Source organism: Saimiri boliviensis, chromosome 1, assembly GCF_048565385.1.
Source record: "Saimiri boliviensis isolate mSaiBol1 chromosome 1, mSaiBol1.pri, whole genome shotgun sequence".
Classification (NCBI taxonomy): domain Eukaryota; kingdom Metazoa; phylum Chordata; class Mammalia; order Primates; family Cebidae; genus Saimiri; species Saimiri boliviensis.
Window position 1 is genome coordinate 216032590 of NC_133449.1, and position 72089 is coordinate 216104678.

Consider the following 72089-nt stretch of genomic DNA (forward strand, 5'->3'; position numbering starts at 1 on the left):
ATCCATGGAGGTTATTTTCCTGAGAGTCTTCATTTCCTATAAAATGTTCTGTATCCTTTTCAGAATGCCCAAATTTCATTAGATTTTTGGAGGACATAAAATATAAGTTCAACCCTTATAATAGCCCCATTTTAACCTACTTTGTCACCTCCAATAAGTTCTGTAGAAGAAATCTGTTTGTTCTTTTCCCTTGTTTTTCATAGTTATTTCATATCAAGAATGAGCCATATGGATTCAAGCATATCACAAAACCATTCTTTAGCAAGGGCAGTTTGCTGAAAGACAAAATTAAATCTCTTTAATGAAATATTTTGGAAAAGAGAAAAAGACTTTCACGTTAGCCCAGGATTTTGTTTTGGGCACAACTCAGGGAAGAGTTATTTTATAGAAGCTGGTTTTATTTTTCTTATTCTTTCCATAATGTGGTTGCATACTTTATGTTCACATTGAGTGTCTGTTATTAAGGCAAGTATAACTATTTAAAATTTGATAATCATATAAATTCTTTTCTTTCAGTGGATGCATATATGGTGTGAACATTGTACTGTCAGACAATTTGTATCAGTAGAGACAGCTCTCATAAGATGTCTTCTTATTTCAGTCACAAATCAGAATGGCTTCGCGCTGTACTGCAGCAAAAACATGTCCATGCATTATCAATTATTTCACTGGTCTCAACATTACAACTAGGAACTCAGGTAATGATTTCTAGTAGTAATTTTGAAAGCTCTTTTACATTGTCAAGTGCTGTAGATCAGAACTTTTCACCTTTTAATGTATGGAGAACATGGCTCAGTGCATCTTGTTAGAATGCAGATTCTGATTTGGTAGGTCAGAGATGGGGCCCGGCGTTCTACATTTCTGACCAGTCTCAGGTAATGCTAATGCTACTGGCCCTGGACCACATTTTGAGTACCAAGACTGTAGACTGCCTCCCTTCTTTGTGACATTCACCCATCTCAGAAACTCCACAGGGTTTTCTGTATCCAAAAAGTGAACAGGAGTAAATGTCAGTTAAAAGGAGTGATGAAATAAAAGACCTCATAGGTAACTGTGAGTATCAGAGCAAACAGTTGGGGAACTATGATTCCGGGTGTCTCCAGACAGTAAGTGGGTTTGAGTCAGCTGGTCTGCACTGTGGTTCCTCTCTCCCATGGCTCATTCATCATTATTATAATTACTGTTATTTTGTCCTTGCCATTTCTATATCTCTTTTCTTTTACAAAGGATGGTAAGATAATGCAGTCTGCGAAGGCTGGTGATCCAAAGAGGTTCTGTGCTCAGAGAAAGAAAAAGAGGTGGTCTGTAGAGGGAAAACAGATGTCATCCCTAAAATATGGTGGAATCATTACCATGTTTACAAGCAAAGATTATCTTTTACTCTTTTTATATGTACCAGGATGTCCATAGTAGTGTCAAACATCTAGGAGATGTTTACTATGGAATTTCATTGCTGAATTTCAAATTGATATAAGAATGATTGTTTGCAGTAGGGAATAATTCTGAATGAGTATCTTAGGTCTGTTCGTTAACATGGGTTGCATTTATGTCCATCAGAAAAGAAGTAGGTTGGCATGGCTCCCCAATTCTTTCTACTTAGCATGGTTTGGGATTTGTTGTTGTTTAAAAAGTAAGTTAAACTCTGGCCCACCCTGCCCTTGATGTTGAAGAGAGAAATCAAGCTGAGGGTTATTAAATGTCAGAATTAGTTACCGAAGGCAGTAACCTTGGGAAATGTGAGAAAACCACTGAACAATCCTCTTAAAAACAGCAACAGCTTTTGCTCAGTTCAATTTTGTTTACAGTTCAGAAGAAAGGCATAGCCCATTTAAAAAGTTTAAAAGAAGCTTCTAGAAAAGTTAATTACTAATCTTTGCTATTATGGAAAAATAGTGACTGTTACAGCTTCAAAGGGGACTTGAATGAATAATTAAAAACTTATCATTATTATTACTATTTATTTTTAATGAACAAGAGGTTCTTATGTTGCCCAGCCTAGCTTCAAATGTGTAGCCTTACCTCCTTAAGCTCCAGAACAACTGGCTTGAGCCACAGCAGCTCCCAAAAACTGATTGTTGAGGAAGCCTCTTGCTGTTTGACAGAGAGGCCGCTCTGGTATTTCACAGCACATTGAGCGCTCACAGAGGGTTGGTGGATGGAGATTGTCTTGCTGTGTTCTTGGGCCAATAGAAAGGCAGTTGCTGGTAGTCAAGTCATGTCAAAGAGATAAAGAAGTTTGTCTGTGTAAAAGGAAGCACAGAGAGACATCTATCCAGGAAGTGAAGACAGGAGTCGGGGGATCTTCAGAACCTGTCTTTTCTTCACATGAGTGAATATGAGTTAAAAAACTACTATGGCATCTCCACAGTTCAAGATGGCTGGGCAAGTTGCTGCAAACCACAGCTCTCTGAACAAGCGGTGTTTTCTTTTGTTGCCATTATTTTTTATTTGTTTGTTTTAATGTGGAGAGAGCTGCAAGTGGTTTTCTTAAGAAAGCATCATGTCAGATTTAAAAATATTTGGTAGCATTTAAAGACCAGAAAGTGACAAGCTTTACTTTTGAGCACTGATTTTAAATTAAACTGTTTCTCTCTAATTTCCATGCCTGGCTGACCTCTGAAGTGGATGATGAACGAACTTTTCTTGGTGGTGCTACTCCTAGTTGAGGCCTTGAACATAGAAAGGAGTAGTCACAAAAGGAGTATTCCATCAACTCAGACAGTAGTCTAGGCTGAAAGCAGGATGAGGTGGCTTGTGAGCTAAGGTTCTTTGGTTGTAGCTGAATGGACTCTTGCTGATTTGAGTAATGAGGAAATTTACAGGTAAAATGTGGGAGAGTGCACAGGCCTAACAAAAAGCCTGGAAATAAAGCTTGGGAAGATAAGGCCCAGGGGAGCTCCAGGGGTTAGGGCAGCAGTGCCATGGCATCACTGCCGGAACTAGCTGACTTATTTCCTTATACTACCCTGCTCAAGATTAAATTCCTACAAATGAAAGCATCTCAGTGTGCTTAGCTAAAGATAGGGGGAGGTGGTTTGTTCACTAAAGTCTTCATGACTTGGAGGAGCAGTAGTTCCCCAAGGCAAAATTGAGGTGTTCCCATCAAAAGATGGGGAGAGAGGTCAAGCTGCCAAGAAATACAGATGTACAAAGTTGGGAAGAATAAGAAAAGACTGAGAATACGATTTTTCCTAAATTCCTTCCATCAGAGAAAAGATTTGCATGTGTGATTCCGTTGCTGGGCTTGTGCTGACTCAGCACCTCCTTACCTGTGTCACTCCTGTGTGCATTTTAACAATGTTACTTTTCCCAGTGGGTGGTTTAGTCAGCTCCAGCTATAATAACTGAATACCGTAGACGGGGTAGTTTAACGAATAGACATTTATTTCTCACAGTGCTGGAGTTTGGGAGGTCTGAGATCAAGGTACCAGCAGACCAGGTTTCTGGTGAGGGCCCTCTTCTGGCTTGTAGATAGCTGTCTTCTTGCTGTATCCTCCATGCGCTAGCACAGAGGGAGGAAGCAAACTCTCCAGTCTCCTCTTATAAGTGTACTAATCCCATGCCTGAGGCCCCCATGCTCATGACCTAATCATCTCCTAAGGATACCATCTCCTAATTCCACCATGTTGAGGGTTAGGATTTCATCATATAAACACTGGGGAGACATGAACATGTAGTTCATAACAGTGAGTCCAATTGCCAAGGAGATGCTGATTGTTTATTTGACTTTGTTTTGTATCCAGAAGATTTGCTGCACTTGGAATGGAAACTAAGAAAAGCTGTCAACATCCTGTTGAATGCTTCTATAAGTAATATTCTATTCAGTCATTTCCAAAACCATTTCTTTCCATTTCTTTCTCCTAGTCTCCATCCTTTGTATGCACAGATAGATGTACACACACACACACACACACACACACACAACCTACACATGCTTCTAGGACCAATTCCAGATACACAATGGAAATGATGGAAGGTGATAACAGATAGGATGGCTTTCCAGGTGCTATGGGCATACTAATCATCAAAAGGTAAGAGGGAAAAATTAGACTTTTTGAGATTCTTGACCCCTCACTTTCAATCCATTAGTTCACATGGAGGTAATATGATTAGTCCTGCTGGCAGACTTCTAGATATTTTACTTTATTGTTAACACTTTCTAAAATCCATGTGCTTCATCCCCCCTATCCTAGACCACAGGACGCATGCAGTGTGAAATCACATAGAGTACTTTCTTAAAAAGGAGCAAATACTCTTTTTTTGTTTTGTTTTTGTTTTTGTTTTTTTTTTATTGCATTTTAGGTTTTGGGGTACATGTGATGAACATGCAAGATTGTTGCATAGGTACACACATGGCAGTGTGCTTTGCTGCCTTCCGTCCCCTCACCTGTATCTGTCATTTCTCCCCATGCTATCTCTTCCCACCTCACCACCCCCCCGCCCCTCCCCCATTTCCCCCCAACAGACCCCACTGTGTAGAGTGAATCGGCAACCAACAGAATGGGAAAAAATTTTTGCAGCAAATACTCTTTCTTTCATTTTGTGTAAAGAGAATTCTAAGCAAGGTTTTGGTTCTTTAGCTTAAAACAGAATAATACAGCAATTGTCTCTTGAAACCCTGTGGCAATCACAACTCTGGCTGAGAATAAATGGCATAATTCTAAGGTATTTTGGGGATATGTAATCTCAAAATTATGAGTTTCCATTATCCAATGGTGACTGTTTCTTTTAATAACTAAGATTAACATTTATTGAGCAGTTGCTATTTGCTAGGCTCTATGCTAAATTCTTTGCTTCATGAAAAAGTTTATTTAATCTCCACAAAAACCATAGGAGGTTTGAACCATTATTATCTCAGTTTTACAGATGATAAAACTGAGGCTCAAAGAGATTAAGTAGAATTTTCAAGGCCATGTAGCTATTTAGAGGTGGAGCCTGAATTAAAATTCAAGAAGCAGATAGATTCATAGTCACCAAACCACACTGTGTTTTTTTCGCTCTTTCTGGGGGATAAAATATAGAAAACACATTATCTTTGTGTTTCCTTTTACTTCTTTTTGGAACTTCTTCCATTCAACTTGGAATCTTGCAGCATCTGCTGTTTGGGAAAGGGTCATTGTAGTAGAACCTCTTTTGGTAGCGATGGGAAATGAGTCAAATTCTTGGCTCTTGAGTTTTAGAAAAATCCAGGTATAAGGTGATTTGGAAGAGTGCTAAGGATACTTCATTATCAGAACCAGTATCCCTACTATCATAATATTTGCTGGAAAGGAAAGGAAAATGTATAAGGAAGGAGTGAATCAGGCTGAAGCTGGAGGGTTGCTGGTGTGTACTGAGAAGGTGCGTCTCAGATTGCATCCTAGCATAGGGAGGGGCAAAGGACATTGATAGAATACTCAGATTTGTTTAGAAAGTCGAGAAGAAACTTATGCCCCTTTCCATGAAAAGTTCAGAAAGATTAGGTACAATGGCTCATGCCTGTAATCCCAAAACTTTGGGAGGTAAAGGTAGGAAGATTGCTTGAGTCCAGGAGTTTGAGACCAGCCTGGGCAACATAGCAAGATTCTTATCTTGAAATATATATAAATATATATATCTTGAAATATATAATATATAAAGGGGAATGCTGGGAAGATGGCCACCTAAGAACAGCTCAGGACTTCAGCTCCCAGTGAAAGTGCAGAGGGTGAGTGGACGCCGCATTTCCAGACAAACTCTTATTGCCCACAGACCAGGAGATACCCAGGCAGAGGGGTCGCCAGCGTCGCAGTCCCAGCCGGTGTGGCTGTTTTGGCCCCGAGGGGCTGATTCCGCCCGCGTGACTGCTGTGACCACGCCCTGTTGCTGCGGTTCTCCGTACAAAAGCCACTGGTCTGGGAGCCCTCTTAGCTGGCGATCAGAGCCCTGAGACGGCAGAGTTGCCCATTCAGCTGAAATAGCGAGCCAGGCCAGGAGATTCCTAGGCAAAAAATCTGCCAGGAGCCGGCGCCGCAGTTCGAGCCGACTCCATGAGTCGCAGCACGGGAGATCCCGGCACCTTTTCAACAAGCGACTGGAACGGAACGCGGGGTCGTTCAACTTAAAAGAAAAGACTCTGAGCCAGGGAGCCAGGTAATCAGGCTCGGTTGGTCCCACTCCTCCAACCCCAACAACAACGAAAACAAAAACAGTAATTGGAAACCCTCTGGGTTGAGCCCTTCAAACCAAGCACAGCTGAACCGGGACGGTCCGGCTCGGTGGGGCAGGGGCTTCTGCCATTACTGAGACTCTCCACCGCTACGGAGGCAGGCTGCTGTTGCCAAGGCAACCTGCCACAACAGAGAGAGTCCGCCATAACAGAGGCGGGGCCACCGTTGCCGAGAGAGTTCTAACTATGTCCATATAAACAGGACTGCAGGGAAGAGCTCAGGGCAGCTGGGCAGAGCCCACAGCAGCTCAGCAAAGCCCCTGCGGGCAGTAAGTGGCTAGGCATGCTGCTAGCTGGGTGGGTCAGACCTGAAAGAAAAATCAAAAAAGGCAGTAGTGCAATGGAAACTCATAAAGCTCCAACTCCCTGGGACAGAGACAGACAACAGGTGGATAAACCCACAAAAATGGGAAGAAACCAGCACAAAAAGGATGAAAACTCCCAAAACCAGAACACCTCTCCTCCTAAAAGGGATCACAACTCCTCACCAGCAAGGGAACCAGACCGGATGGAGAAGGAGGGTGATGAAATGACAGAATCAGACTTCAGAAGGTGGGTAGTAAGAAACTACAGTGAGCTAAAAGAACATGTTCTAACCAAACGCAAAGAAAATAGGAACCTTGAAAAAAGATTGGACGAACTGCTGACGAGAATGGACAGCATAGAGAGGAGTATAAGTGAATTGATGGAGCTGAAAAACGCAACACGAGAACTTCGTGAAGCATGCACAAGCTTCAACAGCCGAATTGACCAACCAGAAGAAAGGATATCAGAGGCCGAAGATCAACTCAATGAAATAAAAAGAGAAGGCAAGAACAGAGAAAAAAGCGCAAAAAGGAATGAACAAAATCTTCAAGAAATGTGGGACTATGTGAAAAGACCTAATCTACGTCTGATAGGTGTACCTGAATGTGATGAAGAGAATGAATCCAAGCTGGAAAATACTCTTCAGGATATTATCCAGGAAAACTTCCCCAACCTAGCAAGGCAGACCAATATTCAAATCCAGGAAATACAGAGAACACCACAAAGATATTCCTCAAGAAGAGCAACCACAAGGCACATAATTGTCAGATTCACCAGGGTTGAAATGAAAGAGAAAATGCTAAGGGCAGCCAGAGAGAAAGGTCGGGTTACCCACAAAGGGAAGCCCATTAGACTCACAGCAGATCTCTCAGCAGAAACCCTACAAGCCAGAAGAGATTGGGGGCCAATATTCAACATCCTTAAAGAAAAGAACTTTCAACCCAGAATCTCCTATCCAGCCAAACTAAGCTTCATAAGTGAAGGAAAAATAAAATCATTTGTGAACAAGCAAGCACTCAGAGATTTCATCACCACCAAACCTGCTCTACAAGAACTCCTGAAAGAGGCTCTACACATAGAAAGGAACAACCAGTACCAGCCACTCCAAAAACACACCAAATGGTAAAAGAGCATTAACACAATCAAGAATCTGCATCAACTAACCAACAAAACAGCCAGGTAGCATCAAAATGACAGTATCAAATTCACACATAACAATACTATCCCTAAATGTCAATGGACTAAATGCCCCAATCAAAAGACACAGACTGGCAAATTGGATAAAAACCCAAAACCCATCAGTGTGCTGTATCCAGGAAACCCATCTTACATGCAAGGATACACAAAGGCTCAAAATAAAGGGATGGAGGAAGATCTACCAAGCAAATGGAGAGCAAAAAAAAAAAAAGCAGGAGTTGCAATTCTCATCTCTGATAAAATAGACTTTAAAGCAACAAAGATCAAAAGAGACAAAGAAGGACATTACATAATGGTAAAAGGATCACTGCAACAAGAAGAGCTAACGATCCTAAATATATATGCACCCAATACAGGAGCACCCAGATACATAAGGCAAGTTCTTAATGACTTACAAAGAGACTTAGACTCCCACACAATAATAGTGGGAGACTTTAACACCCCATTGTCAATATTAGACAGATCAACCAGACAGAAAATCAACAAGGATATCCAGAACCTGAATACAGACCTGAAACAAGCAAACCTAATAGACATTTACAGAACTCTCCACCCCAAATCCACAGAATATACATTCTTCTCAGCACTACATCACACCTACTCTAAAATTGACCACATAATTGGCAATAAATCACTCCTCAGCAAATGCAAAAGAACAGAAATCATAACAAACAGTCTCTCAGACCACATTGCAATCAAGTTAGAACTCAGAATGCAGAAACTAACTCAGAACCGCACAGCTTCATGGAAACTGAACAACTTGCTCTTGAATGTTGACTGGATAAACAATGAAATGAAGGCAGAAATAAAGATGTTCTTCGAAACCAATGAGAACGTAGACACAACATACCAGAATCTCTGGGACACATTTAAAGCAGTCTCTAGAGGAAAATATATAGCAATGAGTGCCCACATGAGAAGAAAGGAGAGATCTAAAATTGACATCCTATCATCAAAATTGAAAGAGCTAGAGGAGCAAGATCAAAAAAACTCAAAACCTAGCAGAAGACAGGAAATAACTAAGATCAGAGCAGAACTGAAGGAAATAGAGACACAAAAAACTCTTCAAAAAATCAATAAATCCAGGAGCTGGTTTTTTGAAAAGATCAACAAAATAGACAGACCACTAGCCAAATTAATAAAAAAGAAAAGAGAGAATAACCAAATTGATGCAATAAAAAACGATAAAGGGGATATCACCACAGATTCCACAGAAATCCAAACTATCATCAGAGATTATTACAAACAACTCTATGCACATAAACTAGTAAACCTGGAAGAAATGGATAAATTCCTGGACACCTGCAACCTCCCAAGCCTAAACCTGGAAGAAGCCGAAACCCTGAATAGACCAATAACATGGTCTGAAGTCGAGGCAGCAATAAAGAGCCTACCACCCAAAAAAAGCCCAGGTCCAGATGGGTTCACAGCTGAATTCTACCAGACATACAAGGAGGAGCTGATACCATTCCTTCTGAAACTATTCCAGACAATCCAAAAAGAGGGAATCCTTCCCAAATCATTTTACGAGACAAACATCATCCTGATACCAAAACCCGGCAGAGACTCAACAAGAAAAGAAAATTTCAGGCCAATATCCATGATGAACATAGATGCAAAAATCTTCAATAAAATACTGGCAAACCGATTGCAACAGCATATCAAAAAGCTCATCCACCATGATCAAGTAGGATTCATCCCGGGGATGCAATGCTGGTTCAACATACGCAAGTCCGTAAACATAATTCACCACATAAACAGAACCAAAGACAAAAACCACATGATTATCTCAATTGATGCAGAGAAGGCTTTTGACAAAATTCAACAACCCTTTATGCTAAAAACCCTCAATAAACTAGGTATTGATGGAACATATCTCAAAACAATAAAAGCTATTTACGACAAACCAACAGCCAATATCATACGGAATGGGCAAAAACTGGAAGCATTCCCTTTGAAATCTGGCACTAGACAAGGATGCCCTCTCTCACCACTCCTATTCAATATAGTACTGGAAGTTCTAGCCAGAGCAATCAGGCAAGAAAAAGAAATAAAGGGTATCCAAATTGGAAAGGAGGAAATCAAATTGTCTCTATTTGCAGATGACATGATTGTATATCTGGAAGACCCCATCATCTCAGCCCAAAATCTCCTGACACTGACAAACAACTTCAGCAAAGTCTCAGGATACAAAATCAACATGCAAAAATCACAAGCATTCCTATACACCAATAATAGACTTCAAGAGAGCCAAATCAAGAACGAACTGCCATTCACAATTGCTACAAAGAGAATAAAATACCTAGGAATACAACTAACAAGGAACGTAAAGGACCTCTTCAAGGAGAACTACAAGCCATTGCTCAACGAAATAAGAGAGGATACAAACAGATGGAGAAACATTCCATGTTCATGGTTAGGAAGAATCAACATCATGAAAATGGCCATACTGCCCAAAGTAATTTACAGATTCAACGCTATTCCCATCAAGCTACCAATGACCTTCTTCACAGAACTGGAAAAAAACACCTTAAACTTCATATGGAACCAAAAGAGAGCCCGCATAGCCAAGTCAATTCTAAGCAAAAAGAACAAAGCAGGAGGCATCACACTACCGGACTTCAAACTATACTACAAGGCTACAGTAATCAAAACAGCATGGTACTGGTACCAAAACAGAGATATAGACCAATGGAACAGAACAGAGGCCTCAGAGGAAATACAACACACCCACAACCATCTGATCTTCGACAAACCTGACAAAAACAAGCAATGGGGAAAGGACTCCCTGTTTAATAAATGGTGTTGGGAAAACTGGCTAGCCATGTGCAGAAAGCAGAAACAGGACCCTTTCCTGACACCTTACACCAAAATTAACTCCAGATGGATTAAAGACTTAAACATCAGACCTAACACCATAAAAACCCTAGAAGAAAATCTAGGCAAAACCATTCAGGACATAGGTGTAGGCAAGGACTTCATGACCAAAACGCCAAAAGCAATGGCAACAAAAGCCAAAATAGACAAATGGGACCTAATCAAACTCCACAGCTTCTGCACGGCAAAAGAAACAGTCAGTAGAGTGAATCGGCAACCAACAGAATGGGAAAAAATTTTTGCAGTCTACCCATCTGACAAGGGGCTGATATCCAGAATTTACAAAGAACTAAAGCAGATCTACAAGAAAAAAACAAACAAGCCCATTCAAAAATGGGCGAAGGATATGAACAGATACTTTACAAAAGAAGACATACAGGAGGCCAACAAACATATGAAAAAATGCTCATCATCACTGGTCATCAGAGAAATGAAAATCAAAACCACATTGAGATACCATCTCACACCAGTTAGAATAGTGATTATTAAAAAATCAGGAAGCAACAAATGCTGGAGAGGATGTGGAGAAATAGGAACACTTTTACACTGTTGGTGGGAATGTAAATTAATTCAACCATTGTGGAAGACAGTGTGGCGATTCCTCAAGGACCTAAAAATAGAAATCCCATTTGACCCAGCAATCCCATTACTGGGTATATATCCAAAGGATTATAAATCATTCTACTACAAGGACACGTGCACACGAATGTTCATTGCAGCACTGTTTGCAATAGCAAAGACCTGGAACCAACCCAAATGCCCAATGATGATAGACTGGATAGGGAAAATGTGGTACATATACACCATGGAATATTACGCAGCCATCAAAAACGATGAGTTCACGTCCTTTGTAGGGACATGGATGAACCTGGAAACCATCATTTCAGCAAACTGACACAAGAGCAGAAAATCAAACACCGTATATTCTCACTCATAGGCGGGTGTTGAACAATGAGAACACATGGACACAGGGAGGGGAGCACTACACACTGGGGTCCGTTGGGGGGAAATGGGGGAGGGGCAGGGGGGTGGGGAGGTGGGAAGAGATAGCATGGGGAGAAATGACAGATACAGGTGAGGGGACGGAAGGCAGCAAGCCACACTGCCATTTGTGTACCTATGCAACAATCTTGCATGTTCATCACATGTACCCCCAAACCTAAAATGCAATAAAAAAATTAAAAAAAAGAAATATATAATATATAAATATTTATATATTTATATAAATATAAATAAATAAATAAATATATTAGCAGGGTACGGTGGTGTCTGCCTGTAGTCCCAGATACCCAGGAGCCTGAGGTGGGTGATTCCTTGAGCCTAGAAAGTTGAGGATGTGGTGAGCTATGCTTGTGCCACTGCACTCCAGCCTGGGCAACAGAGTGAGATCCTGTCTCAAAAAAAGAAAAGTTCAGAAAAGCCGCAAGATGTTGGTTGTTTCTTTCAGGACAGGGAGAGACTTTTTCCATGCTAGGAGAGATCAGAGAACTTCTTAAATGGGATACTCTGTAGAGACCTTGAGCCTTTCATCCTAACATGGAAATCCACAAAATGTTTTTCCAGGGTCACAGAAAGCTGCTAGACCTGTCCAAAGAATCAGGGAACCTGAAGAGCCATGCAGTTGAGATGAGGAGGAAAAGACATGATTTCCCTGACCAGAAAAGTCCAGGTAGGCAGACTATAGTTCATCTCATCTTATGCTGCTGCTGAAAGATGATGACTGAAGATCAGAAATTCCACTTATCCTGACCACGTTACACATGTCCTGAATTAGATAGCCTCTTGAATTCAGACACAAGCCTCAGGCAGGTGTACTTTAAGGGGAATAATGAACTTACTTATATTAAATTTGCCACTTGGTAGAACAGAGTTTGAAGTAAAAATTAATTTCTGTAAAAACTGGAACAGTTCTATTTCCCTTACACCTGAGTTTTGCATGAGATTTGTACTCTCTAGACTTCAAAAAGTCCGTCAATACTTTTGCTTAGAAATTGTATGAAATCCAATAAAGCAGAAAGAAAATCCCTAATTATTAAATTTAGGCCAAATCAAGTCAATGGGATAGCCAATTCTCTAAACACAGGCAGTCCTCCCTGTACATGGTTCCCATATGCAGGAATGTCAGTTACCATGATTTAATTAAATAACCCAGTCCCCCAGCAACAGAGTTCCCATTTCAGCTACCAGGGTGTATTAACCATGAATAATTGTCTAGAGTACACACTTCACTGCTCTTCATTATGTAAAGAACAGATGTACATCACAATCAGTGACCAGTCTTATCACTTTATTCAAACTCCATCAGTGATTGGTCACTCACATCTGTTCCTCAGTCCATGCCCAGACAGCAAAGTGCATCATTGTGTTGTTTCTTCATCTCCCAGTGATCAGCTTACATGACATTTTACAAAAATAGATAATTAAAGTGGGGATGGTGTATAAAGATGAAAGTAGAGAAAATAAACACAAAATGATGACTCTGGAAGTGAAATTCAGAAGTGGTTGTGGCAAAAAGGTGAAGCTGTCTCAGAGGAAGTGATAGTGGGAAAAAAAACCCAAAACCCCAAACGCAAGAAAATCTCTCCATATTAAAGAAACTCTTGGACATATTACATGACATTTAAATCATAAAAAATAAAATGTTGGAAGCTGACCTGAACTTAGAAAAGCATATAAGAAATCAGAAGACATGAAAAGACATTTGTTTTATATCCTCTTATACAATGATATAAAGGCAAACACTGCTTAAATTACACTTGATAATATTTTTATAAAACTTAAACACTTTCATTTTCAATGTTTCTAACGTTTCAAATCACAGAGGACAAGATAAATCTTAATTTTTCTATTGTTTTCTGTTTTTAAAAAATTTAACTTTTATTTTATATTCAGGGGTACATATGTAGATTAGTCACATGGGCATATTGCATGATGGTGAGATCTGGGGTATGAATGATCCCATCACCTGGGTAGTGAGCATAGTACCCAGTGGGTAGTTTTTCAGCCCTTGCCCCCTCCATCTCTCCCATCTAGTAGTCTCTAGTTTATTGTTCCCATCTTTTTCTTGTTTACTTTCATTTTCATTTTGAACTTTTGTAGGTACATAGTAGGTGTATATATTTACAGTGTACCTGAGATATTTTGATATAGGTATACAGTGTGTAATAACCACATCAGGATAAATGGAATATCCATCACTTCAAGTATTTATCTTTTTTTGTGTTACAGAGAATCCCAGTATACTCTTTTATTTTTAAATGTACAATAAAGTACTGTTGACTGTAGTTATCCTGTTGAACTATCAAATACTAGATCTTATTTATGCTATCAAACTATATTTTTGTGTATAGTAATCATCCCCAATTCCCCATCCACTACCCTTTCCAGCCTCCAGTAACTACCTTTTATTTCCATGAGTTCTATTGTTTTAATTTTTACCTCCCACAAATAAGAGAGAACATACGTTTATCTTTCTGTGCCTGGTTGATTTTGCTTAACATAATGACCTCCAGTTCCATCTATATTGTTGCAAATAACAGGATCTCATTCTTTTTAATGACTGAATGGTACTCCATTGTGTACACATGCCACATTTTCTTTATCCATTCATCTGTTGATGGACACTTCAGTTGCTTTCAAATCTTGGCTATTGTGAATAGTGCTACAACAAACATGGGAGTGCAGATATCTCTTTGATATACTGATTTCCTTTCTTTTGCGTATATACCTAGCAGTGAGATTGCTGTTCATATGGTAGTTCTATTTTTAATTATTGAGGAACCTCCAAACTGCTCTCCACAGTGGTGTCCTAATTTACATTTCCACCAACAGTGGAGGAGGGTTCCCTTTTCTCCACACCCTTGCCAGTATTTGTTATTGCTTATCTTTTGCATAAAAAAGATTTTAACTGGGATGAGATGATATCTCATTGTAGTTTTGATGTGCATTTCTCCAATCCAAGTACTAACCAGGACCGACCCTGCTTTGCTTCCGAGATCTGACAAGATCGGGTGCGTTCAGGGTGGTATGGCCATAGACTAATGTGCATTTCTCTAATGATAATGATGTTGAGAACCTTTTCATACCGATTTGCCATTTGTGTGCTTTCTTTTTTTTTAATATAAATTTTTTATTGTACTTTAGATTCTGAGGTACATGTGCAGATCATGCAGGATTGTTGCAAAGGTACATACATGGCAGTGTGGTTTGCTGCCTCCATACCCCCATCACCTATATGTGGCATTTCTCCCCATGTTATCTCTCCCCAACCTCCCTACCCTCCACTGTCCCTCCCCTAGTTCCCCTAACAGATCCCGGTGTGTGATGTTCCCCTCCCTGTGTCCATGTGTTTTTATTGTTCAACACCTGCCTATGAGTGAGAATATGCGGTGTTTGATTTTCTCTTCTTGTGTCAGTTTGCTGAGAATGATGGTTTCCAGATTCATCAATGTCCCTGCAAAGGGCATAAACTCATCTTTTATAATGGCTTCATAGTATTTCATGGTGTATATGTGCCACATTTTCCTTGTCCAGTCTATCATCAATAGGCATGGGCATTTGGGTTGGTTCCAGGTCTTTGCTATTATAAACAGTGCCACAATGAAAATACATGTGTATGTGTCTTTATAACAGAAAAATTTATAATCCTTTGGGTATATACTCAGTAATGGGATTGCTGGGTCAAGTGGAATTTCTATTTCTAGGTCCTTGAGGAATTGCCACACTGTCTTCCACAATGGTTGAACTAATTTACACTCCCACAGTGTAAAAGTATTCCTATTTCTCCACATCCTCTCCAGCATCTGTTGTCTCTAGATGATCGCCGTTCTAACTGGCGTGAGATGGTATCTCAATGTAGTTTTGATTTGCATTTCTCTGATGACCAGTGATGATGACCATTTTTTCATATGTTTGTTGGCCTCATATATGTCTTCTTTTGTAAAGCGTCTGTTCATATCCTTTATCCACTTTTGGATGGGTTGGTTTGTTTCTTGTAAATCTGTTTCAGTTCTTTGTAGATTCTGGATATTAGCCCTTTGTCGGATGGGTAGATTGCAGACATTTTTTCCCCATTCTGTTGGTTGCTGGTTTGCTCTAATGATTGTTTCTTTTGCTGTACAGAAGCTCTGGAGTTTTATTAGATCCTATTTGTCTATTTTGGCTTTTGTTGACAATGCTTTTGGTGTTTTAGTTATGAAGTTCTTGCCTATGCCTACGTCTTGAATGGTTTTGCCTAGGTTTTCTTCAGGGGTTTTATGCTGTTAGGTCTTATGTTTAGATCTTTAATCTATCTGGAGTTAATTTTAGTGTAAGGTGTCAGGAACGGATCCAGTTTCTGCTTTCTGCACATTGCTAGCCAATTTTCCCAACACCATTTATTAAACAGGGGTTCCTTTCCCCATTGCTTGTTTTTGTCAGGTTTGTCAAAGATCAGATGGTTGTAGATGTGTGGTGTTGCTCCAGAGGCCTCTGTTCTGTTCCATTGGTCCATGTCTCTGTTTTGATACCAGTACCATGCTGTTTTGATTACTGTTGCCTTGTAGTATAGTTTGAAGTTTGGCAGCATGATGCTGCCAGCTTTGTTCTTTTTGCTTCGAAGTGTCTTGGCTATGCAGGCTCTTTTTTGGTTCCATACGAAGTTTAAAGTGTTTTTCTCCAGTTTTGTGAAGACGGTCATTGGTAGTTTGATGGGGATAGTGTTGAATCTATAAATTACTTTGGGCAGTATGGCCATTTTCACAATATCAATTCTTCCTAACCATGAGCATGGAATGTTTTTTCCATCTGTTTGTGTCTTCTCTTATTTCCTTGAGCAGTGGTTTATATTTCACCTTGAAGAGGTCCTTTACCTCCTTTTTCAGTTGTATTCCTAGGTATTTTATTCTCTTTGTAGCAATTGTGAATGGGAGTTTGCTCTTGATTTGGCTCTCTATCTCATATTGGTGTATAGCAATGCTTGTGATTTCTGCACATTGATTTTGTATCCTGAGAATTGCCAAAGTTGCTTATCAGTTTAAGGAGATTTTGGGCTGAGATAATGGGATCTTCTAAATGTAAATCATGTCATCTTCTAATCGAAACAATTTGATTTCTTCCTTTCCTAATTGAATACTCTTTATTTCATTTTCTTGCCTGATTGCTCTGGCTAGAATTTCCAATACTATATTGAACAGGAGTGGTGAGAGAGGGCATCCTTGTCTAGTGCCTGATTTCAAAGGGAATGCTTCCAGTTTTTGCCCATTCAGTCTAATATTGGCTGTGCATTTGTCATAAATTGCTTTTATTATTTTGCGATACATTCCATCTATACCTGGTTTATTGAGACTTTTTAACATAAAGAGCTGCTGAATTTTGTCAAAGACCTTCTCAGCATCTATTGAGATAATCATGTGATTTTTGTCTTTGGTTCTGTTTATGTGGTGGATTACATTTATAGACTTGCATATGTTGAACCAGCCTTGCATCCCAATGATGAAGCCTAGTTAATCGTGATTGATAAGCTTTTTGATGTGCTGTTGCAATTGGTTTGCCAGTATTTTATTGAAAAATTTTGCATCTATGTTCATCATGGATATTGGGCTGCAGTTTTCTTTTTTTGTTGCATCTCTGCCTGGTTTTGGTATCAGGATAATGTTGGTCTCATAAAATGATTTGGGAAGGATTCCCTCTTTTTGGATTGTTTGGAATAGTTTCAGAAGGAGTGGTACCAGTTTCTCTTTGTAAGTATCATAGAATTCTGCTGTGAAATCATCTGTACCTGGACATTATTTTGGTTGTTAGTCCAACCAAAATTGTTGCCTCAACTTCAGCCCTTGTTATTGGTCTATTCAGGGTTTCAGCTTCTTCCTGGTTTAGCCTTGGGAGGGTGCAAGTGTCCAGGAATTTATCAATTTCTTCCAGGTTTACTTGTTTGTGTGCATGGAGTTTTTTTGTAGTAATCTCTGATGGTAGTTTGTACTTCTGTGGAATCTGTGGTGATATAGTCCCTTTATCATTTTTTGTTTTTGCATCGATTTGATTCTTCTCTCTTTTCTTTTTTATTAATCTGGCTAGCGGTCTATCTGTTTTGTTGATCTTTTCAAAAAACCAGCTCCTGGATTTATTGATTTTTTTTTGAAAGGTTTTTTGTGCCTCTATCTCCTTCAATTCTGCTCTGATCTTAGTTATTTCTTGTCTTTTGTGAGCTTTTTTCATATATAAGGTCATACCGCCTGCAAACAAGGATAATTTGAATTCTTCCTTTCCAAATTGGATGCCCTTTATTTCTTTTTCTTGTCTGATTGCTCTAGTTAGGACTTTCTATTGTTCCCATCTTTATGTCCATGCATACTCAATGTTTAGCTTCCACTTATAAGTGAGAACATGCAGTATTTGGTTACCTGTTCCTGTGTTAATTCACTTAGGATAATGCCCTCCAGCTACATTCATGTTGCTGCCAAGGACATGATTTCATTTGTTTTTATGACTGCATAGTATTCCATGATGTGTATATACTATATTTTCTTTATCCAATCCACTGTTGATGGCCATCTAGGTTGATTTCATGCCTTGCTATTGTGAATAATACTTGGATGAACATATGAGTGGATGTGTCTTTTTGATAAAACAATTTATTTTCTTTAGTGTATATTCCCATGTGTTAGTCAGTTTTTGTGTTGCTATAAATAAATACCTGAGGCTTGGTAATTTATAAATAAAAGAGGTTTCATTGGCTTAAAGTTCTACAGGCTACATAGAAAGCATGACACCAGCATCTGCTTAGCTTCTGGGGAGGTCCTAGGAAGCTTTTACTCATCGTGGAAGTCGAAGAGGGAGCAGACATGTCAACACTGCAAGAGCAGGAGTAAGAGAGAAAAGGAAGAGGTCCCAAACTCTTTGAAACAATCCTGTCTTATGTGAATGAACTGAATGAACAAGAACTCACTTGTTATTGCAAGGACAGTACCACGCCATTCATGACCCAAACATTTCCCATCAGGCACCACTTCCAACAATGGGGATTGCGTTTTAACATGAGATTTTGAGGGAATTAATATCCAAAGTAAATGAACCCAGTAATGAGATTGCTGGGTCGAATGGTAGTTCTGCTTTAAGTGCTTTGAGAAATCTTCAAAGTGCTTTCCACAGTGGCCAAACTAATTTACATTCCCACCAATAAACATCATTGTATAAACAGGTATAAACAGTGTATAAACATTCCCTATTCTATGCAGTCTCACAATATCTGTTACTGTTTTGGCTTTTTATTAATAGCCATTCTGACTGGTATGCAATGGTATCTCATGGTTTTGATTTCCATTTCTTTGATGAGTTTTTTCATATGCTTGCTGTCTTCTTTTGAGAAGTGTCTGTTCAGGTCCTTTGCCCACTTTTTAATAGGGTTATTTGTGTTTTGCTTGTTGAATTGTTTAAGCTGCTTATGAATTGTGGATATTAGACATTTGTCAAATGCATAGTTTGTGAATATTTTTTCCCATTATGTAGGTTGTTTGTTTATTCTGTTGATAGTTTCTTTTGCTGTGCAAAACTCTTTAGTTTAATTGGGTCCATTTGTCACTTTTGTTTTTGTTGCAATTGCTTTTGAGGACTCAGTCATAAATTCTTTGCCAAGGCTGATGTGCAGAATTGTATTTCCAGAGTTTTCTTCTAGGATTTTTAAAGCTTAAGGTCTTACATTTAAGTCTTTATTTCATCTTGAGTTAATTTTTGTATATGACAAAAAGTAAGGGTCTAGTTTCATTCTTCTGCATATGGCTAACCAGCTATCTCAGCGTCATTTGTTGAATAGGAAGTCATTTCCTCATTACTTATTTTTGTTGACTTTGTCAAAGATCAGATGGTTGAAAGTGTTATTTGATTTGAGGTGTGATATAGGATTGTGATGTAGGTGTGATTTAGGATTATAGGTGTGATGGTTGTAGTTGTAATTTGTAGGTGTGCATTTATTTCTGGGTTCTCCATTCTGTCCTAGTGCTCTGTATGTTGGTTTTTCTACCAGTATCATGCTGTTTTGGTTACTATAGCCTTATAACTTGAACTCAGGCAATGTGATGCCTCTGGCTTTGTTCTTTTTGAGTAGAATTGCTTTGGCTATTTGAGTTCTTTTTTTGTTCCATATGAATTTTACAGTTTTTTTTCTAATTTTGTGAAAAATGATGTTGGTAGGTTGATAAGGAATCGTGTTGAATCTATAGATTTCTTTGGGTAGTATGGCCTTTTCAATGATACTCAGTTTTCCAAGCTATGAGCATGGAAAGTTTTTCCATTTGTTTGTGTGTTATCTATGATTTATTTCAGCAGTGTTTTGTAGTTCTCCTTATAGAGATCTTTCACCTCCTTGGTTGGAAGGACAGGCTCTTTTTAGTATTTTCATTTCTCTCTATATCGTTGACAGAGACAGTTTTTATTTTGATAAAAATCTTAAAGGTCACAAAACAATAATAATTTTCCCCATTGGTTATTAACATGACATGTGTGATTTCAGCTTGCATGGTCATTTTTATAGTTCCACACTATTGAGCAATGCAAGGACTGTGTATACAGAAATGTTCATTTTTCTGCATATTTATAATCAATCTCAAAACACCTCCATCTCAAAAAATGCACACCTAAAAACTCTCATCCTGCTCTCTCAATGTCAAAAGTTGCCCTGAAACTGGTTTTCTCACTCTGCAGAGAAAGAAACATAAAAAGTGTCATGAACTGTGCCCTGAGGCCTTGCAAGTCCTAGAAGCAGGGTTGGTAAATGCCATATTTCCATCAAGCCTTTAGTGTCCTAATGCCCATCTCTATTGTTTAATAGTCCTATGTGGTTGTCACTGCTCATTTTTGGTATTGTGAGCAGATCGTCTCATAAGTGGACCAATGGTCATTGTGTGGGATGTTCACAAACCCAGACATTGCACTCCAGTCATCACTACTCATTTTCCCTGTCATGTTTTACGTGGAAATATGCCTTGAGGGATGTGAAACAATCAGACACTTATATTAACAGAGAGGATAACAGATGTGCTCTTCTTTTATTGTCTCTGGGGTTCTTTTAGATCATCTGAAATGACTACATGAAGTTTAAAAATATTTCACCAGAAATGCTTAATGCAAGGAAAAGTTGTGTTTTCTACACACAGTGTTTATCAAGACAACCTTCAACTGCTCTTAGACAAAAGAAAGGTTAAAGCTTGTAAGTAAAGGATTTTGTAAGTGCAAAAGTTGTCTTTCCCCTAAACCCTTTGTATAGACATTTATATTTGAGCCTATAAGGGAAGGAAGAAAAGACAAAAAGGGAAATCAGAGAAATGGGTATTTGTTAAGTAGCTTATCAATCCTAGTCTTTTGCAAGACTGGTAAGATTATTTTATCATTTTGTGAAAGGCATACACAGTTATTGGTATTTGTGTGGTTGTGCGCGCATGTGTGTGTTTGCACATATTTGAATGTATACCAGATGATTAACTGTTTTCTAATTTTTTCTTTTCATTCTACCCCACAGCACATATATACAGTATTATAATATTTGAATATGGAAAATTCTTTTTTTACATTTATAGAACCTTCTCATTCAAGAAACTTCAGGTATATTGCCAATATTCTACTCATTAACCTATACAAACCTTGATTAAATTTGTGCTAACCTTTCCATTTAAAGGGAAAAATTGGGGTGATTTTTATTTCTACCACAGTGCAATGATGTAGTGGATTTGTAAGAATGTTGTTAAATATGATGCCCTTAAGGAACCCCATAAGATTCATTTATTTATTTTTTCCAAAATCATACCACACCTGCACTGACTAGGAAAGGTCAAAGTGGTGCAGCAAACACTGGCACTTAATAAATCCACGTATGCATTTAAAAGGAGGGAGACTCTGACCCAAGACACTCCTAAACCTCTGTGGCAAAAGATTATGAGACCTTGGGATCTTAGAGGAGGTAAGCCCCTTATAGAAAATCCATAATTTTGATAAAATGGGGAACCAAAGAAGAAAGAATGAACTCTGGCACAAGATCATAAAGTGATGAGTTATCAGTTGATTGAATATCTATTTCTAGACATATTAGAGTCACTGGTATTAGAGTTAACTTTCTGCTATAAATAATTATAAAACTAGACAAACTATATGAGGATTTTTTTTTCAGGCATTGGAAATAGGCAGCAGAAAGCTGTGATCCTTAGAAAGAAATACATGAGCTGAACTTCATGTTCACCCCAGCTTTCTTAATGGTGACACTTTCCAGACTGTGGTTTAGGGAGATAAGACCCACAAGGAGAGTGTCAGTAGTGCTAATAAGGCAGAGATCAGAATTTTAGGTCTGCTATGGTGGCTGGAATATGTAGACCAGGGTTCTAGAGGGGAGAGCACTGCAAGGCTTGAGGCACGGAAGGTTACATGGAGCATTCCTCTGGGGTCTTTGGCCAAGGGTTGAGCTATGAATGTGTAGGGTAATATTCTGAAAGACCTAACAGAGAGGTACTGTAGATATAAAAGCTAAATGAAGCTCCCTCATAGGTCATGAAGTACTGTCAGACACTGAAGTTCTATTCCAACCAAAGTCAATAAATTATATTGTGCATCTAATCATTTAGTTGAGACCCCCAAAAGACTATATTTAGGAGTAAGGACCAAATTTTAGAGCAAAGGCCACACTTTCAATTAGAGAATACACTGAAATAAAAGCATGCTAGAAAAGCCCAAATCATCTGACTAGATTGAGAAGATCTGCCAATAAGTTATGTGACTGCCAGAACTACGCTCACATCCATCATTTAAAGGAATATTATATAATCTAACCTCCCTACAATGTATTATTCACAATATTCAGCATATAAAAATATGATTAAATATATGGAGAAGCATTACATTATAACCATAACCAAAAGAAAATTCATCACTTTAAACTAATTCTGAACTAACCAAGATTTTGGAATTAACAGACAAGGATTTTGTAATAGCTATTGTAAATTTGTTCAAGGACTTAAAGGAAATGATGGTCAAAATGAATGAGCACCTGGGGAATCTCAGCATGAAATGGAAAATATGCAAAAGAACCAAATGGAAATTCTTGCACTGCAAAAAGCAGTATCTGAAACAAAACTGCACTGAGTAGGCCTAACAACATATTGAACAGTGAAGAAGAGTCTGTGAACTTCAAGAAAAGTGAATAGAATCTACCCAAACTGAAGAACAGAGAGACAAAATGACGGGGGAACAGAGCCCCAGTGATCTGTGGAAAAGTGGCAGGTAGTTTAAGATATGTGGAAGTAAACTTCATGAAGGAAAGAAGAAAAAGAATGGGGCAGGAAAAACAACTATTTGAAGAAATATTGGCCCCAAATTTTAAAAACTAGGTGGAAATCACCCATCTATAGACTCAAAGCAAGATCAAAACAAAACAAAACAAAACAAAATATAGGTATATAATAATCTGCTTGCTGGAAAATAGAAATAAAGGTAAAATGCTAAAGGCAGCCAGAGGGAGAGATTTTTTAAAAAATTAAAAAAATAAAAAAAAAATAAAGGAAGAAAAACAGATATTACATGATGGGGAACAATAATAAGAATGATGACTGATTTCTTATCAGAAAAAATGGTGGTCAGAAGGCAACAAAATGATACCTTTAAATTCAGAAAGAAAAAAATAATAATGTGTTAAACTTGAATTCAATATAAGGGGAATATTCTTTAAAAATTAGAGCAAAATGAGAATTTTTTAGATAAATGAAACTTGAGAGACTTCATTATCAACAGACCCACACTAAAAGACATGCAATGAGAATAGAAAAAATTTCCTCAGTTGGATAAATAGCATCTTGAAAAACAAAACAAAACAAAAAACCTACAGCTTATATCACACTTAATGGTAAAAAACTGAACAGGGTTACCCTAAAATGAGGAATAAGGTAAGGATATCTACTTTCATAGATGTCCACTTTCACAAGTTCCATTTAACATTGTATTGGAGGTCCTAGCAGTGTAATAAGCCTAAAACAAACAAATAAGCAAACAAGAATGAAAGGCATAAAGATTAAAAAGAAAAAATTCTAATTATTTTTATTTGCAGATGCATAATGTGGGTAGAAAATGTTCAGAAAATTATATAAAAACTATTAGAACTAATTAAAAGTGATTTAGTAAAGTCACGGACACATGGTCAGTATTTAAAGTTATTTGTGTTTCTACATTATAGCAATCAATAATTTAAAAATAAAATTTAAGAAAACAATAGCACAGTAACAAAGTCCATAAAATGAAAAGAAATAAACATAGCAAAAGATGTTCAAGATCTCTATTCCTGCAAACTTTAAAATAGTGCTGATGGCAGTTAAATAAAACCTAAATAAAGGTAGAAATGAGGACTGAGATGTCATGTCTGCCCGAATTAATTTATAGGTAGACTCAATACAATTCAAATAAAAATTTGTATCATTTCCCCTCCATTTTGGAGAAAATAGCTGATTCTATAATTTGTATAGGAGTGAAATGGGCCTGGAAGAGCCAAAATAATTTTGAGAAAGAGCAAATTGGAAGAATTAAACTACCTGATTTTAAGACTTACAATTAAACTACACTAATTGAGACAATATATTATGGCATAAGGATAGAAAAATATATTAATATCAATGTTACAGAATAAAGAGTCTAGAAATACATCCAACTGTATATAGTAAATTGATTTTCTACCAAGATTCCACTGCATTTCAAAGGGGGAATGGCAAATATTTTCAACAAACGATATTGGAACATATGGGTAAATGTATGGAGAAAAAAATGAATCTCAGCCCCTTCCTCACAATTGGCACAAATTAATCTGAGATGAAGCAGAAACTTAAAGATAAAAGTTTAAGTCTTCCAGAATAAAATGGAATATCACTTGTAAACGTGGGACAAAGATTTCTCAGAATGCAAAAAGCATGAACTATAAGATTTGAAAAATATGATAAATGAAACTATCACAATTAATAACTCCTGATAATAAAAAAGTCACCCCTAAGAAAATAAAAGGCAAGCAACAGTCTGGAATAAAATGTTTGTAAAAAAATATATCTGCCAAACAATTCTGTCAAGAATTTATAAAGAATTCCTACATATTAATAACAAGACAACTGTATAGAAATAGATCAAAGACTAGATTAAGCACTTAAAAAAGAAAGAAGATGGGCAAATGGCATGTGTATATGGGCTCAAAATTATGTGTCTTCAAATGAGATAGCCTTTCAGAAGAACTAGAATGACTTTTGTTAAAAAAGACTCACACCACTAAATATTCATGCAGATATGTAGAAACTGGATCTTCCTTTCATTACTGGTGGGAGTGTAAAACAGCATAATAGGTTTGGGAAAATGGTACTTACAAAGTTAAACGTAAATAACCTCTATAACCACACAGTTCCACTCTCACGTTTTTTACCTAGGAAAAATTTAAGCACGTGTCTACGAAAGACTTGTACAAGAATGTTCATAGCAGCTTATTCATAAGCCCCAAATGAAAAATGACCCAGTGTTCAATTAAGGACAATGAAGAAACAAACTGTGGTATATTCATACAATAAAATACAACTTGTCAATAAAAATGAATGAACTAATGATAAACTGAATAATATGAATGAATCTCAGAAACATTATGTTGAGCAAAAGAAGCCAGAATCAAAGGAATACAAACTATATGATTCCATTGATGTGAAATTTGAGAAATGATAAACTAATCTATGGTGAGATTTTAAAATCAAAGCAGTGGTTGTCTTGAGGTTATAAGGGATTGACCAGAAGTGTATATGAGGAAACTTGATAAGGAGATAGAAATTTCCTATATCTTTATTTGGTTGTTAGTTACATAGCTGTTTACATTTACTTAAGATCTGAAATGTCATTGTATAAATTATCTAAATAAAATAAATTAAAAATTTTATTGATTCAAAGGTTTCAGATTTCTTGTAAATCACAATTGTAAAGAGCAAAGATTTTAAAGGTTATTAATTGCTCAGTTACTAAAATCAGCCTTTATCTTAATATGAAGTTTCCCTGTCAAATTTAATTTTTGCAGTTTTGTTTCAAATATGAGTGGGAGAATATTTTCAACTGAATTGGGACTTTGAGATCAAATTGTGAATTGAAAATAGAAATAAACCAAAGTAATCTGAGTTCTGAAGCCCAAACTTGGCATTTATTTGAAACTTTTGCAAAATATGTGGGAAAACACATTTCAACGAAATGAACTTTACTACCCATGAGCATTTTGTGGGGGTTGAGTCGTGGAAATTGTCATGCAAAGATGCTTACATGCTCAGAGTAACCATTTAATGTTAAGCATTCTTCCCTCACTCCACCTCTGATCTTTCAGCTCGTTAGACTCAGTGATCTTGTTCAAAGGTTTAGGGACTTTTTCCATGTCAGTAATTATACTGCTTTGCCTGTGGTTCTGTTTTATTGTAGAAAAAGGGATGCAAAGAAGGTGGAAAAGGTCTGTGGGCACCACAGAATGAACTTATTTTCTTTAGATGTAAAGAACAGACTTGCTGGAGACCAGGTATAAAATCTGTCCCATTACTTGGCCCAGGCCAGGAAAAAAGGCTGGGTGGGTAGTGATACAAAGAAAATCAACCACTAGATAGAGTTTTCCCTACCAAATAAAAGCCAGTGGCTTAGGAGACTCTACATAGTCTGGCTCTCACCTTTCTGACCTCTCTCTTCCCTTTGCTCACTCTGCTCAGCCACATTGGCCTCACTGCAATTCCTTAACAGACCAGGCATGTCCTGACCTAGGGTTTTTTCGCTTGCTCTGTACTTTGCCTTGAAATCCCTCCCACCAGATGACCAGAGCTCACTCTTGCATCTCTTTTAAGTCTTTTTTGAAATGTTGTCTTCTCAGTGAGGCTTCTGACCACTGTGGTTGAAACTGAACATCTCCTGTCTCCTATTTACCTGTCTCTCCTTTATTCCCCTTCGCTCCTTAATAGTTTTTTTCCATAGCAATATCACTCTCTCCTATTCTATACTGTTTACTTATTTATTTTGTTTATTGTTTGTTTTCTCACACTAGAACGCAAGCTTCTCATGGGTGAGCACTGCTGCAGTACCTGGAACAGTGGTTGGCACAAGACATGCTCAGTACTTTTTGAATGCTGAATGATGGAGGAAATGAATCCAGAGGTGAGATAACTTGTGATCCAGGCTGTCTAGATTTGAAAGCTGGCTCTGCTAGTTTCTGGCTGTGTGATCTTGAGGAAATCACCTAAGTAAAATGGGTATTTAGCTCATATGACTGTTGTGAGTATTAAATGTGGTAGCACCATATAGCATTTAGCACAGTGCCGAGAATGTTTAAATGCTCAGCAAATATAAGTTATTGTTGGTATTCAGTAATTTATGGACACCTTTTCTTGTTCAGGCACTGCTCAAAGCTCTGTGTACTGTGAGAAGACAATTTAAAACTAGGGTCCTAACTCTCAAGGACTTTATATTTGTGTTTGTGTATAGCTGCCTTCGCCTGGAACACCTTTTTGCATTCTACCTATTCAACTTCAATTAACTCTTTAAGACCCAACTCAATGTTGACCTCCTTGGTCAAGCTACCTCCTTTTCTCCAGGTGAAGTAAACGCTCTTTGTCCTGAATGCAAATCATTCATTTTTTCCATTCATTTAACTGCAAACATTTGTTGAGCATGTAACACCGTGGGCCAGATGAAGCAGCAGTCATATAGAGATGTGTGCCTTGACTTTGAGGGGCTTATAGACTGATGCTGAGAGCAGATAGAAATAGAAACAAAAACAAAATAGTGTCATGTGCCTACCAATAGATAGGGTGTTTATATCTGTCCCATCTTCTGGATTTTGAGCTACTGTAGCCAGAACCTCCACATTTCAGTCATTCTTTGTATCCCAAATACCTCTTACAGTGCTTGACTGGCACATGATATGTACAAATGTGTTTATTGAAATGATTGAAATAATGGGAGGAAATGACATGCATAATAGAGACAAGGAGAAATGATGATGATGACGATGATTATAGTAACAGCTAACATGAGTCAATTACCTTTCTATAACCACACATTAATCTATACAGCAATAGAAATAGCAAAGTATTATCATCCACATTTTATGGATTGGTAAACAGGCTCAGAGAAGCTAAGCAACTTGTCCAGGGACCAAGCTGTGATTACAACTCAGGACTCTTTGCTTCCAAAGACTATTTTTGCCCACTGCTCTATACATCAGGGTGATGCTAGCTGGTATTGTTCTGGAAACATTTTGTGGTCAACTACTTGATCTGAGTATTGGGTATTTCTGCTCCTATTTTTCTTTCTCTAAACTCTTCAGACATAGTTACAGACAAAAGAGTTGTGAACCAATGACTCCAGGGAGTCATGTTTCAATTAGCAAATCTGAAACCAGTGTGATCTGCTCCCTGGATTCTGACTTACCGACTCTCTCCTTTTTTTTTTTTTTTTTTTTCGGTGTAGTTTAAAATGTGCTGATAGAGAATTGGACTGCTGACGGTAGCACTAACCTACCCATCAAAAAGAAGGAGGCAGTGGGGAATAGTTAGGAAGAACATAAAGATATTCTGTTCCATTTTTTAAAAACCTTTACTGGCGAAGAGAGAGTGAGAAAGATAGGAGATGGTCCAAGGGGGCCTTGCATTTCATGACTTTAAAGGTACTTAGTGTGGGGCAAGAAGTTATTTTTCCTTTTTGGCTTTTCTAACTAAGGCTAGACAGATCATCTTAGAAAACAAAGGAAGATTCTATTTCAGCATCTGATGCAATGTAAGTTTTGGTTATATACTCTGATATATTTCAGTGAATATCTATTTAGTCAGTAATTTTGGGGGAATGTAAAATCATGTAGTTTCAATGTTCACAACTTTAGGTAAAACCTTCAAGATTCATACCAAATGACCTAGTCAGGATGAAAACCTGGGTTTATTTTAGTAGACTTTTCTCAAGAATACTTTGATGGCAAGATACAACCATACTTTATAAGGATGGCAATTTGCTTGAAAAGTCAGCATACACAGAACAAAACAAGCATCTTCAAATATTTTTAAGAAAAATATCAGCTAGTATGTTAAATTAATCAGGAACAGGACAGGCAGCATATGACGTTTCGAGCAGCCTCAAGAATGGATTCATGAAGACACAAATGCATGTCATCTTAGGTAGAATAACTTATTTCTTCAGTCTTGACACAGGCAGCAAAAATCAATCAACTGGAACCATACCTCAAAAATCCATTTAAAAATTGCATTCGTATTACTATTTACTCTAAGAAAATCAATCTGTATCAATTTTAGCAGAATTATTGTAAAAGAACAATCTTTAAAAATTCTTTTTAACCTGATGTCAGGAGTTCAAAACCAGCCTGACCAACATGATGAAACCCATCTCTACTAAATATAAAAAAAATTAGCTGAGTGTGGTGGTGCATGCCTGTAATCCCAGCTACTTGGGAGGCTGAGGCAGAAGAATCGTTTGAACCCAGGAGGCAGAGGTTACAATGAGCTGAGATTGCACCATTGCACTCCATCCTGGGCAACAAAAGCAAAACTCCATCTTAAAAGAAAAAAATATTTTTAAAACACTTTTATTTTAGGTTTCAGAGTACATGTGAAGGTTTGTTACATAGGTAAACTCGTGTCATGGGGGTTGGTTGTACAGATTATTTCATCACCCTGATATTAAGCTTAGTACCCAACAGTTATCTTTTCTGCACCCCTTCTCCTCCTACCCTCATCCAGTGTCTGTTGTTGCCTTCTTCGTGTTCATAAGTTCTCATCATTTACCTCCCACTTATAAGTGAGAATATGCAGTATTTGGTTTTCTGTTCCTGCATTAGTTTGCTAAGGATATTAGTCTCCAGTTCTATCCATGTTCCCACGAAAAACATGATCTCATTCTTTTTCATGTCTGCATGGTATTCCACAGTATATATGTACCATATTTTCTTTATCCAATCTGTCATTGATGGGCATTTAGGTTGATTCCATGTCTTTGCTCTTGTGAGTAGTGCTGCAATGAACATTCACATGTATGTGTCTTCATGGCAGAATGATTTATATTCCTCAGGATATATACCCAGTAATGGGATTTCTGGGTTGAATGGTAGTTTTTCTTTTAGTTCTTTCAGGAATCACCACACTGCTTTCCACAGTGGCTAAACTAATTTACACTTCCATTAACAGTGTATAAGTGTTTCTTTTTCCCCACAACTCCTCCATCTGTTATTTTTTGATTTTTTAATAGCCATGCTGACTGTTGTAAGATGGTATCTCATTGTGATTTTGATTTGCATTTCTCTAAGGATCAGTGATATTGAGCATTTTTTCATATCTTTGTTGGCTGCATGTGTGTCTTCTTTTGAAAAGTGTCTGTTCATAAAAAGGACAAATTTGATAACATTAAATGAAATGGTGAAGACCTCTGATAGTAAAATTAAAGTTATGTGTCAGAGAAGATAGATAAAACATTCTCATATAATCGACTACTAGAACATAAGGATTGTTATTAACTTAGAATTGATATTACTGTATTTATGTTCTACCTTTTTTATAGCAAATGTTAATAAATTAAATTCTTTCAATTTTCTGTATTCCACATTAAGCAATTTATGCATTATCTATTTTCAGAGACTCTTGCATTTAATACTATTTTTGCATACATAGTTATTATGTTCTTAAATATTGGATGTAAAAGTCTAATTACATAAAGTCATATTAAACCCAGTTTGTAATATAGTTTAAATAGTTTTGACTCTGATTTTGAGATTTCCTTGACTTTTCTCCCAGAACTCAATTGATAATATTATATTGCTTTACACTGAGTTTATCACTACTGCAGCAGATCTATTTTAATTATTAGTTATTGTATTATATATAAAAAGCATGATAATAGGAAAGGGAATATGTATGTCTTTTTAAATGTCAGAGCAACATAAGCATTCGATAATATTTGTGGGATGAATGAGAGCTTGATGGTGCATCTTAATATCTATTAATCACAGTAATTATACTAACCAACATTTACTGTGCCATAACTTAGGCACATAATTTTTGCTTTTTATGCATTGTTTAATTTTCATAAAGACTGCAGGTTGGAGAGTTTTAGTTCATTATCTGAGTTCAAGAAACCAGCGAGTGATAAATTCAAGCCTATTTTGCTCTTTCTCTGGGTCTTCCAGAAGATGCTCCCTTTCCCTTCGTCTACAGTATTTTTTTTCAGCTGTTTTTATTTACCCTCAAACAAAGAGTGTGTTCTCCAGACTGGATGTTGTTAGTGGAGAGGGTGAGTGGGTTTTCCTTGGCCCATCTTCTCTGCCTTCTGTGTGGTGTCTGATCTCTTTAGCTCTGGAACTGTGAGGTGATGGGCACTGAGTTGATCCTTGTTTCTAACAAGTGCTCACAAGTTTACCTCTGCTCTACATATATTCTCTACAGATACTCAACTCCTGTGGGGTTGCTCATACACTGAACCGATGCCTTCCAAGCAACAGAATAAAATACCTGGGAATACAACTAACAAAGAATGTAAAGGACCTCTTCAAGGAGAACTATGAACCACTGCTCAAGGAAATAAGAGAGGACACAAACAGATGGAAAAACATTCCATGCTCATGGTTAGGAAGAATCAATAGTATGAAAATGGCCATACTGCCCAAAGTAATTTACAGATTCAACTTTATCCCCATTAAGCTACAATGACCTTCTTCACAGAACTGGAAAAAAACACCTTAGACTTCATATGGCACCAAAAGAGAGCCCACATAGCCAAGACAATCCTAAGCAAAAAGAACAAAGCTGGAGGCATCATACTACCTGACTTCAAACTACATTACAAGGCTACAGTAATCAAAATAGCATGGTACTGGTACCAAAACAGAGATATAGACCAATGGAACAGAACAGAGGCCTTGGAGGCAATGCCACACATCTACAACCATTTGATTTTTGACAAACATGACAAAAACAAGCGATGGGGAAAGGATTTCTTGTTCAATAATGGTGTTAGGATAACTGGCTAGCCATGTGCAGAAAACAGAAACTGGACCCCTTCCTGACACCTTACACTAAAATTAACTCCAGATGTATTAAAGACTTAAACATAAGACCTAACAGCATAAAACCCCTGAAGAAAACCTAGGCAAAACCATTCAAGACATAGGCATAGGCAAGGACTTCATAACTAAAACACCAAAAGCATTGTCAACAAAAGCCAAAATAGACAAATGGGATCTAATAAAACTCCAGAGCTTCTGTACAGCAAAAGAAACAATCATTAGAGTGAACCAGTAACCAATAGAATGGGAAAAAAAAGGTCTGCAATCTACCCATCTGACAAAAGGCTAATACCCAGAAACTATAAAGAACTAAATCAGATTTACAAGAAACAAACAAACCTATTCAAAAGTGGGCAAAGGATATGAACAGACACTTTACAAAAGAAGACATATATGAGGACAACAAACATATGAAAAGAACAAAGCTCATATGCTCATCATCACTGATCATTAGAGAAATGCAAATTAAAACCACATTGAGATATCACCTCATGCCAGTTAGAATGGCGATCTAACTGATCCTGATTTAAAAATCAGGAGACAACAGATGCTGAAGAGGATGTGGAGAAATAGGAACACTTTTATACTGTTGGTGGGAGTGTAAATTAGATTAACCATTGTGGAAGACAGTGTGGCAATTCCCCAAGGACCTAGAAATAGAAATTCCATTTGACTGAGCAATCCCATTACTGGGTATATATCCAAAGGATTATAGATCATTCTATTATAAAGACACATGCAGACGTATGTTCATTGCAGCACTGTTTACAATAGCTAAGACCTGGAACCAACCCAAATGCCCACTGATGATAGACTGGACAATGAAAATGTGGCACATATACACCATGGAATACTACACAGCTATAAAAATTGATGAGTTCATGTCCTTTGCGGGGACATAGACGAATCTGGAAACCATCATTCTCAGCAAACTGACATAAGAACAGAAAATCAAACACCACATGTTCTCACTCATAGGCGGGTGTCGAACAATGAGAACATATGGACACAGAGGAGAGCTTCACACACTGGGGTCTGTTGTGGGGGGAATAGGGGAGGGACAGTGGGGGATAGTGAGGTTGGGGAGAGATAACATGGGGAGAAATGCCAGATATAGGTGACAGGGGGATGGAGGCAGCAAACCACCTTGCCATGTATGTACCTATGTAATAATCTTGTATGATCTGTACATGTACCCAGAACCTGAAGTACAATAAAAAATATGTAAAAGAAAAGAAACATGAATATTAAAAAAAGAGAAAGTTTGCCCTTTTCTGGGCCCTTATCAATATTTTCATCATATCAAAGGGAGAAGCTACATTGGAGCTGTGAGACAAATATCATATTGAATTGGAAGTCACTTTGACTGTGCATTTTTTTTTTTTTTTTTGAGCAGAGTCTCCCACTGTTGCCCAGGCTGGAGTGCAGTGGCATCATCTTTGCTCACTGCTACCTCTGCCTCCTGAGTTCAAGTAATTCTCCTGCCTCAGCCTCCTGAGTAGCTGGGACTACAGGTGTGTGCCACCACACCCAGCTATTTTTTTTTTTTTTTGTATTTTTAGTAGAGATGGTGTTCCCCCATGTTGGCCAGGATGGTCTCAATCTCCTGACCTCATGATCTGCTGCCTTGGCCTCCCTAAATGCTGGGATTATAGGCATGAACCACTGCACCCAGCCCTACTTTGCATTGTTAATCATATTAACAACAGTGTACTGGAGTAACTTAGAAAATTTTTACAATTTGGTCCAGTTAATAGACTTATTTACTGAATAATTTTCAAAAATTAGGTTAAAATGTATGGCTTTTTCTCTGCTAACTCTGCCCATTGCTCTTTGAACCAAGCCATACCAAACCAACCAAACTACACAAAAAAGACCAGGTTTGTATGTCAAATCTGGAATGTTTTGAATCTAAAGAAAAACTTACTCACTTATAGTTGGAGTAACATATTTATGGGTACTGGATTTTAATGCCGTTAGTTTGAGTGTGTGCTTTCATGCATACTTGGTTGACAGTGCACAAGATATCAAATGTGGAGTAGACTGCTTAGGGTTGCATGACGCAGGACATGGGCATGACTTCTTGTCTTTGGGTCTTGATGAGCCAACACTTCATCTCAAGACAGTGTCCTCTAGCTCATAAATATGTTAATGATGCATAAATATTAAAAATAAACATGGAAGTGTACTATAAAACTGTTCACTTCAATAAACCATAAAATAATGAATGGTAAAGTTTTTAGTCTGTTTTATTAATCATCAGGAATAACAACACCCGGTCCTCATTAAAAGGCAAATTATTGTTGTGCCTTGCTTAACAATGGGGAAACACTCTGAGAAATGTGTCCTTAGGTGATTTTGTCACGTTGACATTACAGAGTGTACTTACACCAACCTAGATGCTGTAGCCTACTACATACCTGGGTTAAACAGTATAGCCTATTTCTCTCTGTTTTTTATTGTACAATAGAATCTGTACAGCATCTTATTGTACTAAATAATGTAGGCAATTGTAATACAATGGTGTTTGTGTATCTAAACACATTTAAACATAGAAAAGGTACAGTAAAAAATACGGTATTATAATCTATGGAACCCAAATGCTACTATGTGGCACATCACTGTAAGATGATGCCCCCTCAATTTTTTCAACCCTAAAGTGGAAACCATTTAATTTTAGTCAGGTTTTGTTTTTGCTATTGTTTAACACATTTTTCCTCCAGCTTGGGTGCAACTATCAAACATGCTTCTGGATGACCTATAAAGAATGAATAGTAATTGGATAATACAGTTATTCCATAAATTGAGAAACATGTCTCAGCTGGGCAAATATTGCTGATTCAGCCTCCCTTCCTGCCATCTAATCCTTTTTACTTGCAGTTAAAAAAAAGTCCTGATTTTCATGCCTCAAACAGACTTCTTGAAACAGATTTGAAAACAAGAGCCTATTGCCAGCGGGAGCAGGACTCCCCAGTAGGGTCCCTGCCATCTCAGCTCACCTGGAATGCTGGTCGGGTGGTGACAGTGACTGACAGGGCCAGGCTTACCTTGGTGTGCAGGCTGAGGGCTCCAGGCCCGTTGAAACATCTCTGGAAACGTGCCCAATGGAAACACAGAGCGGCGTGGTACACTTTCATGCCAAAGATTTTCAGGAATGGATCCAAAAACATCTTCTGTAACAGGAAATGAAAGAGGAAATAACTTGTTATTCCAAAGGGGTGAAAGGATTGGGGTGAGAGTTTAAAGAAGGGCTGAAAAGAGAGGAAAAGAACTGAGCTGTGAAGGTGAGGTGATGCCGAAGAGGGGAAGTCAGTAGTTGGAGCTGGAATGTTAATGAGCGCACAAAGATAAGGAGGAAGTAGGGACTGTCTGGAAGGCAAACACACCATCATGGAAAGGGCAGCTTTGCCAAGAATAACAACATCAAGATAATTAAAGGAAAAGACTAACGTAAATGTGAGGAAAAGGAGAAAATGCTGAACAGGTCTTAAATACCAGAACATTCCAGCTCAGCATTTTGTGATTAACAACATAAACAGGAAAAGGAAAGGAAGGGCTTCTGCAGCCACACACACAGACATTCCATCCTCTGATATTTGTGTTATCTGTTGACTCAGGATACACTGATTGGGATGATAATTATAACTTTTATTGTTTATCTCTCTGGGTCTGGTATGTTCTGTATATTTGTCAGAAGGCTGTGATACTAGGATACTTAATTAATTTCCTGAATTGTGTTATTTTGTAGTATAAGTTTGTAGTGTAAGCTGTAGAACCAAATCATGCATCTTTATTATATACAAGATTTTCTTGAGCTCTTTCCTGCTAACTAATGGAGTGCCTGCAAAACAATTTTAAAAGTTGGTAAAACTAATTAATTAGTATACTGACCACACACAACATCACACTGCATGACATCCCACCTACTCTGTCTGGAAGCAGTTCACATCAAACTCTAATTTGTGTTCTCTTTCTGTTCTTGAGCATTCCACAATCTTCTTTCTAGAATAAAATTGTGTGGAAGACTGCAGTCTTTTCCAGGGAGAAGGGAATTATAAAGTCCACAGGCAAATAAAAATAACATGTCCTTTTTAGTACAGAGATCCAAATTAGACTTCTAATTCAGTCAAAAAAAAAAAAAAAGCAATGTTGGGATCTCTTCCCTAAATTATTACCAAAAAGAATGTTTATATATAACCTCGTTTATTGTAAAAGAGTACAAAAAAGACCAGTAAATATATTTCCCTATGTGATGAAATTCACCAATCTAATTTCTCTTTAATGCTTCTCTTTAAAAAAAATATTCTCCTGAAGGTTGTTTTGTGTGTATCTAAATTTATAATACTAGGTATATACCACTCCAAAAATGTGCATCAATACATAAAACCCTAGGAATAGTATCTGACTAACCAAACTCACTATTGCTTGATTTCCTCTCTTTAGTTAACTTTATGGTAAGTTTAATCTCATTCAACCCTTTAAAAATGTTTTCATAAGTTGTTGCTTTACTGGTACATAGCATTGCTTACATAGCAGTTCATAAAATCATAAAAACTTGACATATTCTTTTAATACTGTGTAAAGTTCATTAACATTTGAATGAAGCACTCTTATTTACACAGTTAAGTCTGGGGTGCTCAGGACAGTAAGGTGGTGTGGAATGCATTGCTGTGAATTTGTAAATGCACAGCGGTCCTTGGCATCCTGGCACAGAGGCAATCCTAGCCACTGGGCAAGGTGAGCCAGAGTTTATATAGTTGACTGGCTTGCTTTGCTGTCTTCATTCTTCTTCACTTTCGTTTTCAGGATCTAAGTCAGAATCCCCATTTAATTCTTTTTCACTTGCTCTATCTCTGTCGTCACCATTTTCTTCATCTTTTCCTTTGGCATCCTCATCTTCCTCTTCAGCATCATCCTCATCTTTTTCACTTTCACTCTCCTCCTCATCTTCATCCCAATCATCATCAGAATCCTTATCTGCTATTTCATCGTCAGACTCCTCTTCAGAAGATACTTCTTCATACACCAACTTTGCCTTCTGTCCAGGGGAAGTTGTTTCCTTTGTTTTCTCTGATAATGTTACTTGTGTAATTAGAAAAATAAGCTTTCCATGAAGGTTCTGAAAAGTTTTGACTCTGCTTTCCATTAACTGGTAGAGTGTCCCCAGCTGAGGTACCAGGTCAGGCAACGTGGACAGGTATGCTGCATGAACTGTTAACATACATTTTAGCCACTGAACCATTAGCACAGAACTGTTAGGACATCCTGTGGCCTCTTTGTAAGCTCTTGCAACAATGGAATAACAGTATGCAGGGGCATCCTTAATACAGTCTTCTTTATAAGGTTTAAATTCCTAGTTTGAAGTACTTTTTTTAGCATTTCAAAATCGTTACTTTTTAAGCCCTGGGTAAGAAGAACTGGAAAGCTATTTGTCTGGAGGTCATCCTTTCCTTTTTTGTGTGTGTCTATATCCATTGCTCCCAGGCGTTCTTCAATGCTAACCATAATGCCAGTGTTGGAGACAGGTGAGACATCTGCAATCCAAGCTTCCAGATTCTAGTGAAAAAACAAACAAACAAACAAAAAAAACAAAACAAACAAACAAAAAAAAAAAAACAACTGCCCAAGAAACTCATGGTTTGAAAATGTTAATGCATAAAAAGCCTTGTATATGAAGATTCAGAAAATGTAAGGACTTGGCACCTGATTCTAAAACACATGAAAAGACCTATTCTCAGAGAAGCTTGCCCCACTATAACTATCCCTCGATAACACCCTCAGATCTGCAGGAGGAAACAAGATATTATTAAAGGGTATAAAGACTGTTATGGTCCCAAAACATTTTGTAAAATGTCTTCCTATTTTTATTAGTGAGCTCCAAATGATGATGTATTAGCTAGAATATGCCATACTACAACTAAGTGTCCTTGATAAATACTTCAAATTTACGTGTAAACAAACATGATGCAATATGCTATACAAAAACTCAATTGTGGTCTGTGTGTGGTGGCTCTCGCCTATAATCTCAGCACTATGCAAGGCTGGGGCAGGCGAATCACCTGAGCCCAGATGTTTGATAAACAGCCTGGACTACATGGCAAAACCCTGTCACTACAAAAAAATTAGCCGGGCATAGTGGCATGCGTCTGTGGTCCCAGCTACTCAAGAGGCTGAGGTGTAAGGATCATTGAGCCCAGGAGGCAGAGGTTGTAGCGAGCCGAGATCAAACCACTGCACCCCAGTCTGGGTGACAGAATGAGACCCTGTCTCCCAAATGAAACAAAAACAACAACAATAACAAAACAAAACAAAACAAAAAACCACCCTCAATTGTATAGAACTGATCCCTGATTTTTTTCCTCTTTCACCAGGAGCAATTGGTGACAAATAAAATGAAATGAAATAAAATAAAATAAAATAAAAACTTTGACTTTGGCTTTTTCACCACTGTAGGAGCTTGAGGATTTACCAATGTTATCTATGTGTTCTCGAAGTGTAAAGAACCAAGAAAGACTACGTTTGAATAGACAACCTCTTTTAAAGGTAGGAGATCTATTTGGCTACCAGACAGGCAGGTGTGTGGAGCTCTGGAGACACAATTTAGACCTGGTTTTGTCACAAACTACCTGTGTGACAGAAGCAACAAGTCAAATAAGAAGGGGGAGAAAGAGGTGCTGCCTTCTAATGAGTCTGGGGAGAGGAGCAAAGAGGGTGGGGAAAGAAAGAACAGGCCTGAGAGAAGATTTGGAGTTGAGGAAGAGCTTATTCAGACTCATCAATAGGAAAGAATACTGAAAAAACCTAGAATCCAGTTTAAGGCAAACAGAAGAAAAGATAGTAGCATTGCTATGTCAAAGTGTTCAAAGAGGGTAGTCCAGTTGAAACGTTTTAAAGACTCTTAATGGGACTGTGGTTGGATTTTGAAATTGAGGATGTGGTTTTCAACCACTGGACAAGACTGATAAACTACAAAAATGCACTCACCTGGCTATTGGTACCCACTGGAAAGGGATGTATACTCTGTAATTTCTCTTTTTGTTTTTAAAGCAGAATATTGGTTGGGATTATTTTTATTGCATTTGAGGAGACCATATATGTACTTGACTTTTATTTCTTGTTATATATAACTTTTGAACTATAATCTCAAAAATTTAAAACCTCTTTTCAGCACATCTCAAAAATATAGCAGAGCCCTCAATTTTTTAAATTTATTTTTATTTTTTATTTTAATTTAGGTACATGCTATATCTGGCGTTTCTCCCCATGTTATCCCTACCCTCCCTACCCACCCGCTGCTGTCTCTCCCCTACCCCCCAACTGCCTCCAGTGTGTGATGCTCCTCTCCCTGAGCCCACGTGTTCTCTTTGTTCAACACCCACCTATGAGTGAGAACATGTGGTGTTTGGCTTTCTGTTCTTGTGTCAATTTGTTGAGAATGATGGTTGATGGTTTCCAGATTCATCCAAGTTCCTACAAAGCAAATGAACTTATCATTTTTTATGGCTGTGTGGTATTCCATGGTATATATGTACCACATTTTCTTTGTCCAGTCTACTATTTCTGGGCATTTGTGTTAGTTCCAGGACTTTGCTATTGTACACAGTGCTTCAATGAATATACATGTGCATGTGTCTTTATAGTAGAATGATTTATAGTTCTTTGGGTGTATACCCAGTAATGGGATTGCTAGGTCAAATGGAATTTCTATTTCTAGATCCTTGAGAAATTGCCACACTGTCTTCCACAATGGTTGAACTAATTTACACTCCCACCAACTATGTAAGAGTGTTCCTATTTCTGCACATCCTCTCCAGCATGTGTTGTCTCCTGATTTGTTAATGATCACTATTCTAACTGGTGTGAGATGATATCTCAATGTAGTTTTGATTTGCATTTCTCTAATGACCAGTGATGATGAGCATTTTTTCATATGTTCGTTGGCCTCATATATGTCTTCTTTTGTAAAGTGTCTGTTCATATCCTTTGCCCACTTTTGAATGGGTTTTTTTTTTCTGGTATATCTGTTTTAGTACTTTGTAGATTCTGGATATTAGCCCTTTGTGATATGGGTAGATTGCAAAATTTTTTCCCATTTTGTTGGTTACTGGTTCACTCTAATGATGGTTTCTTTTGCTGTACAGAAGCACTGAATTTTAATTTTAATTAGATTCCATTTGTCTATCTTGACTTTTATTGCCATTGTTTTTGGTGTTTTAGTCATGAAGTCCTTGCCTATGCCTATGTCCTGGATGCTTTGCCTACATTTTCCTCTAGTGTTTTTATGGTGTTAGGTTTTATGCTTAAATCTTTAATCCATCTGGAGTTAATTTTAGTGTAAGGTGACAGTTAGGGGTCCAGTTTCTGCTTTCTGCACATGGCTAGCCAGTTTTCCCAACATCATTTATTAAACATGGAGTCCTTTTCCAATTGCTTGTTTTTCTCAGGTTTGTCAAAGATCAGATGGTTGTAGACGTGTGGTGTTGCTTCTGGGGCCTCTGTTTGTGTCTTCTCTTATTTCCCGAGCAGTGGTTTGCAGTTTTCCTTGAAGAGGTCCTTTACCTCCTTTGTTAGTTGTATTCCTAGGTATTTTATTCTCTTTGTAGCAATTGTGAATGAGAGTTTGCTCTTGATTTGGCTCTCTGCTTGTCTGTTATTGGTATATAGGAATGCTTGTGATTTCTGCACATTGATTTAGTATCCTGAGACTTTGCTGAAGTTGCTTATCAGTTTGAGAATATTTTTGGGCTAAGACGATGGGGTCTTCTAGATATACAATCATGTCATCTGCAAATAGAGACAGTTTGACTTCCTCCTTTCCTAATTGAATACCCTTTATTTCTTTTTCTTGCCTGATTTCTCTGGCTAGAACTTCTAATACTATACTGAATAGGAGCGGTGAGAGAGGGCATCCTTGTCTAGTGCCTGATTTCAAATGGAATTCTTCCAGCTTTTGCCCATTCAGTATGATATTGGCTATAGGTTTCTGATATATAACTTTTATCATTTTATGATATGTTCCATCGATACCTAGTTTATTGAGAGTTTTTAGCATGAAGGGCTGTTGAATTTTGTCAAAGGTCTTCTCAGCATCTATTGAGATAATCATGTGGTTTTTGTCTTTGGTTCCATTTACATGATGGATTATGATTGTGGATTTGTGTATGTTGAACCAGCCTTGCGTCCCCAGGATGAAACCTACTTGATAGTGATGGATAAGCTTCTTGATGTGCTGTTGCAATCTGTATTTTATTGAAGATTTTGCATTGTTTGATACAGTTTCAGAAGGAATGGAACCAGCTACTCTGTACATATGGTAGAATTCAGCTGTGAACCCATCTGGACCTGGACTTTTTTTGGTTAGTAGGCTATTGATTGCTGCCTCTACTTCAGCCCTTGTTATTGGTTTATTCAGGGTTTCAACTTCGTCCTGGTTTAGTCTTGGTAGAATACAAGTGTCTAGGAATTTATCCATTTCTTCCTGGTTTACTGGTTTATGTGCATAGAGCTGTTTGTAGTAATCTCTGATGGTAGTTTGTATTTCTGTGGAATTGGTGGTGACGTCCCCTTTATGGTTTTTTTGTTGCATCTATTTGATTCTTGTCCCTTTTCTTTTTTATTATTCTGGCTAGCGGTCTATTTTGTTGATCTTTTCAAAACCAGCTCCTGAATTTATTGATTTTTTGAAGGGTTTTTTGTATCTCTATCTCCTTCAGTTCTGCTCTGATCTTAATGATATGGTGTCAATTTTAGATCTTTCCTTGTTTTCCATGTGGGCAATTTATTGCTATAAATTTCCCTCTTGACACTGCTTTAAATATGTCCCAGAGATTTGGGTATATTGTGTCTTCATTCTGATTGGTTTCAAAGAATATCTTTATTTCTACCTTCATTTCATTGTTTATCCAGTTGACACTCAGAAGCAAGTTGTTCAGTTTCCAAGTGGTTGTGGTGGTTTGAGTGTGAGTCTTAATCCTGAGTTCTAGTCTGATTGCACTGTGGTCTGATAGACTGTTTGTTTTGATTTCCATTCTTTTGCACTTACTGAGGAGTGATTTGCTTCCAATGATGTGGTCAGTTTTAGAGTAAGTGCAATGTGGTGCTGAGAAAAATGTATATTCTGTGGATTTGGGGTGAAGCATCCTGTATATGTCTATTAGGTCCACTTGGTCCAGCTCTGCATTCAAGTCCTGGATGTCCTTGTTAATTTTCTGTCTTGTTGATCCGTCTAATATTGACAGTGGAGTGTTAAAGTCTCCCACTATTACTGCATGGGAGTCTAAATCTCATTTTAGGTCTTTAATAACCTGCTTTGTGTATCTGGGTGCTCCTGTGTTGGGTGCGTATATATTTAGGATTGTTAGCTCTTCTTGTTGGATTGATCCTTTTACCATTATGTAGTGTCCTTCTTTGTCTCTTTTGATCTTTGTTGGTTTGAAGTCCATTTTATCAGAGATTAGGATTGCAACCCCTGCTTTTTTTGTTCTATATTTGCTTGGTAAGTCTTCTTCCATCCCTTTATTTTGAGTCTATGTATGTCTTTGTATGTGAGATGGGTTTCCTGAATACAGCACACTGATGGGTCTTGACTTTTTATCCAGTTTGCCAGTCTGTGTCTTTTGATTGGGGCATTTAGGCCATTTACATTCAATGTTAATATTGTTATGTGTGAATTTGATCCTACCATTTTGTTACTAGCTGGTTTTCTTTACCGTTAGTTGACCCATTTTCTTCATTGTGTTATTGGTCTTTGCCAACTGGTTTGCTTTTGCAGTGGCTGGTACTTGTTCCTTTCCGTGCTTAGTGTTTCTTTCAGGAGCTGTTGTAGGGCAAGTCTGGTGGTGATGAAATCTTTCAGTAATTGCTTGTCCATAAAGGATTTTATTTCTCCTTCACTTATGAAGCTTAGTTTGGCTGGATATGAGATTCTAGGTTGAAAGTTCTTTTCTTTAAGTATGTTGAATATTGGCCCCACTCTCTTCTGGCTTGTAGGGTTTCTGCTGAGAGATCCACTGTGAGTCTGATTGGTTTCCCTCTGTGAGTGACCTGACCATTCTCTCTGGCTGCCCTTGGCATTTTTTCCTTCATTTCAACCCTGGTGAACTTGATGATTATGTGCCTTGGGGTTGTTCTTGAGGAATATCTTTGTTGAGTTCTCTGTATTTCTTGAATTTGAATGTTGGACTGCCTTGCTAGGCTTGGGAAGTTCTCCTGGATAATGTCCTGGAGCATGTTTTCCAACTTGGATTCATTCTCCCCATCATATTCATGCACACTGATCAAGCGTAGATTAGGTCTTTTCACATAATCCTATATTTCTTGGAGGCTTTGTTCATTTCTTTTCACTCTTTTTTCTCTTGTCTTGCCTTCTCTTTTTATTTCCTTGAGTTGATCTTCAATCTCTGGTATCCTTTCTTCTCTTTGATCGATTTGGCTATGAAAACTTGTGTTTGCTTCATGTGGTTCTTGTGTTTTTCAACTCCATCAAGTCTTTTATGTTCTTCTCTAAGCTGGTTATTCTAGTTAGCATTTCGTTTAACCCTTTTTCAAGGTTTTTGGTTTCTTTGTATTGCATTAGAACGTGTTTCTTTAGCTCAGAAAAGTTGTTATTATCCACCTTCTGAAGCCTGTTTCTGTCAATTCATTGCACTCCTTCTCAGTCAGGTTGTGTTTCCGTGTTGTTGAGGAGTTGTGATCCCTTGAAGGAAAAGTGATATTCTGGTATTTGATGGTTTCATCTTTTTTGCACTGTTTCTTTTCCCCATCTTTGTGGATGTACCTGGTTGTGTTCTCAGGGAGCTCCATGGTGAGGTTGCTTGTCTGTCTGTGGAGGCGATACTGGATTTCTAGGGACTCCTTCAGTTTACTAGGGAAGGTTCCTGTGTCTTTTTTGTTTACACTGGGGGTTTAGGCCCACCTCTTCTGCTGACCTGGTGGCTGCTGGGTGGTCAAGAATGCAGTTCCATTGCTAGGTAGGCTTCCTGTGTTTTTTGCTAAAACATGTAGCCCAGTCCCACTCCTCTAATGGTAGGCTGTGCCCTTCCTCCACTGGGCTGGATCATTCAGGGTTCACCTCAGACTGTGGCACTGGCTGTGCAACCAGCTAGAGTCAGAGCTTCAGCCCTCTGAGGTTTGTGGGGGAGGGTAGGACCCACCCAGCCTCACTGGCCATCTCCCCTTTCAGCTTCCTCTCTCTCTGGTCAGGGGTTAGGGGCCCACCCAGCTGCTCCTGCTTACAGCTCCCTCTCTCTCCAGGTAGGGGGAGGGGGAGATAGCTTGTTCCACAGGCTCCCCTGGCCACCTTTTTGGCTTGCATCTGTTTAGGTCTGTGCACCAATCTGGGACACCGTCCTGGATTATTATTAAACTCTATGCTTGTAATTCCTGGCTCTTGACTGGCAAAGATCCCCTGCTCTGTGTATTGCTGAGGTTTTGGGGAAGTGCTGTATCTCGACTGGAGTGCCAGAGGGGGAGCCTCTAACTTGCCAGTCAGATGCACTTTCTGGTGAAGGAGCACCCCTCCCCTCCTTGGTCTGCTCTGCATGGGCTTTGCTCACCGTCAGACCAGACTCGTTGAAATGCACCTGGTACCTCGGTTGGAGCTAGGAGATCTCTGGATTTCTGTGTCTCTCTCACTGGGTGTTGTGTGCCAAAGTTGTGTCTATTTGGCCATCTTGGAGAGTCCTTGCCCTCAATTATTTTTGATACTAAAATAGAGTGAGTCTGGAACAATTAAAATATGGGAATACCTGGAACTGTGAATCTAGAAAAAACCTGAAAAACCGAATCTCCTACATCATAACTTTTACTAGGAGAAGGAGAAATAAAGAACAAAGATGGATAAAAAACCAAATGTACAATACAGCCTCATAATGCATCCATGAAAAATTGAAGTTTGAATTTGACATTCTGGACTACATATGTCTTCCTAAGTTTTAGGAAAGATTGCTTTCAAGCTCACTCAAGGCAGGGGCTATGACACATTCATTATCAAGCTTCAGCCCCAAAGTTCAACATCTGGCTTACGTTTTTTTGTACACAGTAGAGGCTCAGTATTGTTGTATCAAATTGAAAATAGGATTCAGATGTTTCTTATGAGTTAAGGCTCCCTTTCACTGTTAATTTTCAATTACAGAGAATTACATAAATAGTGTATAAAAGGAATTTTCACTAAAAGTCTCTGGGATACTGAAGTGAGGACACATCAAATCCAAGTTGTATCTTTCTTCCATATGGAATCGGGGATAGACAGACAAACATAGGCATTTATCTGGGTACATGAACTGTGCTTTATGGCAACTCAGAAAATGTCATTTACTGAGTTGCCAGATATCACCAGTATTTTGTGTCCTGGCCCCATCTTTAAGGCATCCAGAGAGACTCCTGGAAGAGGGCCTTTCTTTTCTTCAGTTGCCTTAGGACCACATGAAAACATTTAGATGATTTTTTTTTCTTTCTAGGAACAGACTTTTTGGGGGGAGTATCATCTCTTAGTGTACACTAAATCATAAGAAAAAAATCATAAAACAATTTCTTCCTTTTGCTTAGAGTGTAATCAGCTGCCAGGATGCATGAGGGGAAGCTTGTGGGCAGGGCAATTCTCTAATAACAGCACTTTAAATATATCCTTATTTTATGGGTTGTGTTTGGAACCCACTTCCTCACACTGCAGGTTTTATTAGTACTTAAAACTAAGCTTGAATTTTCCTGCTTCTTAGGCAAATAAAAAGTGAAGTCATAACTTAGTCTGATTACCCTTTCATCCCATGTAAAATGTGAAATGATTATTTAAATTTCTTTTGATTAAAAAATCCCATAAAAACATTCCTTCTTGCAGATGTGACTCTCTTCTTTGGCTATTATTTAGAGAAGGATGGACAACCTTCCATCTCAGAATGAGAGATGCTCTGGTTTGGGAGAAAACCACTGGCAGATCCTCTCAGCAGACCCCTTTCTGTGGTTTAGAAATAAAAGAGGAACAGTATCTGGTTCTGCCTCTTCCTCTCCCAGGTAGAGGGCATGATAACTTACCTTCCCAGTATCAGAATGAAGAAAAACAACTGTATTAGTTTCCTGTTGCCACTGTTACATATTACCACACATTTGGTGACTAGAAACAACACAGGCATATTCTTTTACAGTTCCGGAGGTCAGAAGTCTGAATCAGTTTCACTGGGCTAAAGCTAAGCTGTTAGCAGGGTCATGCTCCCTGGAAAGGCTCTTGGGGGAAACCTGTTTTAGTTTGCTTGCCTTTTCCAGTGTCTGGAGCTGCATTTCTTGTATTCCTTGGCTCATGACCCTGTTGTGTGCCTTCAAAGCCAGTGGCATGGTATCTTCTTTCTTGACTCGGCTGCCCTCTGCTTCTGTCTGCTTCTGTGACATGATCGTCTTCTCTTCTGTGGTCAAGTCTCCCTCTTCCTTCCTTTCTTAGATGGATACTTGTGATTACATTTTGGGCTCATTGGGATGATCTGGAATCATCTCCCCATCTCAAGATCCTTAGCTTCACATCTGCCAAGTCCCTTTTTCACATATAAGGTAACATTGAAAGGTTCCAGAGATTAGTATATAGCAAGCTTTGGGACCCCTATTCTGCATAACAGCCTCGCAGCCTTTTCTCAGAAAGATAGTGTATGAGTCATATTGTTTCTAGAAGAGGCTCCTCACTTCTTTTTGCTTTTATGAAAATTTGCAATATAAAACAATTGTCTCAGGTAAATTAGCTTACTTCTTAGGAGAGATCTGACTATTGATATAAAGGAATATGAGTGTGAGTGTGTGTGTGTGTGTGTGTGTGTGTGTGCGCGCGTGCATGTGTGTGTACATACACATACTCTGGCTAATAAACATATCTTTGGAATATCTTTAGGGAAATAGCTTTTCTTAAAATATATATGTGCTATTAAATGTTTTCAGTCTATTTAATTACAATATTTAATTATACATAAAACAAAATTATAAAATTACATTTTATTCTTATGCAAATAATATTACAATATCTGTCAGGTGCCTGACTTTTAAAAATAGTTATCATCAAATATTTTGTACTCTATTTTAGTCCAATATAGTCATTTGTTTATGAAAGTCTGATCCTAAGTTACAGGATAAATATGCATTAGAACTTAATAATTATTTCAGCTAATCTTATGTATGTCTTCTTGCAATTTGAATAATTATTTCAGCTTATGGGAAAAATAGACAATTCACAAGTATTTTCCCTGTTAAGAGTAAGATCTTATTTGTAGTTTTAACATGATGTTTATTAGGACACTTTAGATTTGAAAATACAATAAATGGGAGGCCAAGGCAAGTGGATCACGACATCGGGAGTTCAAGAGCAGCCTGGCCAACATAGTGAAACCCCTCTCCACTAAAAATACAAAAATTAGCCTGCTATGGTGGCACGTACCTGTAGTCCCAGGTACTCAGGTAGCTGAGGCCAGAGAATTGCTTGAACTCAGGAGCCAGAAGTTGCAATGAGCTGAGACCACACCAATGCACTCCAGCCTGGGTGACAGAGCAAGACTCTGTCTCAAAAAAAAAAAAAGAAAGAAAAGTAAAAATAAACTCAGTGTCGGAAGAAGTTCTATTACCTTGATAAGGCCAATCATAAAATCCAGAATTCAGAGAAGACTTTTTCTAGAAGAGAGTTGAATAAAATTTTCAGGAAGTAGGTTTTGTTATTATTATTCTTATAATAAGATTTTCAAATAATAACTTTTCTTCCAAAGTCAATGAAATTAGGTTTGCTTTTATTCTTTGAAAAAATACTTAATGTATGTTTTATTGCACTTTAGGTTCTGGGGTACATGTGCAGAATATGCAGGATTGTTGCACAGGTACACACATGGCAATGTGGTTTGCTGCCTCCATCCCCCTGTCACCTATATCTGGCATTTCTCCCCATGTTATCCCTCCCCAACCTCCCTACCCCCTATTCCCCCCCAACAGACCCTGATATGTAATGCTCCCCTCACTGTGTCCATGTATTCTCATTGTTCAACACCCACCTATGAGTGAGAACATGTGGTGTTTGATTTTCTGTTCTTGTGTCAGTTTGCTGAGAATGATGGTTTCCAGATTCATCCATGTCCCTATTTTGTTCTGTTCTTAAAGAAAATCCCAGTTGTTTCAATAGAAGAAACAGGAAATTTTTGAATCAAAAAACGGTTGTTTCTCCTGCAGGGATTTAGGAAATAAAGGTGTTTTATAGTTGTAATTGAATTGCTGTAAAAATGAAATCCAGCCTCAAAGCATGAAAACAACTCTGTTCTACAGATGAGGAAACTAAGACACTATGGGTTTACATGACTTGCCCATAAACACACAAGGAGTAAGTGATGAAACTTGGATTCAGACTCAGAGTCTGTGTTTTACTTATTATACCAGAAGGAAGATTGGAGGGTGAGGCTCAATTCTAAGGTTATACATGATGCTAAGAAGAGATAAGCTTAGACAAATGTAGGAAATACTGTTGGTTTCAAAAGTCAAGGTGATAACCTCAGAGTTAGAAGGTGGTGGCTGGGCACGGTGGCTCACACTTGTAATCCCAGCACTTTGGGAGGCAGAGGTGGGTGGATAACGAGGTCAGAGGATAGAGACCATCCTGGCCAATATGGTGAAACCCCGTCTCTACTAAAATACAAAAAGTTAGTCATGTGTGGTGGTGCATGTCTGTAATCCCAGCAACTTGTGAGGCTGAGGCAGGGGAATTGCTTGAACCCGGGAGGCCAAGGCTGCTGTGCACTCCAGCCTGGCGACAGAGCAAGACTCTGTCTCAAAAAAAAATATATAATAATTATAAATAAAGCAGGTGGCAAAACTTTCTAGATTTCCTGAAGTGATACTTTTCAAGCTGCTATGTTCAACACCTTAGACTCATCTAGGCTAGTTTTTGTTATTATTACTATGAATGAAAGTCAGCCTAAAGAAAAATTCTGGAACATAAGACTGGTGCCTGCTAAAAGATAAAGATGGATGTCAAGTGAGAGCCCCCCCAACCATCCATTCTTACCTACTCTAGATCTTGTTATATCAGTTTCTTCTTGCATCATCAATCCCTCACTCTGCCCTGGTGTCTCGTACCCAGCCTACAGACTTTTTGAAATCTTCTCTATCTTTAATATTATATTCTTTTGACAGAACGTCCCCATCATGCTATCACTCAATTGGCCTTCTTCTCACATCTAATTAGTCATTAAATTCTATGTCTTTAGCATCCTCACGACCACCTCTTTAACCTAGGCCCTTATTCTTGCCTTCTTGATTTTAATAGTCTTCTAATCTATTTTTCTGTTCCCAGCCCTCTTTAACGTCCATGCTGTAAGTAATCTGTAATCGATCACTATCAGGAATGTTTCTTAACCTTCACGAAGGCCTTCCAAGTCTTCCAGACCCAGCAGGAATGTTGTCCCTTTCCCTAGGGAGGAGGAATTGGCTGCCCCTCATCATACCTCTGTTGCACTCAGTTCTATTTCTGGTCTAACTCCCCGCAGCCACCGCCCTGACGCCCAAAAGACTGAAACCCTTCAAGGGCTTTTTCTTGGTATCCTCAGAACCTGGTACAAGGGCCTGGGATCTAAGAAGTGATCACGAATGTTTGCTGGGTGAATCAAGGGGTCCTCATGAGAAGACTGATGGATGAATCAATGAAGTTATAGCAAGATGGTTTTCAAAATGAATGAAAGGCAATTTTCTATGTTATATTTTCTTTCTTTTCATTTCAGGTTGGATTTTGGGCTCACTGACCCAGACTATTCCTTTCTTACATTATAGGAAGAAACTTTTTGAGAATAATGTAAGATAACTAAATTAAGAGCCTCAAATGAATACTTTTCTTTCCTAACATAGGATTAATTTTCTACCCATTAGTCTCCAAACTAAAATTTCAGGAAGCTTCACGTATACTTTGTTAATTGGGAAAAATATTTTTACTTGGCTTCCCAGTAATTCACAGGTGGTTTGAGCTGTGTGCATCTTTTATAAGATAGGCATTTATAGGCAGGGAATTTCCAAAGCAATTTTAAATACTGAAGAAGGTCCTCTATTGGAAATTTCACAGAAGGAGGCAACTGTTAAGAAGAAAGGAAGCTAGCATTTACTGAACCTTAAATACTTGCCAAGCTCTCTCCTAAATGCTTTCACAAACATCTCACATCTCAAAACAACTTTGCCTGGAAGGCAAGACAAGACTGAGATATGTATCCAGGGCTTCTACCTTCAAGCCCATATCTCCAAATATTTGGTTACACTTATACAAAGAATAGGCTGGGCACTGCCTGTGGGAAGAGCTGAGAAGGAAGATGTACAGGCTTAGCCTTCTCTTTATTATTTGTGCAATACAGCTCTGGCTGAAAAGAGCAAAGCAAAATCTTGTATTACCTAGACATTTCCTCTTTAGGAGGTAGTTTATGCCCAGTTATTGTAACTTAAAGATACCTCTTACAATCTCACCTTACTTCTGTACCCCAAAAATAACTGTATTAGAACATAGGTGAAGGTAGTGCCACAGAGATCCCAATAGTGAGATGGAAGCATATTTTTCACAGTCCAGTTTGTAAGCATTCCAGGGCTGGTATGCTGTCTCCATGGTATTAGGGATTCAGATTGCTGTAGCTTGTTGCTATACTGTTCCTAATGCTGGGTTTTCCCTCATGGTCCATGATGGCTTCCTACCATGTCCACGTTCCATCTAGTGGGAAGGAGAAAAGGGAAAGAGAGAAGGAGATGCCACTCTCCTTCTCTTTATGGGCATGATTTGGAAGCTGCAGGTATCACTACTCACATCTCGTTGGCCAAAATCTAGTCAGATGACTACATTGAGAAAGTGTAGCCTTCCCAACCCGACCACGTGGAAGGAAGGAGAATGGATGTCAGATATCAATCGTTCTCTGCCATAGGTTCATCAAATATATGTCAACTAAATGTGATACTCTTGATGAAAGGAGTTATGTGTGTGTGTTTTTCCTCCTGCTGCATTTTCAGAGATTTGGAAATATCAAGGAGATTTTGTGTCCCTTTTAGATTGGAACCTTTGGCCACTGCCCAGATAGCTCATCTCTTTAGCAGAGTCAGTGGTCGGTGCTATATTCCCTTCTCACAGATGAGATCAGACAGCATCAGCGAGATGGGGGTGCCTTGTGTTTCTCTGGGTTTTCCCTGGTCCTCCCTTCAAAACTTAGCAAGATAGATGATTTAGCCATTTAAGAGGAGGTCTCAGAGGGTGAGCCTAAATAGCTTAAGAGCCATTAATATAGCATTTATATCCCATGATTAGTTCCTGGATTGTTCTTAGTGAACTTTCTGGCAGTTAATACAAATTAGGATATTCTTTCTGATGCTACTGATGAATCTTAAATTTTTTTTTGTAAGCACTCAATCTCAGCCAGTTCTCTTTTCTTCATTTCTCCAGATCAATGTCTACAGAGAAAGTCTTTGGGGTTCTCAAATAGCTACAGGTGAAGCAATTGCTGAAACACTGTAACTGAAGCAGTTGTCAAGTACGGGGAACCCAGTTGTACTAACTGACAACTCTCATTCAGGGGCGACAGGCTCGGACTCTGCAGAAGCTGGTTATGTCCAAACATTTTCAAGGCTCAGGGCATCAGTGTTTGCTCAGTGTTTCCCCTCTTTGTCCTAATTCTGTTCTTTCTAGCCTCTCTTTGTCTTGTCCTAGTAGATATTCTCCAGCTTTAATTTTCTAAACCACTGGAAACACCTTTCTCACATGCCAGCACTAAGGGCTTTACCTTTCTTAACCATTTTCCCCACGTATAAGATAGTAACAGTGAAGACTCTCATGTTAATAGGATAGGATATTGAAACATGAAAAGGCTAAGAAACTTGTCCAAGATTATGTAACTTGTAAGTGGTAGAGCCAGGATTCAAAACAGCCATTATCCCCATTCTGTAACTTAGGAAAGCTATGGCTACTTGAATGTAAGTAACCTGCCTTTGGCTGCACAACTGGAATTCAAGGTCAAGTCGCTAATTCCAGGCCTCCTGCTCTTTTTGTCCACCATGCTTAGTGTGCAGTATGGCTACCTCACAGGGGTGTGGGCTCCTTGTGTGTTACCTGTGATTCTCCTGGAAGCCTTCCCATGCCCCACCCCCAGGTAGGAAAAACTGATTGAATCTCAGCAGAGCAGAAAGGCAGCTGTTGCACATATGCTGCACCATAAGGCGCTATGGAAGTATTACCTATATTTCATATCCTTGTTCAAATCTCCACTCTCCCGTTCACCTGCCAGCATAAGGACTGTGGTTTTCTTTTGCAGGAGGATAATCTGAAATGCTACTTTTACATCAGAAAGCTAAGAGGTTCATATATCCTGCCTGGATGAGAACGTTTTTCAGCTTCAGAGCCTATACAAATATTGTGGCATGAATGGTACAGCTGAAACAACAGAATGCTGGGAAAATGAGTCTGAAAAATGTACTTGAAATATTAGTCATCAACACGGCATAAAACACCCTTTTTCCCATAGAGGGAAGACTGTGCCTGAGAGCTAAGTACACTTTCGCCTGCAGGACTAGGTGGGGAGTGTAGGTTTATGATCTACTAACTCTTAACTACCCAAACCCATCTACTAACATGAAGATTAAAGAGTAGGGAATATATTTCATTTCTCTGGGCTTTCCTGACTTTTCTTCAGAGGTGATAGAAAACATATATATCATACTATAAAGACATTGGAATATATATATATATATATATATATATATATATATATATATATATAATATATGTACATAGGCATATATATATGTATACACACACAATGTAAACAATTTAAATATAAATAGATTTTATATACACATATACTGTATAATATATTTTATAATTTGTAATCCAGTTGTTCAAAAGTTTGTTTATAAATTAACCTGGAAACAAAAGGTTCTCTGACTACTCTTTGTTTCAGTAAAAACATTGAAATGAAAAGTGTAAATAAAAGGAAAAATATGAAATGATATTAAAATGTGCTAAGGTCATTACTTTGGCTATCTTCTGGAGAGGTGAATGTTGGGGGCAGCGGATGTGGCTTTCATTAAAAATGATTAAAAATCTTTAAAAAAAATCCCCTTGAGAGTTTCTGCAGAATTTCAGCCCAAATTGCCAAAGATTTTTGTTATTAAAGAGACTGTTCATCCTAATCTGTTTAGATGATGGCTTTAAAATCTCCGTCCGCATTTTTGTCACGAGAGTTCATGTTTTATAAATGCATTCTGATACTCGGTGAACTGTTCCCCTCTTGGATTTTGGGGCAGGTGGTGTCACGGCATCAGTGCCAGACCGGATGAGCCGTGGGGCCATGAGAATCTTTCCAGCCAATGCCTCAGCAAATGTCTGTCCCCATTGTATTTCCCAGCAGCGGTATAGGGGGCCGAGTCAGCTGAGGTCCACAGCAGCCTTGAACCCTTTTTATAATAATGGATTCAGAGAGCTTGAGTGAGCTGACAGCGTGGAATTTCCAAATGCATTCTAAACACAGGGGATTGATGTTCTGCTTTAATTAGCGGCCTCATTGATCCTCACACTTCCCCACGTGTCTCTGCCGTGGTGGGTGCATGCCTCATCTAAGTAAACGGCTCCTTTGCAAGTTACTTGTCAGTACGGGGCATTTCCCAGGTGCCAGCAGGTTGGCCATTCCTCAAGGTGCCAGCTTTTGGTTACTGCTGGTGATGGATTTTCATGTTTGTTTTATGAAGACTTTCATTCAAATACTTTGAAGAACTTTGGCAGCACTTGAGTGAACACAACTCAGCGTGGGACGTGACCTTCGGAGCAGCGGCCTGCTCGCGCGCTCCTGGGAATGGTGGTTCCTGAAATTCCAAAAGAGCTGGTCGGCCTGGCTGAGCAAGAAGTCGGCCGTTCTCACCAGGGCAGGACTGGCTCCCACAGGTATTCTGGCCATGGGGGCTTGGTACTAATTCAGGAGCCTGGAGCTGAGTCTTGTTGGAGTTGCAGAGTGAAGGATACTTGCACAGAACTCCTAGAGGTTCTGGGGCCAAAAGATTTCCAACTCTGAGAAGGTTTTCAGGATTTTGACCTAAAACTAATTGGCTAAAAATCAGTGCCAGGGCATTCTCTCTGGTGCATCTCAATGCAAGCCTGGTTGAGTAGAGTGAGCCCTGGATTAGGAGTCCTCAGGAGAGAGGAGTCTGGTGCTTGCTCTGCTTCTACCTGACTGCGTGACCTTGGCCACGTCCCTCCCTGGGTGCCTACAGTGTGCAGCAGGTAGATGAAAACTTCTCAGAGTAGCCGGTTTGGGGAACCGGAAGCAGAGTTCAGGGGTGAGGCGGATTTGTCCACATGCAGCAGCACACTGTTAGCTGCGTTATCCCCGCACTGCAGCTGTCACAGGGAGGCACCTGCAGCCACGTGGCAGGCAGGAGACACCTCATGGAGTGTGACAAATGAAAAATTTTAAAACGACATTTACTTTTACAAGTTAGACATTTAAGTGGATCCTTTTTACGGAGCATTTTCAATTTTTATATCACCTAAGAGACTTCTGCATTTCTCTCAATTCTTCTTCACATTAAAAATGAATTATAGTCTCATCTATTTTTGAAAAGAATTTTGGGGAATTTGTAAAACAGACAAAGGCCACGTGCGCCCTGAGACAGTCCAGTTGCCGAAGTGGGTTTCTCCCTTTGATTGATATACTGGTACTGGCGACCGAGGAAAAGAAATAAAATGTCAACCTTTTAGTATGAACTTAGTGTTTGGGACCATCTGTACATATTTTTACTGTCCCTCCCACTGTTTAATGTGGTTCTCAATGTTTGTTTAGGGAAAGTCACGTGGACAGGAATGAGGAAACAGTGGTTTCCTTGGGGCCAGCATCCTGATCCTAGAGTTCCCAGGCAGCTGCCTGATGGATCCCACGACTCACAGTCACCATTTCATGAGGGCGTTGTGCCAGGCACGGTGCCTGTTCTCACTCATTTACCTCTCACACGGCCTTGTGAGGAAGGCACTATTTTGTCATCTGCATTTTTCACATGAGGAATCAGAGGCTCTGGCAGGTTAAACAACTGACCCAAGGTGTACGGCTCAAAACTCCAGCAACTGGTCCAGAGTCCTTGCTAGAGACTGGTCTTCCTTCCTGTTTCCTCATGGCACTGGGCTGCCCCTTGACCTTTCTGGTTTTTATTACATGGAGTCATGACTGACAGTCTCAGCAGGCTCTGTAAACTATGCTACTACATGTAAGTTTCTTGAGAAGAGGATCCAGGCTCAGTTTTATATCTAAGAGATATTAACATTATATTTGCTGGATGACTGAAGTGAATGGAATGGTTAGGACTCTGTGCATTCTGCACTTCAGAGAAGAATGAAAAAAGGCCAGCTTTCTTTCATGCTCTGCAGCACCAGTTGGGCAACGCCATTCTCCCCTGGCCAGTTGGAGAACATCAGATTCCAGAATTTTGCCATGATGTGGCTCATCCAGCCAATAGCAATGGACAGGATAAGGAAAAAAGTCATCATTCTGGATTTATCTGGATTGAAATATAGTTGCCTGTGGCTCCTGCAATAAGTGCTTAAACTAGTTTTGGAGTTTTTCCCCTGATTCTGTCAGACATCTTACAAATGGCCATAAACAAACCAGAAAGCACCAGGAAGATGGAAAGAGGCCTGTGAGGGACCTGGAAACTAGATTTTATGAAGAACCGGGGAAGGGACTGGGAACATTTACCTTCGAATGAGAAGCTTTCATCTACATGAGTCATATTATAATTCATGTGGTCTTTTATGAATGAGTAAATTAATTTATAGGCTCAGTTCACAAAGTTCACTTCCTCAGTACTCTCTGGCACATTGAAATATGGGACAAAATATCCTCATCACAGTTATTTAAAGAAGTTAGAAAGCAAATACTGTATATAACCTATATCAATTGTCTAGAACAGAGTCAGGAATTTGATTATTTTATTTATAGTTATTTTCCCAGCATTTAGAGCCGTGCCAGGTATTGTTTAGGTGCTGGAAAATATTTGTGAATGACTGTAAATAAATGAAGTGTGTGGATTGATTAAAAACACTGTGAGTTCCTGAGAGATCTCATTGTCTTCACTATTGATGGTTTATTCTAGCAGTTAAAATTTTTTTTAACAAAAGTGATTTTTTTAAACAATAAAAATCTTCGACAAAACTTGAATATATGGCTAAAAATATTTAAATTAATGTTTTCCTTATTTTACAGCTAGTCAATGATAACAATAAAGCTGTTATGTGACAAACCAAAAATCTGAAAGCCAGGACTCTGAGTGACAATGGCAGCCGTATAGCAAAATCCAATTTATTTCTGCGTTTTATTTTGCCTGCTCCATACTGTATCAAGAAAATATTGGTTTACACAGAAGTAGTTTGTTTGGCATCTCAAAATACTCTTCAATGAAACTGACTGGGGAGTTTGAGAGAACCAATAGAAAATGTTTGTTTCCAAGTTATATCATTAATAGTACAGTATCTATTTACTCACAAACACCATCATCCATTTGTCAGCTGTGAAGTGCTACAAGCTTTACACAAGTGGTAAGAGTATTTACAAAATAGATCCAAGCTAGGCATTCATTTGTTACTGATAACTAATTAGTCAACATGCCAAGAAAGGTGAAGGAGGGTCCCGCAGGTTTGCCTGATCCTTGCCTAGATCTCTGCTCTGGAGTGAACATGGATGTCTGCACAAACACGTTCTCCCATGCTTGCAGAACCTTGGAATTCCAAAAAAACGTTGGTAGGAGGGAAGGAGTTAGATAGGTAGCAAGAAAGCTTCATTAGTCCTTATAAATGGGACATTGTCCCAAATAGACATTTGTTCACTTGTACATTTCCAAGTGTCTGTTGAGTATCTACTGTAAAGAAAGGGCTCCTCTTTATGGGGCTTAAGATCCAGCTGTATATATAATACCTACATTAGGGAAAATGGAGCAGCCAATACAAATAGAACAATATAGTTCAAATGACTTTGAAGGAATACGAAGAGAGTAATTGGTGTGGGGTGGAGATGGTTAGTGAAGGTTTCCCTAGTTCTCAGTGCTTTGAATTGTTTTAAAATAAGAATGTGCTTTGCACTCATCATGTGGCTGTATATGCATACACATCATGCAGAGTCACTGTTTTTCAGCAAGGATTTAGTTATATAAACTCTGAAAAGTCAAGAGCAATGTCAAAGACGAACATTCTTTGACTCAGATCTTTTGGGTTGGGCTTAACCGCATTAATGACTGGCTCAATTTACTCTGGATTAAAGTGAAATCACATATTAGCTCAGTTGGTCTTTAAAATGTTTCACACATCATGAGTGCTTTGAGTGATGGGGCACACTTTCTTCTACCAATAACTACAGGCTTATTTGAATTTGAATTGACTGACAAGTAAATATGTAAGTTGAGTAGTTGGAGCTAAGGGAGTTCACAACCCCTCAATGGCAATGTTGCTTTTTTTCTCCTCCCAGTGGTTTGAGAATATGGAGGTAACCTAAGAAATAAGGAAGAAAAAAAGATTTGAAATAAAATAAAACGTTTATAGATTTAAGAGCATGAATAAGCATCCGTTTCATTTGCAGATGTTATCACTTTTCCAGAGGAAAGAAAACTCTGTGACTCCTCTTTCAGGCTATGACTGTATCATCGTTGTTCAAACCATCATGACTTCCAGGAGGTAGAAAAGGATTAATCACTTAATTATTAATCACCTGTAATTGGAACTGAAGACTATAAAATGTAAAGGATGGGAAGCGAGCAGATTAGTGGAATGGGAAAGGAAGGAGGGCTGGGATAACTGCTTTGGGGTTAACCCTTTGATAAAGCAACTCCTCTCACCTGACTTCCTGACTGTCTCTTGGTGATGTGGCTTCCCTGGTGTACTCCTGCGGGAAGGAGGAGATGTGTAAGGCAAACTTGGTCATGGGAGGGGGCTGTGCTTTCCCGGTCTAGCTGGAGGCCCAAATCAAACAGCAGGTAAAAGGTCAAGTAAGGTCAATACCAACCAGCCCAGGGAGGCAGCAGCTGCTCTTTTGCCTCGAGTGCTTTTCAATTTGGAAGAACCGAGAAGAGCAGTTTCTGTCTGAAGCACTGCTTTCCCAGGCTTATGAATTTCAGAACCTCTTGTACTTTCTGTTGCTTTCCCAACACAGACTTGTTTCAGGCTTCCCTGCACACAGATTGCAGTGATGTGGGCAAACAATTTTGACAAGATATGCAGCTTTGAGAAAAAGCACTTTAGGCTTACAAGGACATGCACTGTTGCTGGCCTCTCTGTGGGGGAGGTGGTGGGAGCTAGGTCTTAAGCACGTGAGAGGGACCCCTAGGTCTGGAGTACCTCCCACGCAGGGGGCCCAGGCGGTCAGTGAGTGCACAGTCAGCATTTCTAGCTGAGCTCAGCTCAGAACTGAAACCAACAGATAATTATTTTCTGTCTGGGCTCTAGAAGCAAGAAAAAAAAAATGCATGTTTTATCCAAGCATTTTTACTCATACTTCTTATATCTGAGTTCCAAAATACTTATGGACTTTTTATTTAGTTTTTATTTTTAGATTCAGGGTCTCAGTCTGTCATCCTAGCTGGAGGGCAGTGGCGTGATCACAGCTCGCTGAAGCCTGGAACTCCTGCGCTCATTTCCTCCTGCGTCAACCTCCTAAGTGGCCGGGACTGCAGGCGCACACCACCACCGTGCCTGGCCAGAACATATTCCTTGAACACCAGCTTGTGTGCAGAGTGCTGTGGAAGGATTAAGAAGAAATTGAAGATCTTCACTCTGTCGTTGAGAAACTACGATCTAAATTGGAGCTGAAAGCCTGTGAAAATTCATGTAAATGCTTATGAGATAGTGGAGAAAGGACAAATGAGCAGTTAAACAAAGAGAGGGGAGGGACAGGATACTCTGTGTTTCTTCCCACTCTGACATTCTAGGGGCTGTCTGTCTGCAGCAAACTTCCCATGCTTTCTTTTTATAAGGTTTTTGACCACCTATTTTCTTCAGCCTTCTCTGGTTGATCTTGTTCTGATTTAGTTTCCTTTTGAGAAAGGATGTGGGTCTAATCATAACTCAGCCTCCAAGTTTGTTACCTTCAAAGAGTAACTCCTTCAATCCAGGTGCCTGCAGTGGGGGAAAAAAATCCAACACTTTTAAAGGAAAGCAAAAAAAAAAAAAAAAAAAAGATTAAATTTTGCTCTTTGAAAATAAGAGAAGGATAAAATACTCTATTGTCTGCTTTTAAAATTAAGGGCTCTACTTTATAACTGTATGCAGCACTTTACTGAATACATATGACTAATGATGGGATAAATTTCAAGACTGTATTTTGGCCAGTGAAAGGAAAGATGCTGTAGAGGGAATGTTTAGATGGGGAAATAAGGAGCTCAGAAAAGAGACAGATTCAACCTTGATATTTTTCAAATTCCTGAAAAACAAATTCTGCAAGGTACATGTGTAGTTCCTGGGTGTAGCACAGAGTGGCGGAAACACCATGTGTATTGGGGCCAGGGAGAAAGATAGGGAGCCCCAGGGTGTTCTGGGTAATTTTCAGCAAGTGGCTTCCACTTTCAGCTTCAGTTGCTTGGTGCGATTATCAACCAGCAATGAGAAAAATGTGCATGAAATATCTGGCACAAGAGAGACCTTAAATAAATGTTAGAAGCAAAGTCTTGTCTGCTTTATTTTGGTGTCCATAGGCATGTAGAAGGTGAAAATGCAAGCCCTTAGATAGGAGTTTGCTTTCTTTTGGTTACATCTCCATTGAACATAATCTTGCTGGTTAAATATCCATTGGTACTCATTCTTGACCTCTGGAATGATGCCAGCCTGATGAGGGCCTCTTCTGGGCTTCCATAGAAATGCTGTGTATATTTGTGTGAGGTTGGAAGGAGCCTTGGCTTGGGAGCTAGCCTGACAGGGGCATGTAGATACCTTTTCTTGCTGGGTAAAGCTAGTAACCTTTTTAGCTTTGATTTTATCTGTAAAATGGAGATAGTAGCACTGCCTTTGGAGAGGTAGTGTTGAGTGTATTAGGTGATGCATGAGAAGACTGTGCTCGGTAAGTGGTATCCACCACTATGTTGTCAGTGGAGCCCATTCTTCCACTCAGTGTCCTCCTTGGGCATCTCCAATGATATGGGAGAAAATTTCATTTTGGGAGTAACTTTTGCTGTAGGAAATTCCCTCCTTATTTTCACATCCCATGAATGTGAGAGTGATGGAGAAGGAGAGGAAGCCAGGAGACCTGGGACTCAAGTTGGTGAAGAAGTATCTCGGCTCTGCGGGTGGTTCCCAATAAAGGATGAATAGCAGGCAAATGCACATTATTCAGAGGTATGAGGCTGTGCTTGATATCCTAGATTCTCCAATGGTGGGAAGGTGGTCCATGGTAGTGAGAAGATTTCAGCCAAATGCTGATACTTGCAGTCAGGTGGATCAGCCTCCATATGGTTTTGTTTACTTGTGTTCAGTTTATTTTAGGAGGCTAACAGCATTGGATTTATTCAACTTGACAATATTCCTAAAACGATGTTCTATTCTTCACCTCATTTTGCTTTTCCTTTTAAGTCTTTTGTGCATGCTCCCTCTGATATTCAAAGGCACACCGGTTTGCTGGGCTGTGCTTGGATTTAGGTATTCCTTCACTTCCCCTCATGCCCTGCCTCTACTTCAACATGTCAGCTATTGCTCTCTTGATCAGGGTCTTAACCTTTTTGAGTCTGATTTTTGACCCCCGTCTTGAGTCATTGAGGCATCATACACCAGGGTTCGGACAAACGTCCTCCTCCTTTTGGACTGAAGATCTCAGAGTCACAGAGCAGAATGGACTTCAAAGCCTGTGTACATGTATGGCCCGATTTCGTGGTTGAGAACCTAAGACCAGTGTGATTTAGTGAGTTGCCAGAGCCTGTTGATTGCTTCTGGAGATGCCTTTTCTTCCATAGCATGAGTTCTGACAGGGAAATTCTGAATGCGAAACTGCCATTTCCTCCCAGTCCCTTCAGGTGTCCACTAAGGATGCTGGCATCATCAGGCATATCTACATTCTGTTTCCTTTGACTGCATCATCTGCTTCTTAAGGATTTAACACACTTAGGTGGGGTCCAGTAGTGCTTGCAGCTTCTCACCCACATCCAGCAAGAGGGTGTCATGCCGTCCCTGCTATTTCCACTTCAGAAGGCCTGGAATCATCATCTAGTGGAAAACATCTTACTTGCATTTTCTTTCTCTTTGTTTCTTTCTTTCTTCTCTTTCTTTATCTCTCTTTCTTTCTTTTTCTCCTTCCTTCCTTCTTTCTTTCCTTTTTTTTTTTTTTTTTTTTTGACAGAGTCTCGCTCTGTCACCCAGACTGGAGGCCAATGGCCTGATCTTGGCTCACTGCAACCTCTGCCTCCTGGATTCAAGAAATTCTCCTGCCTCAGCCTCTTGAGTGGCTGGGATTACAGATACACACCACCATGCCCAGATAATTTTTGTGTTTTTAGTAGAGATGGGGTCTCACCATGTTGGCCAGGCTGATCTCAACTCCTGACCTCAAGTGATCCATGCACCTCAGCCTTGCTAAGTGCTAGAATTATAGGCTTGAGTCACCACGCCTAGCTGCAGACATTCTTTTCTCTCTCTTCCCCCTGCCCCGCTTTGCCAGTCACTTGGTGCCAATTACTTCTTCCTCAGAATATTTTTCCTTTTGGCCTGTTTTTTGACGTATATATTTTTTCCAGAGTACCTTCATCAACTCTAATAAACTAAAGGTGGAGAGACATGTTTTAAGCTCCATATTTTATTTTATAAATATTTAGGAGCTACTTGTCCTTGGTAGTCAGCCTCATCTGTGAGCCTCTGTGGACCCAACTGGAAAGTGAGAACATTACTTATCTCTTAGGATGTTGTGAAGATGAAAGGCACTCACCTGATCTCTTTAATTGTAAAAAATAACCTTGCATAGGTGATAAAAGGAGCAAAGAGAATAGATGAGATCTCAGATAGAACAGGTAGGAAGAGAAGTTGTGCAAGGATTGAACCTTGGAGAAGGTCTGCTTTTATTGGATAGGAGAAAGAGTCCATGCAGGTTGGAGCAATTTCAGAGTCAGGAAGATAATTGTGGAGTGCTGGGAAGAAATAGGTGAATAGGTGTTTGGATAGCTGTAGGAATGATAGTGCAGACTATTAGAAGTAAAATAACAAACCCTGGGCAACTCAGTATGTATAAGTAAAAAGGAATTCAGTACTTCAGGTAATTATGCTAAATCTTAGGAATGGTATATGCACAATGTTGGTTGTCACCTAAATCTTGTCTTCCCTTCTTCCAGTACACATGGCTGCCTAGCTGGAGACTATGTTTCTCAGCCTCCCTTACAGCTGGGTGTGTCCATCTGATAAAGTCTTGAATATAAAAAGAAGTGATTTGTGCAACCACTGCCTCATTTGCTGAAAAAGACATTGTTCACTATGAACTTCCTTTGTTTATTAGTCCTGTGGGGTGGAAACAGATTTGGAGGAGACCCATTTTGACCAAGCACATGAGGACAATGATGATGTAGCAACATTGGCTTGGCAGGAGTCTGGGCTGATGAGTGGTATTGTGATCAGAATTATCCCATCAGCTGAGATTGGGTGCACTGTTTTGTCAGAGACACCTAAACTTCTATCTTAGTTTTGGGAAAAAGCCTCTTACACTTGCTTTGTCTTTACACTCATGAATACTGAGGGATTTTAGACATGATCTGTTGGGAGAGTCATTAGTTTCCAGGTAGCTTCTGAAAAAGAGCCCTGTGGATGTCTAGATTCAAAATTCTGGGATATAGCTGCTGGGAGGCATGAGTACTGAGCTTTTGCTCTTCCTGAAGATCCTCTCCTTTGGTTTTCAAGCTTTTTGATGCCTTCAACTTCTCATGTGAGTCAGCATCATGTCACAATGCTGAGGTACCCATAGGGCAGCTCCATAGAAAAAGCGTTGCTGTGGCAGGAAGAATGCCCCTCCTCAGGGACACATATTTCTGTGCCAATTGTTAATGCTTAAGAGGGTTGCCAGAGTCAGGTGTCCTATGGGATGTACATTGCTGCCCAGGGAGCATCACAGCTGATGTTGTGAAAATAATGCTAGGTAATTGTTTACTGCCTGTGGTAGGCAGAATAATGGCTCCCCAAAGATGTTCATCTCCTAATCCAAGAACCTGTATGTAGGTTACATGGTTGCTATGGACTGAATGCCGATGTCCCTTCAAAATTAGTATGTTGAAACCCAACTCCCAAGGTGATGGTATTGAGGGTAGGGGGCATTAGACAGATAATTAGGTCATCAGAACACCCTCATGAATGGGACTAATACCCTTATAAAAGAGGCTTGATGGGGCCTGTTTATCACTTCCATCATGTGAGATCATATAAGGTCACATAGAAGGTGCCAATATGAGAAACCAGCCCTCACCAGACACTGAAGCTGCTGGTGCCTTGACCTTGGACTTCCCAGCCTTCAGAACTGTGAAAAATGAATTTCTTACTGTTTATAACTTACCAGGTCTAAGGTATCTTGTAACGGCAGCCTGAAATGGACTAAGACAATGGTAAAGGGGAGTTAGGATTTCAGACAGAATTAAGGTTGCTAACCAGCTGACCTCAGATGGAAAGATTACCCTGTGTTATCCAGGTGGGCCATTGCCATCACGTATTTTCTTAAAAGTGGAAATGGTAATTGGAAAAGAGAAGCAGCGAAATGGCAGCATGAGAAGAACTCGGCCTGACATTCCTGCCTTTGAACATGGAGAAGGTGGATCCTGAACCAAAGAGAGTGTGGGTGGCTTCTAGGAGCCAGAAAAAGCAAGGAAACAAATTCTCCTTTGCAACCTTTAGAAGAAAACCAGCCCTACTGGCACATTGATTTTAACCCAGTGAACCTCATTTTGAACTTCTGCCTTCTGGAACTGTGAGATAACAAATCTGTGTTGTTTTAAGATGCTACATTACGGTAATTTGTTATAGCAGCCATGGAAAATGAATACGCTGCCTTAATAATTAGCAGAGGTGAATATCAATGTTCAGAGACTTAGTTCTCAGACACAGATCTTTATAGGGATAGATAATTTTCCAACAATAGTTTCTGCGAAGAGATCAGAATATGACCACAAGAACAAACAGGTAGTGATAGGTAGAAACCCAAAGCAATAGCATTACAGCTATGATCATGTTGTTGCATTTAAAGATGTTTCCCTGACCTCAACTTTTTCCTTTTTATCCTTCCTGTCTAGTCTTTATTTTAAAAATAAATCACAAGCCTTCCATAAAATGGTGTGACCTTTGTGTATACCCATTTATAAAAACATCGTGGGATCGTGGGTGTAAGAATCACTAAAATATTAAGGAAAATAAAAATCATAATGTTTTTAGGTTAATACACTGAGTAAAATTAGAATCATTTGATTACTTAAGAACAGGAAAAATAAAGAAATTTTAATGCAGTAGCTTAACCTTCAAACACAATAATTTAAGCATATTTATGTCATTTAAAATGTACATGGTAAAGTATGCAAAACTATAAAACTACTAATTTGAATCCACACCATAGGGTATAGTTTAGTCCTAATTTAGGAGTGTACATCCTAAGTATAAATATGATGCCTGTTAATCTTAAGTGCTGAAGTAGGTGTTTGAGTCAAAGGACAGCTTCCATTAGCCAATGTTGTTATTGTGTTTTGAAACCTTAGGCTTTTCAGAGAAGCACAAGAAATGAAATAGCAGCACTTGGTTTCCTAAGTTCCAGATCTTCTAGCAACTAGAAATTAACTAGAACTTGTTTTATTGTTTAGGGAACCAATTGAGAAAAGTAAAAAAGGTAAAGTTCACAGTTTCATTAGGAGATGTGTGTTCAAGAATAATACTAGTAAAAAACCAATATCTTCTCCCCAATATATATAGCAGATTTAAAGAGAAAGTTGTTTTTACTGTGTAAAATGAAGCATAATTGATTTAAGCATTTTCTTATAGAATATCCCATAACTAAAGAAAAATCGAGTGCAGTGCACTGTGTTTAATGATAAAGGCACATCTTTTGACCTATCTAGATTTGGAGACTATACATCTTTGTACACATTTCAGAGAAAACAATAGAGAGATAAATGACAAATGCAAATTTTGAAAACAGATAGAACCTAGGGAATTAGAAGAGACAAAAGCTGATGTCAAAAGGTTCCAAGGAAATTACCTACGACATTTAAAAACATGTTGCTTTTTACAGACTTAGAAAAAGTCAAAACAAGAAAACCAAAAATCCTACTATATCGGTTCTATGATTGTTTTATATAAAACCCCGTTTTTGAAACATTGGCAGCTTTCTCATGCTCTCTGTGATATTTATTGAGTTAAATCTCTTCATGTGTCTCTAGGAATAGATAAACTTTTTCAGGTCACTGAGGCAATGATTTTTCTGAAGGAAAAGTCCAGAAAAATCTGAGGTCCCAGGGGTTTCTCACTCCCTAAGACTAGTTTACCTTCAGTCTTTAGCAATTGTGAAAATTACCATTTACTTGTTCCTATAGGTTATGGCTTCAGCAACCTCTGCTCTCGTTAAGCAGATCTTATAGATACTGATTGCTGTGTCTTTCTGGATATGCCTCTCTCCAGATTTTGGGGTGGCAGTTTGTTTTTGCAACTTCGTTTATCTGATAGATTTAAGAAAAGTTTTGGTTTTCTTTGTGAGGGTGGGAGTGACAATTCCAGGCTCTTCACGTGTCAGAGCTGAAAGCACAAGACTCAACTTGCATTCTATTTAAAAAGCTTTATTGTATTTTAAATTGATGTATAATAGTTGTTCATATTTATGGAATCATATACTGTGATATCTTCCTATCCTGTAATATCTTGATACATGTATACAATGTATAATGATCAGATTAGGATAATTAGCATATCCATAACCTCAAATATTTATCATGTCTTCTTGGTGAGAACATTCAAAGTCCTCTCTTTTAGCTATAGTCGTGTGCTGCATTACAACATTTTAATCAATGACTAGACCACATGTATGATGGTTGTTTCATACCATACTTTTACTGTGCTTTTACTATGTTTTCATATGTTTAGATACACAGACACTTACCATGTGTTACAATTACCTATAGTATTTAGTACAGTAACATGCTGTACATATTTGTAAGCTAGGGTAGGAGCAATAGGCTATACCATCTAGTCTACGTGTTTAATAGATACCATCTAGGTTTGTGCAAGTATACTCTATGATGTTGGCACAAGGAGAAAATTGCCTATGGTGAATTTCTCAGAATGTATCCTCATCTTTAAGAGAAGCATGATTGTATTTCAAAACATCCAATATGTTCTTCTTAACTGTAGTCACCTTGCTTGCCATGGAACACTAGAACTGATTCCTCTTATCTGACTGTAACTTTGTACTTATTGACCAACCTGTCTCTGTGTTTCTCTCCCCACATCCCCTCCCAGATTTTAGTAACCAATATTCAACTCTCCACTTCTATGAGATAAAGGCTATTATATTCCACGTGAATGAAATAATGTGGTATTTGTCTTTCTGTGTCTGACTTATTTCACTTAACAATGGTAGACACTGAATTTTGAATGATGATGTATTTCATATATAATGCTGAATTGAGTTTACTAATATTTTGTTTGGGATTTTTGAATTTATGCACATGAATGAGATTGGTCATTAATTTTCCTTTCTCATATTGCCCTTGTTTGATTTTGGTATGGAGAATTTATAAAATAACATAAAATTTATTGTCCTCTCTTGTATTTTCTATACTCTGGAAGAGTTTGTGTAAGAATAAAATTAATTGTTCCCTAAAAGATTTGTTGAAATTGCCTATAAAATTATCTGGACCCATTGTTTTCTTTGTGGGAAGATTTAACTCTACTTTATGGCTTTTATGGTTACAATATTACTTGGGTTGTTAACATCTTGAGCATGTTTTGGTAAGTTATGTTTTCTAGAAATTTCTTCACTTAGTCTTCAAATTTATGAGCACAAATTATTCATTACATGTTCCTATTGGTGTATCTATTTTTTGAGAGGATTATAAATGGGCCAGAGATCATTATCTTTAGGAAATTTCTCTGGTAACCCAATGTGTGATTAGGCCAGGACTGTTTTTTTTTATTAAAAAAAAAAAAAAATCTACTCCCTGCCACCCTCCAATCAGGGTTATCTGTTACCAACTCCAAGAGTCACATCAGACTCCAAATATCTTCTGTCATTCTGTAGCATATGTTGAGAATTGGCCTAGACTATGCCTGAGCCTAAAGATTTAAAAAGGCTTTAATAATTGCATCGTTTTGATATCTTAACATTTGATGAAGGTCTCTGCTACCATCTTGGCTAGATTCAGCATGCAGCACTCCAATTCAGAGGCTGCATTTAGACACAGCCTGTGAATCCAAAGTAACATGAGCAAAGTTCTAGTCACGCCATAGTTTGTGGCTGCCAAAATGTGGACACGGAAGCAGTTATTTTAAAACTTGATAAGCAACACAGCATTTTGCAGAACTATGGAATAAAAGGAATATTGTGAGTTGCCCAACTGGGAAAGCATTTGCAAGATTATCGACATCCTGATCATTGCTCCTTACCTGATCACAGGATGTATAATATAGATATTTTTTTCACAGCATAATTTATATTTTAAGCAAGGTAATTTTTTTTCAAGCATGATTTATGTTCTAGGGACTTTTCTATGTTTGGTACTTTATTCTCATGAGATTTAGTAATCTTTTGTTTAAAATGAGAATATATTTAATTTTCCTTTTTAAGTATAATTTATATACAAATATAGATTGATCTATCTATCTATTTATCTATTCATCCATCTAGCAATCATATATTTAGATACCTAGATGCCTCAGTATAATATTCTTGTATTGCATTTTTTTGAGGGGGGTATAATTTATACACAAGTTAAATTGGGAAGTTGGAAACTTCTTCAGTGTTCATGTAATGTTTAATTTAAATTATTTCCAACCACAGCCCAAGTCTCATGCTGCTATGGACAATCTGTGTTTCTTGGTATATGTTCCAACATTTTATTTAACAAAATAGAAATAGAAGAACAAATATAAAAGCGCCAAATGTGAAGTATAGCTAGAAGGCTTTGACAGACATAACAGCAAAGCTACTTTATCTTTACAGCATTTGATTCAGGGACACTGTAACTCAAAAGTTTTCATCTTTGAGCATTTAATTCTGTAATTTAAAGAACAACTCAATACAGCATAAAAAGGAGAAATGTCCAGTTCAGTTCTCATGCATATAAATCTGACAGTGTGAAATGACATCAGCTCTAACAAATTCGGTCTTGATTTGATTGTGATTATTTCCAAAGAACCTCCTCTTGACCCCTCCTACCAACTTCTTCATTTAGTCAGAATCAAGAATATTAACTCAGCTTGGAAAAATAATTATTGATGATTAAAAATATATACTACATCAATGAAATATGATGTTGAGATTTTCAGGGCACACATTTATAAATGAAGTGAACCACATAAAAAGCTAAAATTTCCATTCATTTAGCAGTTAAAATGGAGACACTAAGCATTAGAGAAAAAGCTGTCTGATATAATAAAAAAAATACAAACCAAGTCATAGATTTTCTTCCCATACTCTCGCCGACCATCTTAACCTGTTAAAAGGAACAGAACTGTGTCTATGTTGGTAAACTGGGATAAACCAGCACATTTACATAAAATTTATATAAATATCTCATGACTCACCTTTGCTCATATCTATGGCACAACAAGAATAGGGAATCACCTTACTCATTGCATTCACTTAGTTAAAAAAATCTTTGGTAAATCAGACAAAAAAAACCAGTTTTTCAGTACACCCACCAGGCACAGCATAATTAAGCTCTTAAGAAGCTCATTAACCCTTTTAGGTCTCTGGGAGAGCTTTGTTACTTAAATGAGAGGGAAGAAGGCTTTATGATATATTCAGTTAAGTCCAGACGAGTGACCTGTGACAAAGGGAAAACATTCAAGGACTGAATAAATATTTACAGTAGATGAATTTTTAAAGCCATATTTTTCCTGAATTGAAACGAAAAAATAGCTTATCTTCCACTCTCTTTACATAGATCTCTTAGAAAACAAAAGGTAACTGCGAGTGGTTTATTGGAAAGTGCAATCTCAGGAAAGCAAGAGTGAGAAAAATGAAAGGCAGTCAGGGGAGGAAAAGAGCAAACCCAACATGGTCCAATGTGGAACTGCAACAAACAAAACAGATCTGGTTGTCAGGTCTCCAGAGAGTCTCTTAGGAGCATTGCATCTTGGAAGAGTGTACTGCAGAGATATGAGTATTCATCTGCTAGTTCTTTCCCTTCTTCTGTATTTTATTGGCCTAAACCAAAGGAATTGACTCCAGGTAAATTCTGCGTTGTGTTATCTGGCCCTTCTGTCAGCTGCTGGAAAAACTAAGGTCTCTCCTGTCAATTGGTGAATTGCATGGAGATTTTTTTTGGCTTTAGCACCACGGGAACAGCCTAAGCCTTTGCCAAGGCAGCTCCCAACAGAACGCAAGAGAAACAGCAGAAGCCAGAGTTGGGGGATGGTGGCTGAAGGGAGAAGGCAAATTTGGGATAGTGCTCAAATTGATTCTGGTGCACCTGTGAAAAGAGTACATATAAATATGTATGTGTGTTTGTGCAAGTGATGAATTCAAGGATATACATGGATATGATTTCCCCAACAGGAGTCTATCAACTAGGGTAATAAGTAAATATGAAAGTGGAGGGGATACTGTCACTGTACAAGAGGCTGTTGTGATGCCTAAAAGAGAAACTCAAAGCATGCCAAAGCTGAGAATCCCTTAGATGTTTTAATGAGAGCAAAGGAGATTTAAGTGTGAAGAGTTTCTGGGTGGCACTAACTGTGCTGGCATAAACCTAGAAAGAGTACAGTCAACAGACGACTGTACTGAGATGAGGTCTTTGAGCAAAGGTAATGGGAAGGGTAATGTGTGGCAGTAGCCTGAGGAAATAGAGCCAAAGGAAAATTCAAACAAGCATTGAGGCAGCCCCTACATCCCAAGGTCTTAGTGGACAGCAGTGTAGGACACATTCCCACCGAGTCTGTTTTCTATTAATTCCTGATGGTTGGTTTCTCAACTTGACATATATTCCTAGTCACCTCATCTGCAGAAATGTAAGTCTTCTCAGAACTTTAAAGAGATGGAAGAGCTTCTGATGTCCTAATCTATCAGCAAATACAAAGGCTCCATCAGGATCACCACACAGAGGTGCCAAGGCATGGAGAAATTGGGAATAGCAAATAAGCAGTGTAATGTGACCAGAAAGGCAATCTACAGGCTAACCAAATCAACAGAGCTTTTCCTTTTTGACCTACCTGGGTTTTGTCATGTAGACATATTTGATGCTCGGAATGTTATTTGGAAATGCTATTGCAAATGGAAGGATGCTTTGTATTCAGCACCCAGTTTTTTTTTAGTATGAATTTGGATAATTTCCCAGATTTTACATCTGGCTGTCTGAGTTCCACCTTAGAGGATAAGACCAACCAGGTGGATGGTGAAACTAAGTTTAGTCACTGGAGAGAAAACAAGTCTTCTTATATGCCATTTTTGAATTAACTCTTTTGGGGCTCTTTATATTTTCAGCAGGAGCTAGACAATGATGTATAGATACTCTGTTATTCTCATCTAACAATGGTTATTATTTGTTTTTTTACAATATGTTGAGAATCTATTTTACCCTATGGAATTATAGATCTGCTTATGGAAGATCATTTAGAATATAGTTTTGTTTCTGTGCCTGCTGGTGAATTTAATGCAGCTTATAAAATAAAAAAAATTAATTGAGACTCTTTCCTCATAGTCACATATTAAAATATTTTAAAAATATTTTAAAAATGGTTTTAAGGCAAGAAAAATATTTTTTCTGGATAAAAATGGAAGCAATGTCATCAATGATTTTGCCTCCATAACTATAAGATATAGTGTGGAAGTGAAAGCTTGGTTAATGTGAATGTGAACCACCATGTCTTCTGAGAAAACATTTCGAGCATCCCGACAATTACCAAATTACTGATGGCTACCACTTTGAAAATAATTTTGGTTTACAGAGGTGACTGCGTTTCTGTTGAAATAACAGGAATTCACAGGATGAGGCTGAAACTTGAAAGTGCTCCCCTGTTCCTTTGCTCATTCAAACCTGCTACTTGGTAGATGAAGGGAGACCTCCACCCTTTGGAGGAAATATGTGACAAGTTCCATGGCTTTTCCAGTCACTCTAAGAAAATCAAAAGCCTTCTAGTTCCTCCAGTCATAAAACAAATTCTCATTTTAAGTCCCATGGTATAGCAAAACTTTACACTTCATATCAAATTAAGGCTTCTCCTCTCCTCTGGCTTGGCTTGTTCTGACTGGAATCTGCAGTGGCAGGCAGGTGTGGAGAATGGCTTTATGTTCTTATATCTCATTTCTTCCTCCCCTTATTTACTTTGGCTGTCTCTGGGTTTTCCAAGGTTGGAAGGAGGAAGGAAAAGAGGGGACAAACAAGAAATACCATGATCTGGCCTTGGATTCTCTGGTTTTGGTGGTTGTTCATGGTTGACTCTAGGAAAAGTGAAGGGACAGTTTTACAGGTCTATGAAGCTTGTCTCATTGGGTCTATCTACTTGTGTAAACTTCCTGTGACATAAGCAGTGTGTTCTCCACCTTCCAGCTGGCTATTTGAATTCTCTCCCTCAGCCTCAGGACATGTAGTAGACCATCCCCTCATCCCTTCCCTGCAGTTGTCGCCACCAAAATCTAAATGGCTCCAGGCTGGTTCTGTCCTGCATGGCCAAGAGCTGGGCCCTGAGAAATGCTATATATCCTTGTTTCCACTCTCATATTTGCACCTACAATTCAATACAGCTTTCTTTCTCAGTTGCCCTCAGTCACTTAGCCAGTTTCTCCCTTGTCTATTTTTTCTGTGTGAGTTAATTACCAGTTCACTGGGTCCCTGAACCCCAGGGGAGACACAACAGCTCCTCCCACCTGACTTGATATAAGGAGAAAGCAGCCTCCTCCCTTTCTCCATATGTAGCAGGAGAGAAATGCTGTAGCACTCCAACCCTTTTCTCCAAGGACATTCGCTTTAACAGTCTTTCAATCTCAAACTTTTTATTTATTTTTTTAATTAATTAATTAAATTTTTTTTTTGAGACGGAGTTTCGCTCTTGTTACCCAGGCTGGAGTGCAATGGCGCAATCTCGGCTCACCGCAACCTCCGCCTCCTGGGTTCAGGCAATTCTCCTGCCTCAGCCTCCCGAGTAGCTGGGATTACAGGTACGTGAGACCATGCCCAGCTGATTTTTTGTATTTTTAGTAGAGACGGGGTTTCACCATGTTGACCAGGATGGTCTCGATCTCTCGACCTCGTGATCCACCCACCTCGGCCTCCCAAAGTGCTGGGATTACAGGCTTGAGCCACCGCACCTGGCTCAATCTCAAAGTTTTTATACCCTCA

The 72089-nt window shown here is 38.7% G+C and overlaps 1 protein-coding gene and 1 long non-coding RNA gene across 3 annotated transcripts; one reads left to right on the forward strand and one right to left on the reverse strand.

Moving 5' to 3' along the window:
* Window positions 1-21071: 21071 nt before the first annotated feature.
* LOC141583454 (uncharacterized) lies at window positions 21072-32625 on the forward strand. 2 transcript variants are annotated; one of them, XR_012516066.1, is made up of 3 exons: window positions 21072-21139; window positions 26601-26710; window positions 30997-32625. It is a non-coding gene; the product is annotated as an uncharacterized LOC141583454 (long non-coding RNA). The 2 variants fall into 2 exon arrangements; XR_012516067.1 differs by lacking the exon at window positions 21072-21139 and adding an exon at window positions 26048-26087.
* A 3771-nt stretch (window positions 32626-36396) lies between these two features.
* Window positions 36397-45995, reverse strand: LOC101051315 (WD repeat-containing protein 43-like). The gene is made up of 2 exons (XM_039472561.2): window positions 45864-45995; window positions 36397-36969 (listed from the first exon to the last, which is right to left on the reverse strand). The coding sequence occupies exons 1-2, from the start codon at window positions 45993-45995 to the stop codon at window positions 36397-36399; spliced, it is 705 nt and encodes a 234-aa protein (XP_039328495.2).
* Window positions 45996-72089: the final 26094 nt, after the last annotated feature.

Coding starts and splice junctions, on each gene's coding strand:
- LOC101051315 (XM_039472561.2), bottom strand. CDS start 45,995: ATGTCACAGAAGCAGACAGAAGCAGAGGGCAGCCGAGTCAAGAAAGAA. Junction 36,970..45,863: donor AGCTCCAGACACTGGAAAAG/GCAAGCAAACTA, acceptor ACTTCAAACTAG/GAATTTAAACCTTATAAAGA.